The sequence below is a fragment of the Nelumbo nucifera genome, chromosome 5 (assembly GCF_055504915.1).
Source record: "Nelumbo nucifera cultivar China Antique chromosome 5, China Antique-T2T, whole genome shotgun sequence".
Lineage (NCBI taxonomy): Eukaryota > Viridiplantae > Streptophyta > Magnoliopsida > Proteales > Nelumbonaceae > Nelumbo > Nelumbo nucifera.
The window spans coordinates 82,736,585-82,808,673 of record NC_142653.1 but is presented as its reverse complement, the minus strand read 5'-3'; the positions used below and the strand labels follow the sequence as shown (position 1 = coordinate 82,808,673).

At 38.7% G+C, this 72,089-nt stretch overlaps 1 protein-coding gene and 1 pseudogene across 4 annotated transcripts; one reads left to right on the top strand and one right to left on the bottom strand.

Annotated features, from left to right (window-relative positions):
• The first annotated feature begins 26,174 nt into the window (after positions 1-26,174).
• On the top strand, positions 26,175-60,430 carry FAS4 (RNA helicase family protein). 3 transcript variants are annotated; one of them, XM_088887589.1, is made up of 13 exons: positions 26,176-26,574; positions 33,255-33,346; positions 35,773-35,877; positions 44,269-44,341; positions 44,456-44,518; positions 44,594-44,643; positions 44,783-44,843; positions 44,976-45,485; positions 45,611-45,853; positions 45,943-46,173; positions 55,621-55,734; positions 55,830-57,068; positions 58,612-60,430. In XM_088887589.1, the coding sequence occupies exons 8-13, from the start codon at positions 44,985-44,987 to the stop codon at positions 60,094-60,096; spliced, it is 3,813 nt and encodes a 1,270-aa protein (XP_088743715.1). In that variant the 5' UTR covers positions 26,176-26,574; positions 33,255-33,346; positions 35,773-35,877; positions 44,269-44,341; positions 44,456-44,518; positions 44,594-44,643; positions 44,783-44,843; positions 44,976-44,984; the 3' UTR covers positions 60,097-60,430. The 3 variants fall into 3 exon arrangements, with proteins under 3 accessions (XP_010252060.1, XP_088743715.1, XP_088743714.1); XM_010253758.3 differs by lacking the exon at positions 35,773-35,877 and having other exon boundaries at positions 26,175-26,574; XM_088887588.1 differs by lacking the exons at positions 26,176-26,574; positions 35,773-35,877 and adding an exon at positions 28,975-29,091.
• A 6,635-nt stretch (positions 60,431-67,065) lies between these two features.
• Positions 67,066-71,494, bottom strand: LOC104593769 (putative serine/threonine-protein kinase PBL11; annotated as a pseudogene). The gene is made up of 5 exons (XR_016076211.1): positions 71,185-71,494; positions 69,502-70,144; positions 68,535-68,792; positions 68,157-68,276; positions 67,066-67,788 (listed from the first exon to the last, which is right to left on the bottom strand). The product of XR_016076211.1 is annotated as a putative serine/threonine-protein kinase PBL11 (transcript).
• Positions 71,495-72,089: the final 595 nt, after the last annotated feature.

The window sequence follows — 72,089 nt, the reverse complement described above, 5'->3', positions numbered from 1 at the left end:
GATGTAGACTTTCTATCATCTAGATCCGATTGAAAATCGACATCAGTATACCATTGGATCTGTAATAAGCTACCATCGAAAACCAGACAAAACTCTTTTGTCCTTCGGAGGTACTTAAGTATATTTTTCACAGCAGTCCAATGCTCTTGCCCTGGGTTGGGGCATAGATGATGCTCTCTATGGCTGAGGCATAGGGAACGACCTTCATGCCCTCAATCTCATTGGGAGTCTTGGGAGACATCCCCTTGGAGAGAGTGACTTCGTGCCTGAAAGATTGGGATAAACCTATTATCCTCTTCGATCTATCTCTATAGAGTCGAAGACCTAGTATATAGGAGGCTTCTCCAAGATCTTTCATGAAAATTGTTGTGAAAGCCATACTTTCACCGTAGTCAACATTCCTACATCATTCCCAATGAGTAGAATGTCATCTACATATAGAACCAAGAACGTAACCTTATCTCCACTGGATTTCCTGTAAACACAGGGTTCATCCGGATTCTGATCAAAGTCAAACTTTTTGACAGTAGAGTCAAACCGGATGTTCCAACTCCTAAAAGCTTGTTTAAGTCCATATATGAATCTATTTAATTTACATACCATGTGTTCCTGACCCGCAGCTATGAAACCTTGAGGTTGTTGCATATAGATATTTTCACTAAGATCTCCATTCAAGAACGCAGTTTTGACATCCATTTGCCAAATCTCGTAGTCATGGCATGATGCTACAGCTAGTAGGACCCTAATGGATTTAAGCATGGCCACAAGCGAAAAGGTTTCCTCATAATCGATGCCCTCTTTTTGAGTTTACCCTTTCGCCACCAGACGGGCCTTGTAGGTCTCAACCTTACCATCGGGGCCCTTCTTCCTCTTATAGATCCATTTGCAACCAATTGCTTTTACCCCGAGGGACAGATCTACTAGAGTCCAAACTCCATTAGTCTCCATTGAGTCCATCTTAGCTCTCATGGGATCTACCAACTTCAAGGAATCTATGTCCAACATACCTTCCGTATAGGTCACGGGATCCTCTTCACAAGTCATGGCTTCCACCAGGTAACTATCCTGGTCATAGCCAAAACGGACTAGAGGCCTGGATACTCGGATAGATATTCTAGGTTGGTCATTACTTGGAACTTGTGGGACATCTCCCACTGACCCTGAGCTTTCCTCATCAAGAACAACTTCCTGACGATAATTGTTCAGGATATAATCATCCTCCAAGAAATGTGCATTTCGGCTGCAGAACACCTTCTGCTCACTTGGGTCAAAAAATAGGTAACCCATAAAGCCCTTGGGGTATCCTACGAATAGGCAACGTCTGGTCTTGGAGTCCAATTTGTCCGCACTAGTTCTTTTAACGTGTGTCGAATAACCCCAAATCTTCAAGTGTCTGACACTTAGTTTCTTTCCGGTCCAAAGTTCATATGGAGTATTCGGAACCGATTTGGTTGGAACCCGATTCAGCACGTATATCGCAGTCTCCAATGAGAAACCCCAAAAGGATGTGGGCAACTCTGAGTGCACGAGAAGTGACCGGACCATATCCAATAAGGTCCTATTCCTCCTCTCTGAAACACCGTTTAACTGTGGTGTAGTAGGAGGAGCTAATTGTGATACTATCCCGTTGACCTTCAAGTAGTCCCTGGATTCGTCAGAGAGATACTCGCCACCTCGATCCGATCGAAGGGTCTTAATTTCTCTCCCTAACTGTTTCTCGACCTCTTGTTTGAACTCCTTGAACTTTTCAAATGATTCAGACTTGTGTCCCATTAGGTACACGTAACCATACCGAGAGAAATCATCGATAAATGTAATGAAATACATGTGCTGCTTACGAGTCCTAACACTCAGGGGACCACATACATCAGTATGTATAAGGTCAAGCATGTTTGTACATCTTTCAGGCTTACCGTTAAATGGTCGTTTTGTCATCTTACCCTGTAGGCAAGGCTCACAAGTGGGAAGATCTTCTACAGTTAGAAAATCTAAAGGACCATCATTTAACAACCTTGTGATACGACCAATGCTGATATGGCCAAGTCAGTAATGCCACAGGCACGTGGAATTAACTATATCATGAATTCTTTTCTTAGGGATATCAACCGACGTAGTTTCGGCTATGCTAGTTTCCAGAGAAGGATGGAGAACATAGAGACCATTCTCAAGTTCTCCGTATGCGATGAATTTGTTATTTCTTTTAATAGTAATCATATTACCAAAAAGAATAGAATATCCATCCGCACACAATTTTGAAACAGAAATCAAATTTCTTCTCAAATTTTGTACATAAAGACAATCTTTTAGTACAATTGATCCTTTTTTGAAAAATAACTCTACGGTTCCTATAGCCGCAACTGCAACACTTGCAGAAGTCCCCAAGTAAAGTGTTACTTCTCCGTCACTCAGTCTTCTACTTATCCTGAACCCTTGCAGTGAGTTACATGCATGGGTCGATGTCCCGGAGTCAATACACCAGGAAGCAGAAGTAACCAACAATTTGGTTTCTATGACACAGGATTCAAAATTACCTTTCTTGGATTCCAGGTACTGAGGACAGTTCCTCTTCCAATGGTCGGTCTGTTTGCAGAAGTGACAAGCATCCGATGCTCTGTCCTTTTTCTACTTCTTGGACTTGGTGACTTTCTTCTTTGCCTTCATCTTTTTCTTGCCCGACTTGCTAGCTTCAACAAGCATGGCAAGAGGCTCATCCTTCTTAATCAGTTCTTCGGCCCTCTGCAACATATTGCTGAGTTCCTGAATGCTGACATTCAGCTTGTTCATGTTGTAATTCATGATGAACGGATTGAAGGAAGGAGGCAAAGAATTCAGGATGGCGTCTACCTTAGTGACATGGTCCAGCCCAGATCCAAGAGCCTCAAGTTCATTAATGTAGCCCATCATCCGAAGACAATGGTCATGAACCTGCTGCCCTTGGACATCTGTGCGGTCATGAACTACTTCAAGACCTTTTGCCGAGTAGAACGATTCTGCACTTCGTACATTGTCTTTAAATTATCCAATATGTCATTGGCTAGCTTGATCTTATCGAACTGCCTCTGTATCGAATTGTCTAGGGAGGTAATGATATAGCACCGAGCCAGGGAATTTTTCTCTTCCCACTCAAGGTATTCCCTCCTATGGACCTCAAAAGCCCTATCACCCGAACGCTCCAGGGGTAGGGTTTTTAGCCACCTTGTCCAACTTCTCAGAAGTCAGGACTAGCATAAGGTTACGGTACCAGTCAGCATAGTTTGGTCCTTTAAGTTTGTTGTCATCCAACAACTTTGCAAATTGTTCATTTGTCATTTCTGATAAAAATCAAACATTAGATATGGCTTTTAATCTACATAGATATGGCTTTTAATCTACATAGATATGGCTTTTAATCTATGTTCCATTTTCATTTGTTCATCTCCGAGATTTCCCTCCTATCTCAGTGACGGAGACAGCGACATATGTCTCTGAAAATGTGGGAAATCACATAGGGTGCATGGAGCCAACTGTTTCAGCTGCATAACCCCACCACCTTTCTGTGAATGATCATATCCACTCATCACATGAGCTTTCCTTTTGGCCTCTGTCATACAAGGTTCATTGCCATTTTAGGTTAAACCTTTCTGTCCAGTGAGTGCTCACCCATCATATTCATGAACGCCAAGGTACCGTGAGAGAGTCTTCCATTTTAGGATAGGCCCCTCCCACATCGGTCTATGACGCTTCTATCATCTTATGAAACATTCCAGCAGATCCAGCAGCAAATGGGTAGCCCAATTTTATGGTGTGTTTCCTCATTACTGAATGACCCATCTTCATACTAATGATGAAAGGCTTTTAGAGAGTTTATCATATGAATCTCCTTATCACATGCACTCATATTTCAGGAGAGAACAAATTTATTACGCCCTAGTTTAATTTAGGTCAAACAAAAGTGGCTCCCACTGACTTTCATAAAGCCAGATTTCTGGTGGGCCCTAAACAGCTAGGGTTCCGCACGAATCCTTTTCAAGGGTGTGGGGCCCACCACTGAGGGAAGAGCATCCAATGATCTTTATGGACACCATGGCAATGATGTGCATTCAGCCATGGTGTGCGCAAGAGCCATTATCGTATCTGCATGGGCCAAGTATTTATGGCCCATGAACGTTGCACATCACACATCCATACATCATATGCAAGTATAGAATTGATCTAATCAATTAATATTTGTAAAGCCCATTTTAATCCATAATATTACTGGTTAATATTGTCTAGGTATAAGGCGGAATAGGCTTAAGCAGTTCGGCCCATATAGTTTTTCTGCAATTAATGGGCTTTAGCAGTTTTAAGTCTTTAACACTAGGCCTTCCAGGTGTGAGACGAATTAAATCTCATAATTAACCATCAATCCCTTGACCCAAAAGTGGAAATTAGGGCTGACATCAGCCTCCATCGAACCATAGATTCGGTCCAACTAGTTTGGACCAATCTGGTTCGAATGGGTCTAGGGTTTGATTTTTAATTAAAGAATTACTTTAAGAAAACGATCTGAAATTAAATTTATTGATTAAAGAATAAACAAGAATCAGTAGCAGGGTTGTTCGCACATCTCAAACCTGCAAAACAATCGTTAGATCACAGTTTTGCAGTTTCATAAACTGCAAATCGTAGATAGCGATTTCTCCTTTTGCGAATTCTCCTTCTCTAGTGCATCCAGCTTCGATCTTGGAATAAAAAAAATAGAAAAAACCCTAATTTATCTATTAATATTACATCAGATCAAATATCTATACATTTAGTCTAAAATTAAAAAAAAATAATTAATTACAGACCAGAATGTAAAAATCTGCAAATCGCAGATATCCTATGCCAATAAAGATTTCGATCTCCTTTTTACGAACAACCCATAAATCAAGAAAATCATAAAGAACAATTCTAAATATATTCCAGATTTATAAAAAATTAATTTCAAATCATTCGCCCTTTAACTGGGAATCGATTTCCCATAAAAACCCTAATCTATGCAAATTGGGTAGAACGCCTTCTGCCCATTTGCGCAGGTTCAGATCTAGTCAATTTCGGTTCAAGATTTGAACCTGGCTCTGATACCATTGAAGGGATGAGGGATCCATCATATGGATGGCCAAACCCTGCAGGTAAGTTGGGCGAAATTTCAAAAATTTCTCTCTCCCATGTGGGAATCACATTCCCTGTTTTAGAAAATCTGCATTTTCAATGATCAATCTTGAACCAAGAACCAAACCAGATCTGAAACCAAAAGGTAGGAGAGGGAAATACCTAATACAGAGTAGCAGTAACTCCCAATGAAGGTGTTTACGCCCAAAGAAATCTCCAAACACTGCTCCCACTGAAAATGACACAGTGTAGGGTGGAGTAGAATCAACAGTGTTCTTCCCAAGAACCGAACCCTTCATCAAGAATTCGATGGAGGCTGTGAGCACGACTTCAGATCAGCCTTTCTCCAAAGACCGATATCAAGAACTTTTCTTGATTGCCCCTACAAGAATGGAGATCGAGCTGGCAATTGGCTGGAACTGGAGGAGAACACAGGGAGAAGATGGCACAGTCACATTGTTGTTGTCTTCTCTCTGTGTGATCTAAGATCTGATGTCTGGGGTTTTTGAGATATCCTGAATGGTTCGCCCCCTCCTCCTTTTATAGACTAAAAGAGATCAGCTCCTAATCCCAGGAGTTTCCTTATTCAAATCCTTATTTAAATCTGGACTTTCTTTAAGTGATAAGGATAGATCCTTATCATATCTGTAGATTATATCAGCTCTCCTAATCTCATTATGAGGTTTACAGATCCAAATCTTTATTTGGATCTAGACTCTCTGAGTGGATAGGGATAACTCTCTATCCTATCTACTGATCCAAATCCCAGATCCGCCCTTGTTTAACTAATCATATTAGACCAATTCGAAATGGGCTTTAGGCCCAATAAGTCCATGTGCTCACTAACCCTCCAAATTGCTACCCAGTTGGGCTTCTTTGTATGGTGTGGGATCCAAACATTGATCTACACATCAGCCACATGGGTTCAGCCAACCCTTTGTTACAAGGCCTGGCCGAATACACTGTTATGGACAGTGAACCCCTGAGCCCATCACCATGGGCTCTTAATGGGCCCAACACTTACACTAAGTGGTCCCTGGGCCAACCCACCTTATAAAAACCCAGGGACTGTGGACAGATGCAAGATTATCCCATCAGGTATTACCCTCGATAGTCTTATACTTAACCTCTCAGTCCATAATGATCAAACACTGCCCGACAAGAGAAGACCTCTCCCTCGGCTGCAAGGAATAGTCTTGCACTTTCTACTCACATGGATCCCGGGAATTAAAACCTTTTGCAAACAGTTTGAAACCATAATATATATATATTTTGCAAAACAAATTTCAATGATTGAAATCGGCTGCCGACAGTCTTGGTTTCCATTAGAGAGAGTGCATCCCCGATCATTACCTTTGTCCGACAAAGGGGCTGATCCTGTCACTATGATCACCCACTCAATTGAATTCTCAGACTGTCCCAACATACCCAAGTTTTGACCCCCTCTAAGGATTTCACTGATTGGCACATCAAAGACAGCCCAATCCGACACCTAGTGCAATATCATAATCGAGTCTAGGGGTCAGGTATAACTTTCCAGTTTTGCTCATCAATCTCCAAGGTCCAGGGCAATACTAGAAATCTGGTCTAATTCAGGGTTTCAAGTAAACCTACACTGCATGTACCTCGGGTTTCACCCTGGTAGCTGAGACAAGCCACCCCAACCAACTTGGCGGCACATCAGTGTTAGCCTTGGCAGGATAAATCTCCCTAGACTTATCCAACGGTTGTGAACATTCTAAACTAACACGAGTCTCATATGTGTTCAGTTTAAGGGTATTACACAGAAACACACCACAATAACATGAATCAAATATGTAGTTTATTCATTTACAATAAATGTCATAAGGTACATCATTCTGATTGGAGCTAAGGGCATACACTGTCTAGCATCTTCAGGCAATGGAGGAGGCCAAGGCTAAGGCTGTCAAGGAGTACAAGTCTTCGGTGGAGTACCGGAGAGAGATGGTCGAGGTGGGGACGGCGAGCTACCGCAAAGGTTTCAAACTTAGCAGGTGGCTGACCCGATGTGAGTTCCCCCGGCTCAACCTTAGCGTCATAACCACTTCGAGGATCACGGAGGAGATGGTCGTCAAAGCTGCCTAAGATCCAGACACCGAAGCAGAAAGTGACGGTGACCTGCTCGATGAAGATGAGGAGACCGGTGCTGGTGAGAGCTTCATGGAGACGGATCCTCCTGCCAAAGCCTCCAACAAGGATGAGGAGCCCCGAAGTGACTAGAAGACTATTTTCTTGGACCCTCTTCTGTAATACACCGAGCTTGGTGCATTGTAAATTTTTTTTTGTATACAAAACCCCATATCAATGAAATATAAATGTTGTTTTTGCGATCTCTGTACAAGAATTACTTTTTTCTTCCAAAGTGTAGATAACTCCCGAACTGGTGAATTAAACCAAATAGGAGTTTTTTTTTCTTAGTGTAGGTTACCCCGAATCGTCGAGCTAATGAGCTGGACTCCAAGTAGGGATAAATTCGTATCATTGTACGTCGAGGTGGGTAGACACTGTAGGGTGTTTACCCGACCTGTCTGTACACGGGATACTCGTTTAGGTGTCGGCTATCCTTTAGTGCCGAGCCATCGGGCTTGACTTCAAATGGGATTAACCTGTTGTTATACGCCGAGGTGGGCTAGACGTCGTAGGGTTGTACCCGAACTGTCTATGCCTCAGGCATGAGGACTGGTTGTCTTTGCCAAAGAGGCGACTAGGACTTGTCCGCCTATGCCGAAGAGGCGACGAGGACTTATCATAGTGCCAAGGTCTTATGTCAGCTCGGCACCATGGCCCTTAGGCTTCTGGGAGTGACTCACAGTCCTCTCTAGTTCGGCGATCCTTTTCTACCAGTTCGGTGGTCACAAGCAGTACCTTCTCAGGTTGTCGTTGTTCCACGCTCGAGGTCATTGCTTCCCTTTCAAAGTCTCGAGCTCGTACATGCCTTCCCCAAACACCTGTCTTACTCGGTACGGACCTTCCCAATTCAGTTCGAGCTTACCAATGTCGGGCTCATTTACCATAACCTTCCGAAGAACTAGGTCACCAACGCGGAAGTGTCATTTTCTGACCCGGGCATTATAGTACCGAGCTACTCTCTATTGGTAAGCTGTAGTCCAAATGTAAGCCAGGTCTCGCACCTCTTCTACTAGGTTTAGGTTGGTACGGAGCTCGTCATCATTCATCTCCTTGTCATAAGCCTCCAAGCATAGTGTGGGCACCTCGATTTCTGCTGGGATCACCACTTTTGTATCGTAAGTGAGATTGAAAGGGGTTTCACCTGCGGCGGTCTTAATGGTAGTTCGGTAGGCCCAAGGGATACTGGGCAGTTCATCTACCCACAACCCCTTAGCTCAAGCTAAGCAGGCTTTCAATCCGCAAAGTATTGCTCTGTTAGTAACTTCCGCTTGCCCGTTCGCCTGGGGGTGTGCCACCGAGGTGAAATTTTGTTGAATTCCCATTTTGGCACACCGATTTTGAAACTTGATATCCTCGAACTACTTTCCATTGTCGGAGATGAGTATCTGAGGTAGCCCGAAGCGACATACTATGTTTTTCCAAAAGAAAATCTATATGTTGCGGGCTGTGATCGTCACCAAGGGTTCGGCTTCCACCCACTTCGTAAAGTAGTCTACTGCTATGACCAGAAACCTTATCTGTTCTATCGCTGGCGGGAATGGGCCAAGGATCCACTGCACGAAGGGCCATGGGCTAGTTAGGTATTTCAGATCAACAGCATGTCGATGGTGGATGTTGGCGTACCTCTGACACCTGTCGCACTTCTTGGAGAGCTCGAGTGCATATGCCTTCATCATGGGCCAGTAGTAACCTTGCCGCAATGCCTTCTATGTGAGAGCTCTACCCCCTAAGTGTCCGGCGCACAAGCCTTCATGGGTGTCGTGGAGTACGTACTTGGCCTTTGAGGGTCGCAAGCAGCGCAGGTAGGGGACCGTAAAGGACCTTCTATACAACTATTCATCGACAAGGACGTACTTAGCTGATTGACGCTCTACCCTTCGGGCCGCATTGCGTTCTGTAGGTAGGGTCCCGTGAAGCAGGTAACTTACGAGTGGGTTGATCCAGCTCGGTTCTGCTTGTGCTACGGGATGACCTCTTCTCCCCCCCCCCCTTGAGAATGCTAGGCCGAGGTAAGTCCTCTATATACACGGTCTGCATGGTGTTACTGCTTGTGCTGGCTAATCAGGACAATGCGTCAGCCTCAACGTTCTTGGACCTCGGAATCTACCTGATGAAGTCGCGCAGGATCTCTTTGGCTTTGGCCAAGTAAGCAGCCATATTGGGTCACGAGCTTTGTACTCATCAGTGACTTGGTTGACCACGACTTGACAGTCGCTGCATATGATGAGGTTCTTTGTTTTCATTTCCCTTGCAAGGGCTAACCCAGCGACCAATGCTTTGTACTCTGCCTCATTGTTTGATGCCACAAATCCAAACCGGAGTGCGTATTCCAGCTTCACCTCGCTTGGGCCATACAGAATCAGTCATGCACCGCTTCCCTACTGGTTGGACAAGTTGTCAACGTGGAGAATCTAGGGCTCCTCATCCTAGGTCAATCCTGCTTTGACCGGGTCCGGCGCCACACTGGTTGAAACTTTTGTCGTGTGTTTGAGCTCGGCCAGCTCGGGGGTCGTGGTATTGAACGTGCATTCCACTACGAAATAGGCCAAGGCTTGGGATTTGATTATCGTCTGAGGTTCATACCGGTATCGTACTCACTTAGTTCGATAGACCACTTCGTCAATCTGCCAGACACCTCGGGTTTGAGCAAAATCTGACTTAGAGGCTTGTTGGTGAGGACGACGATAGTGTGGGCTTAGAAGTACGGGCGAAGCTTTCGAGCTGTGATGATTAGCGCGTATGCTAATTTCTCGATCTCCGGGTACCTAGTTTATGCATCCTACAAAACTTTACCAACATAGTAGATGGGTCGTTGGACCTGATCTACTTCTTTCATTAGTACCGAGCTTACCACCTCGTCACTCGTAGAGAGGTACAGCTTTAATACGTCCCCTTCCTCGTGTCGAGTTAAAACTGGGGCTGTACCAAAGTACCTCTTCAGCTTGTCAAAGGCGAGCTGGCATTCTTCAGTCCATTCGAAGTCCTTACTCTTTTTTATGGCTTTAAAAAAGGGTAAGCAATGGTTTGCTGATTTGGACATGAAGCGGCTCAGGGCGGTTATCTGGACAGTCATCCTCTGAACCTCTTTTATCTTGCGGGGTGGTCTCATATCTAGGATGGCCTTTATTTTTTCTAGGTTTTCTTCGATGCCACGTTGGTTGACTATATAGCCTAGCAATTTACCCGAGGTGACTCTGAAGACACATTTATTTGGATTTAACTTCATATTGTATTTTCGCAAGATTTGAAAAACACTTTGTAAATCATTTAACAAAAAAATTGAAAACTAGGTCTTCACAACCATGTCATCAACATAACATTCTATTTTATTGCTGATTAACGGGTCAAAAATTTTATTTACAAGGCGTTGAAAGGTTTCCCCGACATTTTTTAGTTCGAAGGGCATAACCTTGTAACAGTACAACCCGAGCTCGGTTACAAAAGTAGTTTTCTCTTCGTCGGCAGGGTCCATCCTAATCTGGTTGTAATCGGGATAGGCATCTAGGAAGCTAAGCAACTCATGCCCCGAGGTCGCGTCCACTAGGCAGTCGATCTTGGGCAACAGGAAGCAATCTTTCGAGCAGGCTCTATTTAGGTCGGTGTAATCGACGCACATGCACCACTTGCCATTAGCCTTTTTTACCAAAACTGGGTTAGCCACCCAGCTCGGGTAATGGACTTCCCTGATGAAGTCTGCCGCTAGGAGCTTCCCGATCTCTTCATCGACTACCCTCCAACGTTCCGGGGCAAGGTTGCGCTTCTTCTGTCTTATTGGCCTGACTAAGGAGTCGGTATTCAATTTGTGAGTTAAAATTTTAGAGTCTATTCTGGGCATTTCTGCCATGGACCAAGCAAAAATATCCAAGTTCTTAAGTAAGAAACTTACTAGCTGGGAGCATAGTGGCTCTTTGATCAAGGCACCGATCTGGAGAGTCTTGGTCAAGTCGTCGGCTGAGATCAGAATATGGATTGTCTCCTCTGTCGAGGCAGCTCGCTCGTTGGCATATTCCGCTGGTCGCTCGAGCTCGACATCATCTGCTAGCTTTGCTTTCCCCTTGAGAGCAGCTACATAGCACTTGCAAGATTCGAGCTGGTTACCTCGCACAACTCCTACACCATAGTCAGTTGGAAATTTCATCGCCAGGTAGTAGGTGAATACTACTGCACGTAGTACGTGCGTAATGGGTCGACCTACTATGGCGTTATAGGGAGAGAGAGTCGCGACCACCAGGAATTTGGATTCCTCTCAAGCTGTCGTAATTGTGTAATCTTCGGAGTTGCTCCAATTGTAGTCAAATAAGCGGGAGAGCAAGACCAACCAATGTTTTTGAACCGTTGTTGACCCGGATGTTCAAACCGTTCAGCCTGGAAACCATCTAAGCAATCGGTTCCGTTTCACCCTTAATCTGTTTATGGATTAAAAACTGATGACGGTCAAAAAACCACTGACCGGGTGGTCAAACCGTCAATTCATTTGACCTAGACAATGGTTCGTGGTTTAAGAAGTAGAGAGGACATAGAGGGGAGAAAGTGAAACACGAACTCATATGATTGGATCTGATATCCAGCAAAGAGAAGAAGAAGAAGTTGGAGAGAAATCAATCTCAGATCTCAAATCTTAGATCTGCGGTTGATGCCGCCACCTCGCCGTCACTATTGCCATTATTGCCACTGGTGAGCGTCAAATCCTCCTCCTCCTCTTCCTTTTTCCTCATTCCTTCCCTCCTCCTCCTTCTTCTTCCCTCATTCCCTCCTTCCTTCATTTCCTTTCTCTTCTTTCTTTCTTTCCTTCTTTCCTTCTTTCCTTTTTCTTTCTCAGCAGACAACTCCATAGTCGCCTCTCCATTTTCATGTAAAACTTATAAATGAGAAAATATTTACCCTAATATAGCAAATCGTTCAAATTGTTCAACCCAGACGGTCAAACCATTGACCTAGGAATCAATAACTAGAATAGTTCCGTTTCTGGGTTGGTTTTTAAAACCTTGATACCAACTTGGAATCGAAGCCCTTGACTAAATAATCAGAAAATTGGGATGCGATTCAGACGAGAGTGTGAGACAATGATAAAAACCATGAGCACAATAGATCTATTACTGTTTTGAGCATCGCGCATTACTAGAATGGAGACAGAGATAGAGATGGAGATGGAAATGAAGACAGAAGACGGAGACAAAGACGAAGATGGAAATGAAGACGAAGATAGAAAACAGAGATAGGGCGAATATTTGTTTTTCTTCCTGAATTTTTTTCATTTGATGGGTTTTATTTTGAAAATTTGAAGAATAGTGGAGGGCAAATTTGACAATTCATTCTTTTTGTTAGCAGTTAACGACTATGTCGATTGTCAGAAACGTTAGGGGTGGAACAAGACAATAATTAAATGGTAAGGATACAATTAGTCAATTAATTAAACCATAAGGGTAATTTAAGAAATTTGCCCTAAAAGAAAAAGAAAAGGTTAAACTGACCTGGTTGTGTTTCGTTGAATGATTGCAAAGAAGTGCAGCAACACATATTTGCTATGGGGAAGATTTTTGTATTTGTATGCTTTTATTTGTGGAAGATATTCCTAATGCACAACTACAAGTAATTGTGAGAATGGTATGAGAATGTTTCTCTGAGGACTGAATCCTAATTCCCCTACCATGTACTGGAATAACCACATATTACGAGATATGTTGTTGATATACGGCTAGAAAGCGTTGTGAGGTTGGTGTGGATGAGAGCTCTCGACACTTACAATAGTCACTATAAGAAGTATTTCATCTATGTGAAGGGATGGGAGATCCATCATATGGATGGCCGAAGCTTGTAGGAAGGTTGGGCGAAATTTCAAAAATTTTTTTACTCCCATCTGAGAATCCTATTTCCAATTTAGAAAATTACATTTTCAAGGTTCGTTCTTGTAACCAAATCGGACCAAATCTGAAACCAAAATTAGGGAGGGATATACCTGATATGGAATCCATGCAAGAATGCTCCTCCCAACGTAGGTGTTCATGCCCAAAGAGTGTACCAAATCCTCCCTCTACTGAGCATGACATAGCTTAGGATGAGGCAGGATCAGCAGGTAGGTCTTCACCAAGAACTTGTGATTCTTCAGTAGGAATCGAATGGGATAATGAACACAGCTTCTAAATTGCTTCTTCTGGCAAGAAACAATATCTTGATCAAATTCAAGAACTGAAGATCGAACAGGGTAGGGCGGCAAGAGCAGGAAGAAAAAGAACTGAAGGCATGACCAGTCTAACTGAGTTGTCTTCTCTCTGTATTGAGTAAGTGCCTTTTTTAGGTCTGCCCTGCTCTCTTATTTATAGCCTTAAAGAGACAACTTCCTAATCTCATTAGGAGTTTCCCGATCCAAATCTTTATTTGGATCTAGACTCTTTAAGTGATAAGGATAATCCCTTATCTTATCTGCAGATAAAGATCAGCCTTCTTAATCAAATTAGGAGTTCCTTGATCCAAATCTTTATTTGGATCTGGACTCGTTAAGTGGATGAGAGTTATCCTCTTATCCTTATCTGCTGATCTAAACCCAAATCTGTCCCTATTTAATTAATCCAATTAACCCAATTTGAAATGGGCTTTTAGGCCCATTTAAGCTTTCAGGTTCACTTCCTTTTAATGTTGGCTAGCTTGGCTCTCTTTGTATGGCGTGGGACCCTAACATTGATCTACACATTAGCTACATGGGTTCAGCCCAGCCTCTGTTACAAGGCCTGGCGAATTCACTACTGAATATAGTGAACCCCTGATTCCATCACCATGGACTCTTAATGGGCCCAACATTTATACTAAATGGTCTTTAGGTCCAGCCATCTTATGAAGGCCCAAGGACTGTGGGCAGATGTAAGATCAGGTATAACCCTCAATGGTCTTACACTTAACCTCTCTGGCCATAATGATCAAACATTGCCCGACAAGAGATGACCTCTCCCTCGGCTGCAAGGTGCAGTGTTGCACTCTCTACTCACATAGATCCTGGGAATTAAAACCTTTTGCAAACATTTTGAAACCATAATATATATATATATATATATATATATGTATGTATGTATATCTCTATATAAATATATTTTGCAAAAACAAATTTCAATGGTTGAAATCAACAGCCGACAATTTAGGTTTCCATCAGAGAGAGTGTATTCTCGATCATTCACTTTGTCCGACAAAGGGTTGATCCTGTCATTATGATCAATCACTTAGATGAATTCTCGGACTGTCCCAACATACCCAGGTTTTGACCCCCTCTAAGGATCTCACTGATTGGCATATCAAAGGCAGTCCAATCCGACACCTAGTGCAGTATCATAATCGAGTCTAGCGGTCAGGTGTAACATTCCAGTTTTGCCCATCTATTTCCAAGGTCCAGGGCAATACTTAAATTTTGGTCCGGTTGAGGGTTTCAAGAAAACTCACACTGTATGTACCTCAGGTCTCACCTTGGCAGCTGAGATAAGCCACCCCAACCAACTTGGCGGTACATCAGTGTCAGCCTTGGCAGGATAAATCTCCCCAGATCTATCCAATCGGCTATAAAGATTCTAAACTAACACGAGTCTCATATGTGTTCAGTTTAAGGGTATTACACAGAAACACACCATAGTAACATGAATCAAATATGTACTTTATTCATTTAAAATAAATGTCATAATGTACATCATGGTAATTGGAGCTAAGGGCATACATTGTCTAACACTATGTATTCACAAAGTCCAGATGTACTCCTCACATCAACCTCACCAACATGTTTCAACTTTCAATGGCACACCAAGAACACCTCCCAATACTTTTTTTTGGATGTAAATATTATATTAACAAAAAGAAAGGGAAATACAATCCTCTACCTTGGGTATCCCTTCTAGATAGTCTAAGCTAACAAAAAAAAAAAGAAGAAGAGTGCAATTTTGCTATTTGGGATACCGCATGGGTTGATTTGTTAAAAAGTCTATTTACATACAAAAAGTTAACTGAGTTAAAGTTCCTTAGTAACATTCTGGATTTCTAAAAAATCCAGTGGCGAGACCATGGATAATCTTTTTGATGCTTGAACGATCTTATCACTTGTTGGGCATCAAAACATACACATACATCCTCAAAATTCCAGTTTTGCAATTCTTGAAAAACCTGCAAGATAGAAAGATAATTCAGCTTAGATAACCGAATTAACTTGGGATGTTCATCATCATATTATTTTTAGACAATATAAGTTTCGAGATAATATGATGATGCCAAAAGTATATAGAGAATCCAAAATCTTTCTTGCATCTGAAAATACTATATAATTTGTGTTTTGGGAAAGAATGAAAGATAAATTACTATCCGTAGGATGTTTTAAAGGAGGTTTGGAATCATTGGTACAACTTACGAAAAGATGAAAATATTGATCAACCATTTTGGCAATTGAAACAGGAGGAATGTGGTGATTTTGAATAGATTTTTCATTACGAGCAAACCAAATAAAATACCAAGCTATGGCAATCCAACCCAAAATATGCATAAAAAGAGTTTGGTCATGAATCTGATTATGCAAGTTTTGAAAACCAGTAGGCCAATAATTTTGAAATATGATATGAAATTGAAGATTCCAAGGGTTTGTGAAAAGAACAGCTTGAGCAAATTAGCAATGAAGGAAGAGATGGGTTAAAGACTCTACTTCAGAATTACAAAATACACAGAGTTTTTCAATATCTTCTAGGCACAACTGTTCTTTTACTGGGATGAAGTTGTTTATGATTCTCCATAAAAATAATTGAAAACGAGAAGGGATAGTTAATTTCCAAAGTTTTGTAAGACAAAACTTTAAATCAGGGTTGATATCCATAAGACATAAGTGCATTTCTTTTTTATAGTTTGCCTTAACCGAATACTTTCTAGAACTATGATTTTCCCAAATCCAAGAAATATCATTATTTGAAGGATAAATGAGGGTTTTAAGGATCCTGAATGCTTCAGGTGCAAGAAATTTGGAATGAATAAGGTTGATATTCTAGTTTCCTGCTTCAAAAAGATTAGAGATGTTTATATTTCGAAGCTGGGGAGCTAAAGGCTGAGAAGTCCAATAGAATTTGGATTCTGATTGAATCCAAGGGATTTGAGAAATTAAGAATGAGGAGTCTTCATTCACTAAATGTCCACATTCATAAGCCAAATCAATTGATTTTGGACAAATAGCTTTTTAGTAAATGGAGCTTGAGGACGGAATGGAATAAGGGGAGACATAATATTTTTTGAGATATTTTGATTTCTAAATTTAAGCCCAAAGTTTGTTTTGTTCATTAAGGAATTTCCAAGCCACTTTCTTAAGAAGACTTTGATTAACTAGCTTTAATCTCTTAAAACCAAGACCTCCATGGGATTTGGGCAAAGTAAGAGTAGTCCAAGAACACCAGTGATAAAGATGTTTTCTATTAGTTGAAACACCCCACCAAAAGTTCCTAATTGTTTGCCCTATACTTTCAATGGTTTTCTAGGGGAACTTGATTAGAGACATTTCATGAAGAGGAATTAATTGGAGAATAGATTGAATTGATACTGACTTCCCTACTTGACTGATAGACGAAGACCTCCAATTATTTAATTTGGCCTTAAGGTTTTCTAGGATATAATTCAAATTGTCATATTTATTCTTGGACCAGAAAATAGGGAGACCAAAATATTTGGAATTACGATTCAGAGGGCCAATTTTGATTTGCCTGTTGATCATATGTTGAAGTCTAGGATGAATATTTTTATTGCAAAAGATTCTAGATTTTTCAAAATTAATTAATTTTCCTGAGACATCCTGAAAATTTTTTAGAATTTGGCTAAGATTATCAATTTCATCTCTATGGACCCTTATGCAAAGCATACTCATTAGAAAAGAAAAGATAGAAAATTTTTGGGGAGGAGGGTGTAAGTGGGATGCCTTGGATTTTCCCATCTTGTTCAGCTTTGAAGAACAGTCTCAAAAGAGCCTCCATAGCTAAAATAAATAGATATGGAGATAAGGGGTCTCCTTGTCAAAGGCCTCGGGAAGGGTGGAAATGACCCTCAGAGGTACCGTTGATAAGGATAGAAAAGGAAACATATGATATACATTCCTTGATCAAAAGGCATAAATTGTCATAAATGCCTAGAAGTGACATGACTTTAAGAAGAAAATTCCATTCTAGTCGATCATAGGTTTTTGACATATCTAGTTTAAGAGCCAGATAGCTTGTACCTTGTTTTTTGCGTTTGAGGAAGTGAAACATTTCCTAAGTGATAATTGAATTATCTGACATTTGACGACCCAAGACAAAAAGCTACTTGGTTGGGAACTATACACTTGTCCAAGATGGAGCGAAGCCAATTAGTTATCAGCTTAGCTATAACTTTATAGACAACATTACAAAGACTAATGGGTTTGTAATCTTGAACTTTTGTACAATCAACCTTTTTTGGGGATGAGACTAATAAACATATGGTTCAATCTTTTCAGGAGTTTCTTTGTTTTTGAAAAATTCACAGACTACTAAAACTATGGCAGGTCCCATCAGTTGCTAGTACTGTTTAAACACAAGGGTTGGCATCCCGTCTGGTCCTTGGGATTTAAGATTACCTATGGAAAAAAAGAGCAGATTTCACTTCTTCAGGTGTTGGAGTGGTTAAGAGCATATTATTATCATCTTCAGAAATCACTAGGGATATTATCTGGGATAGCTCTTCCAACTCATCAGGCTCTTGGGAAGTATAAAGGGAGTTAAAATAATCTAGAAAAGTGTTGGCAATATCTTTATGTGAAGTTTTCCAATTATTTTGATCATCTTTGATTCCCTCGAAAAAATTTTGCTTTTTCTTAAAGAGAGTGCTCTTATGGAAAAAATTTGTATTTCTATCCTCTAGTTGAAGCCAAGTTTGTCGAGAGTTTTGTCTCCAATAACTTTCTAATTGACGATTGACTTTCTCATATTCCAAGTACAGGTCTTGTAGATTATGGGAAGACTTCAATTGTTCAGCCTATAAGATATGTTCTTCCAAACACTTTAATTTATCCCTTGGTTCCATAAAATTTTTCCTCTTCCAATTAATCAAATCTTTCTTCAGGTTGTTTAGTTTTTTGGATAATTTAAAAGTTGCATATCCATTGACTTGGGTTTTCCAACTTTCTTCAATAAGTTGGTGGCAAGAATTATCTGAGAGCCACATTTCAAATAACCTAAACGGTTTAGGCAAGTTTTGGGTTGGTGGATCCAAATTTAGAATAAGAGGATGAAGATCAGAGCCCCATTTGGTTCCCAGAGAAAGACCAGCAATTGGAAATTAAAAATTCGAGACATTTAGGAGACGCTACTACTTGATCTAAAGTTCGTGTAATGTAACCCTTACTGTGTTTATTGGACAAGGAAATTCCCCCACCTTGGATTTTAATTCTAATAGATTAAAGTCATAAATTAGGTTTCTATATTGTTTAGAGGTCAGATTTAAGTTACTATTAGAGGATGAGGGATCTAACGCATTACAAGAAGCAACCTCATTAAAATATCCTATTAATAAGAAGGGAATAGAAATGGACTGTAGCCAATTATTTAAATTTCTCCAAAAGTTATTTTGATGATGTTTTACTGAGGGTCCATATAGAAAACCTACTAACCAAGAAGTTAAGTTGGAGTGGATTTCAAGAAAGACATACCTAGTTGTCGACATAATAACTAATACTGTAAAGCCTGCTTTCTAGAATACTGCTAAACCTCCTATGCGCCCTTTAGGGGTGATAGTATGACAGTTAGGATAACGTATTAAGGTGGAAAGATTATTAATTCTATTATCAGGGATTTTTGCCTCACAAATGAATAAAAAATCCAGGTTAAATCTATGGACAAAATCCCTAAGGCCTTGAACTGCCTTGGGGCTTCCAACTTAAAATTAGCGTTGATATGGGTGGGGCTGAAAAGGGCCAGCCACCTCCACCCATAGAAATGAAAAAAGCTAATGAGACAAAAAAAGAATTAAATCTTATTGAATCGTTATCCTCTGAATCCCTGTCAACATCTCTAGCATTTGTAAGATTAATAGGGGACAATACACTCCTCTAGAGAGATCAAAGATGACCCAAGACTATCATAAGTGGGGAGATCAGGTGAGTGGTCTATCTCTAAGTTGGCAAGTAGGTCCAATCTAGGTCCTTTGCCTCTAGAGGAGGAGGGCCTAGGAGTGTTCGTATTCATAGCTAGATGGAAGGTATTAGGAGTAACCCTTAAAGGGGCAAATGAGGAAGATGGTAAAGGAGTTGGAGGAATCAAGGTGGAGGAAGTGTGAACAGGATCATGTTGCTAGTTTGGGAATGTTGGAATGGGATTTACTTCTTCATTAAGATTAACTGAATCTGGTGGTGGGTCGGCTGGGAGATTTACAAACTCTCTAAAATAATGACACTTTCAGAAATGTCTCATAGCTAGCTCAGCCCGAAGCCAAGGACCTGGATGATTCATTGTATGTTAACTAAAGAATTGATCAAAAGATCTTCCCGCAGTCTAAGGGAGGGGTTGAGAACAATGACGGAATAGATGGCCAATCTTACCACAAGTGTAGCAAGTCTAGGGAAGGTCTTCATATCTATAGGTTATCCAGTTATTAATGCTAACAAAGCATCCAATTTCAAAGGTTGCATCATAGAAAGGGTAACCTTTGCTTGGATATAGTTTTGGGCAACTGAGATGAGGTGTGTAGGATCTATACATTCAAAAAGAGGTCTACCTACTTCTATAGAGAGAGTCTCGAATGGAAGGTCATGAATTTGCACCCAAAGCTAAATTTCTTCAAGGTTCCAAGCATATTGGGGACGTCCGAGAACCCATGGTTGCATAAGGATCCATTGGCCATTAAGGGTCCAAGGGCCATTGTTCTGAATTCTATCATAATCCTCTATATATCTGAATTTTAGACAAAAATGACCCCAGTGGAGTGGAGCAAGAAGCAACTTGTTAGAATCAAGATTTCATAACTCATATAGTCTCTAAACTACTTCAAACTGATCTGTAAGCCTAGGAAACAGACGACATATTAGAGAAAGATTCCAATTCTCTTCAACATTTGGAGGGATAATAGGTTGGATGTTAACGACATCTACAGGCCCATTTCCTTGAAGCATATGTTGAAATGCTTCATTCTGAGCATCTATGTTATCCATGACACAGAGGGGAGCAAAGAGACTGAGGAAAACCAGGAAGAACGAAGGACCTACAGAGAAAGGGATTTAGGGAAACTCAATGAGCAAAGAGAAAAGCGAGTAAAAAACAGGTGGAATAAGAAAAGACATGTAACTTTAGGTAATCTCGAGCCAAACTACATTAACATGAAAAGATAATCAACCTACACCATGAAACTTAAGAAAATAACTCTTTCGTTCCAAGCTAACTAGCAGAGGACTATTTAGTTAGTATACTACTAAATAATCACGTAAACAGTAAACAAAATCAGGATACCAAAGCAGAAAACAAACTAGTCATAAGTAGAGCAAAGATAAGGATACTCCCTGTTGGGATTAGCTGTCTTGCATGAACTATACTCACAACGTGTCCAACACGAATCAGGAGAATAACATCTGGAAGCAAACTCTGAGAAATGGTGATTGAAATCAGAGACTATGATGCTAGGGTTTCTAACCCCCGACTTTACTATTTATGTAGCCACGCGTTCTTCTATTTGTTCCAGACCATGTTGCCATCTACCAAGCATAAACTAACAAGTCAGGCGTGTTCCATTCATCGCAAGATATGAACGTCATATTTCAAACTCTGCAAATCTTTAGTCTCACAAACACGTTACTTAGATAGCGGAAAATGAACAAGAACCATAGTGATGCCTCTTGCTTGATATCACTCCAACTCCACAAGAGTTATGGTGCCAGCTCTTGCTCCTCCCAATACTTATATGTTGCCATTCATGGAGAGATGTCCTAATGCATGGAATTAGGATTTGTTCCTCATGAAGCGCACCTCACAGGCACATCTTGTCGTGCATTGGGAACATCTCCCGTGAATAATAACATAAGAGTACGGGAGATTCTTCCAATAGATAGCGAGTGTGCATATGAGGTTGGTGTGAGGTGTGCTCTATGAAGAAAAAATCTAGGCTCTAATGCATGATGATGTTTTCTGATTTGAGGTGTCTCAAACAGAGAACACAATCAGATAATCCTGCCAACTAGACGAAGTTGTGCGCCGAAGACATCTGCAACCACAAAAGGGTTAGAGGCCCGATGAGTTATTCCCCAATTAGCACTCTGACGCTCAAGTCAGAAAGAGAAAGGTCGGTCAGGATGAGAATGGTAGAATAGCGCTGGTTCGAAGTGATGTGATGGCAAAAGGGGTGTAGAGGTGAGTCAAGAGTCAAAAGTCCTTTACCTAGCAGGGAAGATGCCTACTTATAACCAAGCATATGTGTCGTAATCGGATTAGGCTTTCGGGGTTGCCAGGATGAGGCTTATCCACCAAGGTTTTCGAAGGGCTCTCCTTTCCTTGGTGGAGTATATCTCCTTATTTGCGTGAAGTTCTTTTTCCCTGGTGCACTCTTTCGCTATGCAGTCGCGTTCGGCGGTGTTGACATGGAGATGCGGTCCGAGGTACTCAACCACAAAGACTGATACGTGGCATCCTTCGCTAGCTCAGACACCATCTGAACACATGGCTATAATGTGTGTGAGGTTGATGTCAGGAGCAAATCCAAATTTGTATTTATCGGTGCAACCAGTTAATTTATTTACGAAATAACTAGTGAAGGGGCCCCTGCAAAACATGATGGTAAGTGGCTTGTCAAAGGTAAAATTTTTAATTAAATTTTTATCGGAAAAATATCTATTTAAAATAAATAAAAAATTATGGATAATAATATATTTAATAAAATAAAATAAAACAATAAATAAATAAACAATCATGGCCATCGGGTAATGGAGTGAAAGAGGGAGAGGTTACTTTTGTCATTGTATTTTTATTTTATATAGTGGAATAATTGTAAATAGTTAAATAATAATTAATTTAATTTAATAAATAAATCAATTTATAAAATAAATGAGATAAATAAACAATCAAGTGAGAGTATATATATATATACACGATTCTATGTCTTAATTTTCTAGCAATAATAATTTGTTAGATTGTTAAATTATTAACTAATTAAATAATTTCATAAAATAAGTAAATAAATAAACAAAACTTTATGTATTATCAACACAAGATTGGTAAATGCTATATCAAATTATTTAATTAATTAACTTAACGTTGTTAATGGGTTGGGTTGAACTATTGGGCTATCGAGCCCATGAACAGGCTTAGTCCGGATCACGGCCCGACCTGGCCTAAGACTTGGCCGGTAGCATGATACGGGCATACGTAGGCTCAGGTTAAAATAAAAATGTAAGGTTTTTGTCTATTTTTTTAATTTATGTTAAAATTTTAATTATTTTGTTCAAAAGTTTTTAAAAACATGGCTTAGCCCAGTTAGTGGCCCAACCTAGTCTAAGACTTGGCCCGCGGACCAGCCCAACCTGTGGCATGACACGGGCCCATGCAGGCTCGAGCCATATATTATATACAATAATTATATAATATATTAATATATATAATTTTGTTTTCAATTTTATTTTAATATTTCATTTTATTATTGCATATATAACCAATTGTACATGTCAAATTCATATAAGATAAAATTTTAAGATATTTTTTATTTTTTTATCTATATTTTAATTTATAAAAACATAGCTTAGCCCGACCTATGGCACGGCATGGGCCTATGGGGGCTCGGGCTAAAATAAAATTTTAAGATCTTCTTTAATTTTTTGTCTATTTTTTAATTTATGTTAAATTATTCATTTTTTTTGGAATTTTTTAAAAACATGGCTTAGCTCGGTTCATGGCTCATCCTGGCTTAAGACTTGGCCCCCGAAGCCCATGGCATGACACAGGCCCCCGGGGGCTCGGGCTATATATTATATACAATAATTATATAATATATTAATATATATAATTTTATTTTCAATTTTATTATATTATTTCATTTTATTGTTGCATATATAAACAAATTGTACACATCAAAATTCATATAAGAAAAAATTTTAAGATTTTTTTTTAATTTTTAATCTATTTTTTTAATTTATAGAAGCATGGCTTAGCCCGGCCTGGCCTAAGACTTGGCTCGCGGCATGGCACAGGCCCGCATAAGCTTGGGTCGTATATTATATAATTTTATTTTCAATTTTATTATATTATTACATATATAAACAATTGTGTACATCAAAATTCATATAAAATAAAAATTTAAGATTTTTTTTTAATTTTGTATCTATTTTTTAATTTATGTTAATTTTTTATTATTTTTTCAAGAATTTTAAAAAACATGGATTAACCTAGTTCGTGGCCCGACTTGGCCTAATACTTGGTCTGTGGCACAACATAGGCCTATGTGGGGCTGACCCCCTAAAGTATCAAAGGGAGGGAAGCACAACCCTTACAACATGACCCAATTATAAATAAAATGAGAGATAAAGACAATTTTTAACCAATATGAAAAACGTAAGAGTTCATTGGCATCATTGTAAATAATTACATGTTTAGTATCAAAAATAAAAGAGGAAAAAGAGAAAGAACACACTATGATTGTTTTTTTGTTTTATTCAATGACATCATTGTAATTAATTAAGTTTGTAATGGTAATGGTTAAAAGCATGAAAAGGGAAAGATTATAAAATTATAATATTTCATTTAGGTTAATATAAAAAACATTTGCTTTTAGGTTATACTAGCGTCATGCCCCCTGCTTCATAGGGGCTAGTGAATAGACAATTTACCAAAATAGAAAATTAAAAAAGCCAAATAAAAAAACAAATTTTGAAGCTCACATCATAAAAGAATTTTAAAAGAAAATATATAAATTAAATTGATGCAAAAAATAATATTTATATGATTTAATATTGAGAGAATAAAACCATTTTAAAAAACATATTACCTAATTACTTTATGGATATATAGAGCCACCGAAGTATCCTACAAAAAATTAACTACAAATATATATATGTATGTATGTATGTATGTATGTATATATAAGTCCTTAAAACCCATTGAAAAAGTCAAAAAACCACCCGGGCAGCAGTTTGCGTGTTATCATTTTTATTTTTGCTGATTAATAAAATAAAAAACAAAAAAAATAAAATGGCCCCCATATCCTCGATCCCACCTCTTACGTTTGGGGTTAGAACGACCCCATTTTTGTTCTAACCCTTCCCTCCTCTTAGCCCTCACACTCAACTGACCACCTGTGGCGGCCATGACCTACGACATCCGATGGCAACACACAATGACCAACGGCGACCAGCGACGATAGTGAGCTTCATTTACAGCGGCCAGTGTTGATTTTGCAGTAGGTTCAGGTGTCCACCAATAACAGTTGCGGTAGTAACAAGTTCGATGACCGACTTGCAATGGTGGCTGGCGATTTTGCAGCGACGGGGGGGGGGGGGGGGTTCTAGCGGCAGTAATAGTTGTAACAGCACTTGCAGCGACAATCACCTACGACCAAGCCCAAGCCCACCGACGGCGATTTTTGTGAGTTTAACACTATCACACCACCATTATTGGCAGTGAAACCGTGAAGGACTTGAAGGTATAAAATGCTTACTTCTTTGAATTTTTTTTGTGAGTTTAATTGATTCTTTGAATTTTTTGCTTAATTAGTTATAGAGATTCACATACTTACATTGGCTTAATTAATTTTGCTATATTTTTTTTTTTTCAATTCCTTGCTTATTTGTTATGTGAATGATGATGATGATGATCAGATGATGTCAAAGAATGATAAAATATCATTTTCTGTATTTATTTGCACTTTTCTGTTTTTTGTTTCTGTATTTTTATGTATTTATTTGCACTTTTCCGTTTTATTTTTCAGTATTTTTTCTGTATTTATTTGTAATTTTCTGTTTTATTTTTATGCATTTATTTGCACTTTTCTGTTTTTATTTCAGTATTTTTTATTTATTTGCACTTTTCTATTTTATTTTTCTGTATTTTCTGTATTTATTTACAATTTTCTGTTTTATATTTTTTTCTATATTTATTTGCACTTTTTTGTTTTTATTTCTGTTTTTATTTGCACTTTTTTGTTTTATTTTTCTGTTTTTGTTTCTATATTTTTTTCTGTATTTATTTACACTTTCCTGTTTTATTTTTTCTGTTTGTATTGTATTTTTCAGTATTTTTATGTATTTATTTGTAATTTTCTGTTTTATTTGCATTTTCTGTATTTATTTGCACTTTTTTGTTTTATTTTTCTGTTTCTGTTTTTGCATTTATTTGCACTTTTCCGTTTTCTTTTCTGTATTTCTCTATTTATTTGCAATTTTCTGTTTTATTTTTCTGTATTTTCTGTATTTATTTGCATTTATTTGTGTTTTTTCTATTTTTGTAATTTTCTGTGTTTTATGTAGTTTTTTGGATTTTTTTTTTTGTATTTTCTGCACATGTATGAGTATGAATAAACACATTTTAATTTATTTTTATTTTTTCTGTATTTTTTAATATGTTTCTGTACTTTTTTTTTATTTTCTATCTATTATGTACTTTGTTATTTTTGTATTTAGATATTTTTATTTTTCTGTATTTTTTGAATTTTTTTGTGTTTTTTTTCTGTATTTGTTTGATTTTTGCTGTATTTTATTTTTATATTTTCTATATGTTTTGTATTGTATTATTTTTGTATATAGATTGTTTTATTTTCTGCATTTTTTATTATTTATAAATATGTTTTTTTATTTTTAGTTTATTTATGACGTCACGGGTCGAACCGTTCGATCCGGACAGTTGAACCGTTTAACCGAAAACCGGTCCCCTGGCCGGTTCTGTTTACGGTTCGTTTTTAAAAACCTTGGTTAGAATGGACTCCGGATCTCCTGCCCACGGATCTCCTTCCCTCCTCTCAGCCCTCACACCCAACCGACCACCTGCGGCGGCCACGACCTACGGTGTCCGACGGCGACACGCAGCGACCGACGGCGATTCACGGAGACCGGCGACGGCGTGAGCTTCATCTACAGCGACCAGCGTTGATTTTGCAGCAGGTCCAGGCGTCCAGCAGTAACAGTTGCGGCAGTAATAGGTCCGGCGACCGACTTGCAACGGTGCCCGGCGATTTTGCAGCGGCGGGCGGGGGTTTCTAGCGGCAGTAACAGTTGCAGCAGCACTTGCAGCGGTAATCACCTGCGACCTAGCCCGAGCCCACCGGCGGCGATTTTTGCGAGTTTAACACCGTCACACCACCATTACTGGCAGTGAAACCATGAAGGAACTGAAGGTATAAAATTCTTACTTCTTTGAATTTTTTTTTACTTTAATTGATTCATTGAATTTTTTGCTTAATTCTTTGTTTAATTAATCTTGCTTAATTAATTTTTTCTGAATTCTTTGCTTAATTAATTACAGAGATTCACATACTCACATTGGCTTAATTGACTTTTTTTTTGTCAATTCCTTGCTTATTTGCTATGTGAAGGATGATGATGATCAGATGTTGAATTTTAGGGTTTTGGATTCCTTTGGACTTTCAATTTTGATGTTTGAAGCATTATAGTTATTCAGTTTCGAAGTATTAAGCAATTAATCTATATTTCTACTAAAATTCAGTTTTCTGCGTTTCCGATGAGTATATTAGAATTTAGAGTAATGCCATTGTTACTGGACGATCACTCCTTAATTTTAAGTGGATTTCATTAAATATTTGATTTGCTTCTCCTGTTATTTCTGTTCTGTCATTTGCTAATGTAAAAGGAATTGATGCTCTGTTATTCTGTGTGTTCTAAGTTTATTCCTTTTTCACTCCCTCTTGCATGTTTGGTTTTGGACTAAATCTTTTTATTTTATTGCTTCTACTTGTTTGTTTGCAAATGGTTTTCATTGATTTGTCATTTTTCTTTTGAATTGTATGTTTTCTGGACTTTGACTTCTAGTGGGTCACTTGTGACTTGTGAGAGCTTATTTGAGAGTACGCCTAGTTGATGAAGCTCGTAGGGTGTTCAATGGGATGCTCAAACCAGATTTGGTTGTGGAATTCAATGGTTTTAGGTTATGGGTCTTATGGATGTTGGAATAAGTGCTTGTAATTTTAGGAGAAAAAGCAGAAAACTGGTTTGCACAAATATCTCAAAAATAGAAGAGTCAAAAGAATTTAGGCAAATATATACACATAGACAGATATCCACATGTAACATATGAAGAGGGAGACAACTCATCTAACTACTTGTCACACCGTTGAGAAGAAATCCTATTACAGCTTCATATCATGGGCACTAGTATGTTATTCTAGTCTCACTCTGTTCATTCATATCCCACCCTTCTAACAAATTTGCTTGTTGAAGACTCTAGATTGTTAAATGTGGTTGTGGTTTGACTATGAATCACTAGTCCAACTTTGATCTGATTATTAATTGAAATCTGTTTTCAGGATTTGAGTTCAATCCAAATATGATAAATGGATGTCCAAATCTGAGATAATTGCATCAGACTCAAATTTGTCAAACTCAGACCCATTGATATAACCTTAGTTTAGAATACCTGAGGAACATTGGCCAGTCATAAAAGAATGAAATAAAATTCCTGAGGCAAACCATGTGCTTTAGGTTCATAGTTTTCAATGCTGTTTATATGATATCATTACACAGGGAACCAGGAATGTACTAGATTTACCACATGAATCCCTGTGAACCTCTTGTGGACATGATAATTTTCTTGTGAAAAAGTTAATAGTCCTCTGGTTAATTTGTTCTGGTTTTTGGATCTTGAATAATTTCATTCAAATGGATGCTTGTATGTTGCTCAATCTTGGGTAATTCAGTGGTCTTTGCTTTGACACACTGTTGTAAAATCAAGGAACTTGTTAGCATTAGCATAGAGGCTATTGCATCACTGTTAGCCTCTGGAATGGTGTGTGTTGAAGACTATGATATATTTGACTATGTGTGTGTGTGTGTGACTATGATATATTTTGGTTTGCCCAATCTTGTGTACCTTATAGAACACCAACCAAAAAATACAGGAATACAGAGATTACACAAGTAATTTCACTTCCATGCGCTTCAGCATGATAGAGTTTATGCTTTAGATCATATAAGCTTTCTAGCTAGTCCCTTGATTCTCTATTTCTGTGTGTATGTTTTTCTCTCACTGTGTGTGTATTAATCTCAGAACTGTATGCCTCAATTTTGAGTGGGATTATTTGCCAGAAATTCCTCCTGAACTAGAACATCTAAGTCTCAGTTCCAAGAGATTATTTGCAAGAAATTCCATCATCTCCTGTATTTGACGTTGAATTCTAATAAATAGATTGTCAGGCTTTTCAAAATGAATGTCTAGCGAAATCTTTGGGCATCAGCAGTCTGCTTGGAAATGTTGGCTTTCTAATATTCAGTAACTCTTTACTCATTTATCATGTTCTTCTTACCCACAGTTAATTGGTTCGAAATTTCTCAAGCTGTTGTAGAAAATGTAGACAGTTCTCATGATGGGAATGCTTATTTCATATGGTTTGGTGGTTCATACATGATACACCTCCCAGAGATGCTATAATAGCCCAAGTTTACTACTACCTTCTGAATTGATTTTCTTTTTTCTTGGACAAATATGACAATCTGGATTATGGCTAATTCCTCAATTATTTCATCCTTTTCCACCAGGACTTCTTAAGTGCATCTTGTTGCTCCTGGCAATCCACCATATTAGAAATCAATTATCTTTATGTGAGCTGTTTCTGGAGTTGTACTTTCCAAACAACAGGAATGCTTTGGTGGTAGAGTCTTATGTGGAACAGTAGAAGAAGGTGAATCAATTACCTGGATCCCACAATTTAGATTTAGAATGAACTAAAATGATTGGGAACTATTCCAGGTTTTTGATCTGCTGGGTTTGCTTTAGTTTCAAACAATTAATTCATCTCAAGGATTGCTTTTGGATACAACCTCTTCTTTCCTAGTAAACTATGTGGTTGTCTGCTGTCCTTTCGGAAGTAAAGTTTTTTACCTGGGTAGAAGCTATCTGGTTTCATCTCAAGGATTTTTGAACAAAAGAGTAACCTGGTGGAGAAGGTGATCAATGGCATAGTGGAGTCTGAGGCAAATGGTTATTGAATACTTGTGTAGCGATCTTTCCTCCTCTTTTTGGTTGTAGACATAGTTGAATACTTGGTAGTGTTCAAAATCTTTGTACAAACACATGTTTTAATTCTAATTAATACAATCTTGGTTATTGTTCATGAACTGTAAGGATCTCAGGTGGGATTTGCAGAGGCATACAATTGATATGGACATGTGATGTTATGAATGTTAATTTAATATGCTTATGACTGTCATTGAATACAATTCCTATACTTGCTGAATTTGGTTTCTCAAATTTCTTGCCCTTTTCTTTTTCCATATTGTGTTATTGATGTTGGGCCTACATGGTTGATTTGTGTTTTATTGGTGTGGGTCTTGCATGATTCCACGATATATTTTTGCTATTGAGTGTTGTATGTATACCTATTTTATTATTTTGGTTAATGAAAAAAAGAATGAGAACGAAATTTATTGGTGTGGGTCTTTCGTGGTGCAAGCTGCCTCTAAAAAGATTGTGGCCCATTTCAAGAATTTTATAGGCGGCAAACGTCGAAAGAATAAGAATACTGAACTATCCAAGGAAGGTAACTTGTCTGTTGGGGAATGGGGTGGCAACACGGCTCGTTAATGATTAAGTCGTTCAATACAATGTTTTTAAAACTGACCCGGAGGTCGATCCGGTTTTTCCACTGGGTCACGGGTCACCAGTTCGACCGGGGGTTTAGTCCGATGACATCATAATTAAAATATTAAAAAATTATATATTATATATACACATATATGTATATATACATGAATAAAACCAATATAAATATCTAGAATATTAATTCATAAATCACAGCAAAATAAATCACTAATTATACTAGAAATATATCAATAGTATCAATATTCATTCATTCAAATAGAAATTATCATTTATCTTTAGTCATAAAATTCATAAATCATAGTCCTAATTATGATTGTCATTTACTTATTTTCCTCTTCAAAATTGTTGTAAAATTCCACTTTAAACTCCAAAGTCCAAAATCAAATTTGGGTTCCAACTTTCAGCCTTCTAGGTTGCAGTTGTAGCTTAGAAATCACAGAAAATTTGAATATATATATATATATATATATATAATGTTAGAAATCACAAACAAATTTGGGTTCCAACTTCCAACTTTCAGCCTTCCAGCAAGTTAGCATTTACATTCTACACAAAACTAGAAAAAAATGAAAAATACAAAATATAAACTTAAAAGACTTACCAATAATCCACCTCTCTGAACTCTCATTATGGAGGTTTGAATGTTTGATACAGTCACCGCTCGCTGACAAGAAACAAAGCTGTGATGTAAAGAACTGGTGCCGCCCAAACCAGTGCTGCCCAAAGCCCCAAACTTGGTGGTCTAGTGTTGCCCAAACAGAGGTTGCGTTAAGAATAGTGTTGCCCAAACGTCAGGATGGCGTTTACCTTGGTGTCGCCAGCGACTGGCGATCAGATTTCGTTGATCTTCTTCAGTCGTCTGTCCCCTTCGCGGTTCATTCTCTCATATTTCTAAATATTGCATAAACCCTATATCTAGAAAAGAGAAAAGTGAGAAATAATGTAAAAAAATAAAGGGGGATCAAGTTGGGACAAGGTTTTTAAAAACGAACCGGTCAGGGGACCGGTTTCCAGTTAAGCAGTTCAACCATCCAGGTCGAACGGTTCGACCCGTGATGTCATAAATAAATAAAAAATTAAAGAGATATTTATAAATAATAAAAAATAGCATAAAATTAAATAAAAAACAGAAAAATATAGAAAATAAAACTATCTAAATACAAAAATAATACAGTACAAAACACATAGAAAATATAAAAATAAAATACAGAAAAATTCTAAAAATACAGGAAAAACACAAAAAAACTCAAAAAATACAAAAAAAATTGGTTCGTAGCAATATTTTCTCATTCTACCCATTTTTACGCACTCTTTTTCATCTTAGAAATTCATCTTGGGTAAGAATGAGAAAGAAAGTTGTGCTCTGTTCTTGGTGCGTAGTTTTCACCTGTTTATTTTGCTCGTTTAAAGAGCATGTGCATTAGGTTTTCTACTTATTGTTCTTTGGGCTGGTTATTTGAATTCAGGTCTTGTAGAAAACTGAAGTTAATTCTAATTCCTAACTACTTATTGGAAAAGAAAATATCAAGACCTAATTCAATAGATTATTTAGCTCTGTGAAACCCTCAATCTTGTTAAGGATGTAGTCTGTTATGATTTAGACTAAAGGTGATAAATTTGGAGAAGCATATGCAGAAGCAAGCCTCCAGGATCCTTACATCCCGTGTCTCAACTGTTGAGTAAGAACCAATAATTCTCCAGGATAATTAATTTCTATTTATGTTCCTTTTTTAGCATTGTCCTTAAAATCTTCCAATTTCCTTTTTTTATATCTATTAATGTCAACTATTAATATTGAAAAATAGACCTCACTGTGTTTGTTGTTGTTGATGTGGAGTGTTGGTAGTTTTCCTGAAATTGTTTCTGTAACATCTGGTTATCTAAAGTGGTTCATTGTTTGTTTGTTGAAGTTCGTATGTGAAAAGTGATTAATGTGTTGGTTTCTGGAGTTTAGAGGACCACCATACATGACATAGTTGTCTAGATGTAAAGCTAGGCTAGACAACAGGGGAGCGCCTTGTTGTTTTAATATAATCTGCTTATCTTAGCTTGTTTCTCTAGCTTTTTTGTGGGTAGCTTGCTTCCCTAGTTCATGTAGCAATGACCAAACATTAAAAATGATCTGAAATGAACAAATTAAATTAAAAGTAGAATACAACAACATTAGATAGTCTTTGAAAATAAGATACTTAGAGAGGGTTAGGCCTTCTTCTATTAGTGTGAGGAGATATAAATAGAATATTTATGCGTTTGTGTGTGTGATAAATCAAAGAATGGAGAAACAAACAAACAAACAAATAAAGGCATGAATATGATTCTTCTATGTTGAATTCAGTAAAAATGTGAGAGTTTTGTGTGAATTGCAAAGAAAAACAACAATGGGGGTTTTCACAATTGGAAAGACAGGGGGTGTAATTAGAAAAGGAAAAAAACATACAAAAAGATAGAGTTCCTAATTTGACATAAATAGATGATGTTGTACTTTGTTTACAGAAAGAAGTAGAAAGAATAGGCTTCTTTTGAGGAATACCATGATGAAGCCTACTATTTAAACCCCTACTACAATGAATATATTACTTTCCATTTCCATTCTGGTTTCAGTGGTTTGCCCCAAACTCATATTATGGGTTTCCACATTGAGAACTGATTTCTTATAATGTCTTTTTACACTGTTTCATCCTTCTCTATACAATACAATGTAGTTTAGCTGCACTACACCTAAAATTTCTATGCTACCTATACAAAAATACCAAGGCTAGGCAGAGGGTACCCCAAAAAATGCCTTATCGCTTAGGTGCGTGCAACTTATCAGTCTTGTAAATGTCCCTTTATCTCTGTTAGTTGATTGTTAGCAGAAAATCTTTTGGTAGAAATTGGTAAAGAGACCTTTTAGGGTCTGTTTGGTTCGCAGTTGGAATCGGAATCCTCTGGAATCGGAATCGGAATGGTCCATTCCCATAGTATGTTTGGTTCAGACAGGAATGAGAATGGAAATTGGAATCAGCAGGAATAGTTCATTCCCAAGGGAGGGGCAGGGAATGACTATTCCCTCAAACGGGGGAATGCCATTCCAGCAGGAATGGGAATGGGATTCCAATTCCACCCAACCAAACAGTTGGAATCGGAATAGCCCATTCCGATTCTGATTCCAGACCCCTATTCCCAATTCCACGAACCAAATGGGGCCTTAATTGCTAACTGAAATTCATTTTTTATAAATCTAAGTAAATGTCATTTGTGCAGAATTGATTTAAACAGGTGTGGATAAGCTTCTATTTCAAGAATTTGGAACAATCTCTGGATGTGAGCATGGATATTTTTCAGGACTCTTGGAGGTATGTATTGTTCATATTGCATTTGGTTACAAAACCAGAAGCATTGAATTGAATGGCCTGGCTTGTAATTTGTTTCTTAGGCCAGTCCATAACCAAGTCAAAGAGGGATATGGATGGTGCATAGGAAGGAAATAGAGTCTGAATACTATGTACACTAGAATGACTCCTGGGTTCTCACTTGAATATCAAATTCTTGATTAGTATAAATTAACTCCATTGCAAGAAATCACTGTAGATCATTTAAAATAAGCTTAAACTTTTTTTTTTTTGATCACTAACAGAACTGTATTCAAAAAAGGAATTACGGAAGTACAAAAAGGAGAGGTAAACTCTCTTAACTCTCCCCAAATCATATGCAGAAAAAGGAAAATTACAACATAGCCCAAAACATATGATTCCTTCCCACTCCCTGTGTAGCCAATGCATCAGCAAAGCAGTTAGCATCTCTCTTAAACTTGAGATCAATATTTAACCATTTGGAGGCATGAGGTGAGGTGAAAGGACCTTTAGATGCGTGAGGCGTAACTCTCGATGCATTTTTCTTAAGCCTCATGGTACCAATTGTTTTTAGAAAAAATATCTATTAAAATGAGAAGTACAGAAACATACATAAGATTATTTTTTGGTAAATAGAAATATACATAAGGTTAGTATATCTTTTATGTAGGAAAAACATACAGAAAAGGGAATGATGATATAAACAAAGGATTTGATAATATTATGAGTTTTATAGAAAAGAACCACATTCTTACAAACCATTCAATAACTATTAAGGAGCTTTAAATGTAAAATAGTACATCAAAATGGGTTTAAATATGTTAGAGTAGACCAGAGCGCCTGTATATGTGCAAATATATATTGTATACAAACACACACCTAAGGCATTTCAAGGTGTTAAGAGTGTGCTTTATATTTGGGCATGATCAGGTTCATTTTCTTGAACACATCATTGTAGGAGGCTTTAGATCCTTCATTCCCATTCTTTATCCGGGTTCTAAGAAAAACCATCATCCTGGCTATCCAGGGTCATGTGAGGGGTGAACTGGATGTGGATCTAACCTGCAGCATCTTTTACACGAAGTGGCTGCTTTCAAACTTGAACTCACATGCTCATGCTTGGTAGCTTGACATTGTACCATGGCACCAAGCAATGACCCCTATTCTCTATTTGGATTTTATTGTTTGCCAAGTGACCAGGGAAGGAATAGTTAGTGGACATATGTGGAATTTTCTGCATGCACTTGTTGCAAGATGCCAATATGATAACTTGTCTCTTACCAACAAGGTTATTCATGCATTGGGTGGATCCAAACCAAGGTTCCAGAATTTAGGCTTCAGAAATCTAGTTATTTTGATTCTTGACTAGGGTCTAAAAAGTTCTATAATTGATCTGTCTTCTGTCATGCTTCCCAAATTGAGACCAGGGATGGGGAGGGCAGAGTGGTGGCACTATATTCTGGTCCCATAGGAGTGGGAGACTCTCTCAGCTGAAATTTTGGCTCTCCTACAAGGCCTGAGATTTTCCAAGCAATGAGGATTTCAGAACTTTGAGGTGTAAGGGGACTCTAAACTGTTAATAGGGATGCTGGAGTAACTTTTAAATGGGTAAGGAGGTCAGCCAACTCTGTGGCAGATAGTTAGGCAAAGCAGGGGACCTTCAGGAAAAACTTCTTTTGGGCTGTATTGTAATTCTTGAAACTGATTGGGGTCAACACTCATATTTTGAGTGGTTGACAGTGTATGATGTTTAATTGGTATCTTTAATGAAAGTTACCATTTCCAATAAAAAATGCTTCACAAATTGAGACACTCAAACCTTGTCAGGTGTAGTCTATGGTGCTTGACTATTAAGCAACTTAGTTTATCTAATTAATTAGGACTCTACATGAGTCTTAAAGTAGCAAGTTCAGTGTGAGGCTCATTATTAGAGTGGTCGCTCTCAGACTGGAACCCACATTCTCACACTTGTCAACTTGATATTTTACCATTGCACCAAATAATGACACCTTTTATCAGTTTATTCTTTGTATTGCCTTTTTAGAGGCATAAAGTATGAGTCATGCTCCTCTTAGCACTTCCTGATGCACATTATTGAGGTGACCCTGTTATTTGAAGTGGACATCTCCCCTAATTTCCTAGACTTCCGTTTCTGGAAACCTCACCCTATATGCGAATTCTCCTCCAATTCTTTCTTCAAGGTTCTGGTTGCAGAGGAGCAGAATTATCACTTCCCTTTCAAGAAGGTCTGGTGCAACTACATCCCCTCTAGAGTGTATTTCTTTGTATGGGAGGCCTGTCTGCACAGGATAAACACTAGTGAGCTATTGTAAAAGAAGAATTTTGTCAGACTTTTCAACTCCCCTCATGTTTGCATCCTTTGCCTGAGAGAAGGGGAATCAACTGACTATCTCTTCATTCACTGTCAGAAAACCAGGGACATGTGGAGCCATTTTCTACAGCTTGCTGGGTTGCTCCAAACCACCTCCAGGACTTGCTCCATCAATGGCAAGGCAAAGGACCGAGTAAAAGAGGTAAGGTATATTGGCAAATAATTCTGCATGCTGTACTTTGGGGGGTTTGGGAAGAAAGGAACAACCACTTGTTTGAGAACAAGGCTAAGACAAAGACTGATCTGAATATCTGATCTCTCACATTACCTATCTATGTAATCAGTGGGCTTCCAGCTCAGACAAGTTTAAAGGAGTCTCTATAAATGACCTAAACAGGGATGCTGGTTTTTTTCCTTTTCTCATCCCCTCTCACCCCCTCTTCCCCTTCCACAGGGCCCCCCTTACCCAGGAGGGAAGGAACTTGGACTCTAAGTTTCGATGGAAGTGCTGGTATTGGAGGAGTATTAAGGGATCAAAATGGGAACACTTGCTGGGTGCAGTGATTTAAAAGGCATGCCTCAGGTGCGCCTAGGTGCACAGGCGAGGCGCATTTTGGGGTATGCACCTTGCGCCTCAGGCACAAATTGGCCCTTGCGCTTTTAAAACACTGTCTGGGTGTACAGTGGGTCAATAGGTATTAGCTGACTCTACAAAGGCAGAAGTGATGGCTGCACTTACAGGAATCCAATTAATCAGCATACTGGGCAATCAGCATCTATCCATAGAGGGAGACTCAGCAACCACTATAAAGTGGTTAGGAAGATAGGAGGCTGGGCTGTGGAGACTCAGTCATTTTCTGACAGAGGCAAGGGATCTACTGGCAGCTACAAACGTACACCTATGCTGAATTCCAAGGGATCTTAATGCTCTTGCAGATGGGTTAGCAAAATTAGGTGCTCTTTTAGAAGTGCTGTACTGTAATAAGATCCCTCCTGCATAATTTTCAGGGGTCTGATCCCCGTTTGTTTGTCTTTTTTGTACACGCTCTTGTGTACCCCTCTCTTTTCTTAATAAACTCAGTGAACTTTTCTCAAAAAAAAAAAAAAAAATCATCACATGACACCAATTCCTTTTTTAAATTGTCTATATGACATTTTCAAATTTGGCCTGTATTTGTTTTAAAATTATTTATTTTATTCTTACAAGCATTACCAAAAAGAACTACTTATTACTTATTAGTCTAAGTGGTTATTGAAAATTTATATTTACCTCAAAAAGTAGCAATATGGATTAGTTGCACAGTTTAATTTTAAATGTAAATAAAAAAGAAAATGTAGCTATTAGTTATCAAAATTTTAAAATATATCTAAAATATAATTATTATAATATTTATGTTTATATACAAACTAAGTTGTGAAGAAAGTATGTAAAATTCCTAAAATAAGTGTAAATTATGAAAGAAAAAGAAAGAAATTATGTTACTCTGCTAGTAAACTAATGCTGCCAATGCAACAAATGAAATAAGATTGTCATTTTTTATGTATTAATTTTCATTTTTGAAAAAGGTAAAGTACTTTTGTAAAATTGTTTTATATGTGGCATATGTCAAAAAGTATACAAGTATATCTTATGAGAACCTGATGTATGGTAAGCATCTAGCTATAAAATTACAACCTATTTTCAGCTTTGAGCAAAAAAGAAACTCATGTGATTAAAACAAGGATTGAAATACATCCCTAAAAGCATTTGTCTCTGACAGCCAAGAGAAAAAGGTTGCTATTTGCTTTCCTTCAAATTTCCTTCTCTTTGCAATTCCTTGTTTCCAAAAATCCTCAAACTCCTCCTGGTCCATAGAGTCCATCTTAAGAAAGTGGAGATGATACTCCATGTCGTGCTGATCTTTTTTTGCCCAAACCTTTAATGGGCTATTCTGCTAGTATCTCCACAAAAGATTTAAGAAAGAACTAATTGGGATCAGTGATTTAAAAGGCGTGCCTAGGCGCACAGGCGAGGCGCATTTTGGGGTATGCGCCTCGCCTAGGTCCTAGACTCACCTCTTTCAAAAGGCGCGCGCTTGGTGTGCCTGATGTGCCTTGCGCCTTGCGCCTTAGCCCAGGCGTGCGCCTTTTTAAAATTTTGCGCTTTTTGCTGTTTTTTGAGTCTAACGGCTGGGCCAGGGGCTTCGAGAACCCCTATTTGCTTATGTTGTTCATTCATTCATTGTAATAAAATATCTTCTTAAAAGGCAATGAAAGTTGTAAAATCATTATTTTTTATGTGAGAAATAAGAATTTCAGACCCTAACATAGACTTGCTCGGGCTTGCCTCGAGGGGCGTGCTACAAATGCGACTCATAGAATCAAGAATGCAATATGTTTTACATCACATTAACTACTTGAAGCAATGCAATTAAGGGAAAAAAGAGATTGTGGGTTTTACATGCTTGAAAATGCTTTATATTTTTTTTTGATCAATAACACTTTCATTAATTCATCAGTAGAAAATTTACAAGTGAAAGACAAACACACTTATCTTCCAAGAGTCACAAAGAACTTCAAGAAAGGAAAAAAAATACAAAGATACAAAGACACTAGCGTTACAGCTTAGCCCAAAACAAAGAATCCCTTTCTGCCCCTTGTTTTGCTAAACCGTCAGCTAGGGAATTAGCTGATCTTTTAATCCAACATGTCTTAACTTCCACCTCCCGCACCAGCCATTTGAATTTCCTCTTCTCATTATTATACTTCTATAAATCATTTTGATCTTTAGTTAGCCACCCTATCACCACCTCTGAATCCCCTTCAATTATAAGTTTCTTGATGTTCAATTCCTTAGCTTTTTGGGCTCCTTTCATAACTGCACATATCTCAGCTCTAAGGGAGTCACCCACTCCAATTGGGCCTGAGAACATAGCAGAGATGACCCCATTATCATCTCTAAAAACACCCCCGATCCTCGATTGTCCCGGGTTTCCCCTACTGCATCCATCAAAGTTTAATTTCAAGAATCCACTAGGTGGGGGGGGGGGGTCCAAGCCACACTCATTACTGACTTGGTCTGCGTGCAATTTGCAATTTCACCCCACTTCCTCAACATGTCATCCACAGTGTAATCTGTGAATATTTCCAAAGATTTCAGCCACTGTACCGCCCTAAAGTGTATGATAGCCCTCAGATCTGCTGTCCCTCTCTGAGTTTCTGAGAATATCCTGGAGTTTCTTTCTTCCCACAGTGTCCAACATACTGTAGCCCTTAGTCTTCTCCACATTGTCCTTCCCCTTTTTAACTGCCACCTGAAAAAGGAAGGGGAGAAAAGGCCCTGCATGTCTGATGGGGGATTCCAGCTGCATCCAAATAAGGAGAAAGCCCAATCCCACAATGACCTCACGAAGTGGCAAGATACCATTAGGTGAAAACCAGTCTCCCCATCTGCTTTACACAGAACACACCACTGAGGTGACAAGCAAGTATTGGGTCTCTTCTTTTGGAGTAGATTACCAGTGTTGATTCTTTCCAGATAGGCTTCCCAACAAAAACTACCAACCCTAGGAGGTATAGCTCTGCACCAAACCTCACCAACAGGGAAAGGGGACAAGGTAAGACTGGTGGACTGACTTCAAACTTTGAAGAACGAAGCACAAGAGAAAATGCCATTGGGGGTAGGTGTCCAAATTCTAGAATCCGCCCTAGTGGGGTTTAAGACAACGTTATCAAGAAGTGCAAGAAGGCTCGAAATACAGTCGAAGTCTGAGTCTCTCAAATCCCTTCTTAGACCCAAGTTCCACCCAATCCCAGAAATGGAAGAGGACGGGGTGGTGAAAGACGAGATCAGCTCATTTTTCAAATCAGAAAGAGCATACAAAGACGAAAACTGATCCTTTAGAGGGGCGCTCCCCACCCAGGTTTGTTCCCAAAATTTTATGGAGTTACCGGAATTCAAGTCATACCTGATATTAGGAATGAAAACTGGTAGCAGGTCATGAATGTCTTTCCAAGGAGAATTGCTTGTGATCCTAGCTCTGATTCTAGCGTCCCATCCATTGTGCTTCAGCCCATGAATACTTGCCACTATTCTAGCCCATAGCTTCTCTCTCTCCATAGGAAACCTCCACAACCACTTCCCCAGCAGAGTCATATTCCTTCTCCTGATACTCCCAAGCCCCAAACCACCACACGACTTACTCCTACACACTATTTCCCCACTAACTCTATGATCCCTCTTCTCTTCTCCCGGCTCCCATAGGAAATCTCTCATTATCTTCTCTAATCTGTTAGCAATCTTCACTGGGATTTTAAACACCAACATGAAAAAGATGGGTAAGTTAGCAAGCGTGGCCTTGATTAGTGTAATTCTCCCACCAAGAGAGAGGTAGTTCTTTTTCTAGGATACCAATCTTTTTTCAAACCTTTCCATCACCGGGTTCCAGAAACTCTCTCTCTTGGGATTATCACCTAATGGTAATCCTAAGTAGTTCAGAGGCCACCCCGAAACTTCACACCTCAGCACTTCAACACTCTCCCTGATCTCTCCCTCCTCCAAATTCACCCCCACTACACAACTTTTCCCAAGGTTAACCTTCAAATTGGACATTTGCTCAAACAGTTGTATCACCGACTTTAAATTCCTGATAAACCTCACATTACCACCTTCACAAAACAGAATCGTGTCATCAACAAACTGTAAGTGAGTGAGGGGGGTTTCCACCCTCCCAACCCTCCAGCCTCTAATGAGCCCCCTAGAATCTGCTTTGTGAATCAGTTTCCCCAAAACCTCCACAATTAAAATGAACAAGAAAGGAGAAAGGGGGTCTCCTTGTCTTATACCCCTACTGGCTGGAAAGAAATCTACCACTGTCCCATTCACTAGCACTGAACAATGACAATTCCGGACATAGCCCATGATCCACTTACACCATCTAGCCCCAAACCCGAATTTAGTTAAAACTTTCCTCAAGAACTCCCAGTCTACCAAGTCATAAGCCTTTTCCAAGTCCAGCTTACAGACCACACCCTTCTTCTTATCCCTCTTAAAGTTCTCCACACTCTCATTAGCAATTAAAATCTGGTCTGTAATATGTCTTCCACTCACAAAAGCTCCTTGATAGTGTGCAATGATATCTGGCAGTACCTTCTTCAGCCTCAAAGACAACACTTTTGCAATGATCTTATACAAGCTATTAACCAAGCTTATTGGCCTAAAATCCTTCGGGTGGGATGCATCTTTCTTTTTTGGAATTAAGGCTATAAATGTAGAGTTCACACCCGGATTGACAATTCCTCTCCTGAAAAACTCCTCAAACACCCGCAAGAGATCATCTTTCAAGATATCCCAACAATCTTGATAAAAAGCCATTGTAAACCCATCCGGCCCTGGAGCTTTTGTTCTATCCATAGAGAACACAACCTCCTTGATCTCTTCTATATTAAAGCTTCTTTCCATCCTTCTCCTGTTCTCCACCCCTACATCTGGCCAATCCAAACCTTCTATCCACACCCTTCTACTCACAGGCCTTCTTAGAATAGATTTGAAGTGCTCCACACAGGTCCTGACAATCTCCTCTTGCTGTACTAACTCAACTTCATCTACTACCAATTTGGAGATAAAGTTCTTCCTTCTCCTACCATCTGCTAGAGAGTGGAAATACCTAGTGTTTCTATCTCCCTCTTGCAACCATTTACACCGAGATTTTTGCCTCCAACTAATTTCCTCCTTGTGCAGGTAGTCCTCTAACTGTCTTCTCAATTCTCTCCTGAGGTCATTTTCTTCCTCTCCAAATTCTCCCATTTCCTCCTTAAAGTCAAGGCTTTCAATCTTCTTCATCAAGTCTCCCTTTCTTTCTTCTGTCCTCCCGAACTCCATCAAATTCCACTCCTTGATTCTTGCTTTCAAGAATTGTAGTTTCTTATGGAATCTCATCCCCTCCCATTCCACTGACGGTTTACACTCATGCCACCACTCCCTCACTTTGTTAGGAAACCCTGGATGAAGTAACCACATATTTTCAAATCTAAAGGGGGTAGGACCTCCACTCCCTCACTTTGTTTGAAAATACTTTATATGTTTGCTTTTATTTTTAAATTTTCATTTGAATACACTTTACATGTTATGTTTATGTATTTTAATTTTAGATAATAGATCTTTTAAATCATTTATTTTAAAATTTAAGTTTATATTTTTATTAACATTATGTTTAATAATTTTTATTTTTTTTGCATTTTTTTTTGGAATCGCCTTGTGCCTTGTGCCTCAGGCGCAAATTGGCCCTTGTGCTTTTTTTACGCCTTGCGCTTTTAAAACACTGATCGGGATTGATTAACTGGAACACATGGAACCATATTGGGGAAGCCATGGGGTAGTGAATGAATATATGGCCTTTAATTCCTAACTCTAGCTAGCAATTTTGACCCCAACCCATTTGGCCCACCCAACCCACCCACTTCAAAACCCAACCCATACCCACCCATTCTAGTGGTGGGTCGACATGGGTTGGGTGACCCATTAGGGTTAGGGTGGGGTTGAGTCAAGGGTTACCCATTAACCTTTGACTTTAAACTTGTTCAAAAATTTTTCCTCCTTATTTCAAAGGTTTCTTTTCCTCTGTTTACCATTTAGGGTTTTCTTCTCTATTTAGGGCTTGCTCAAATCACTAAAGCAAGCTTCAAAACCACCAACAACCACTCTCGTTGCCACCCTTCTCACTATTTAGGGTTCGCTCAAGTCGTTGCTACCATTCTCGTCGCCACCAGCAATGACACTAATTAGCGTTCCTCCTCTCCAAGCTTGAAGTTTTGAATCATTGCACCATGATCTTGCACCAATGGCGGATGGACACCTTTGGAACACTTCAAAGCTTCCTGTTGGCATTCCTCCCCAATCTTTGAAGCAACACCAATGGTGTGACCTTGTTTCAACAAACTGATGTTGGCAATTGAACAAAGCAAAGGATGTTGTCGATTGAACACAGCAGAGGATGCCAACAATTTTATTTTATTTTTTTATCAGAGGGATGCCAACAATTGAATGGATCAAGGAGGAGAAACAAGGGTCAGAAATCAGGAGTAGATGATTCCGGTGAGTTAGATAGGACCTTTTGATCTGGGACCCACCACCGTAGCCAATTTTTTTTTTATTTTTTATTTTTTTTATCATTTTTGTATATTTTATATGATCATTGTTTTTTTAGTTTTTTTTTATGAATCATTTTTAGCTGAAATATATAATGAGGTGCAGATGAAAATTTTTATCATTTTTATGTGTTTTCTGTATTTTTTATTTTTACCTGAAATATATAATTTCTGGAAACTTTTATTATAATTTTCTGTGATTATTGTTTTTGGTTGAAATATATAAGTTTTTCAATTTTAATTATTTTATTTATTATTCTGCAATTTCTGATTTTTTGGCTGAAAAATATATTTTTTTGAATTTTTATCATTTAATGTTTTCATCAATTTCTATCAATTTGTGCATTATCTGCATTTTTTTTGGCATTTTCCTACACTTATTTATATTTTAATGCTATTTTGTTTTGTATTTTTACCATTTGTTGTGTTTTGTGTTTTTTATATTTATTTGAAAAAATGATTTTTTTTTATGTTTTTTGTCATTGAAATATATAGTTCTATGTTTTTATGTAATTAGAATAGAGAAAATTTAAAAATGTCTAATTTGAATAATTGAATTAGAGGGTCAAATGGGTGGACTAGGGTGGATCAGGGTCAATGTGGGTTGTGACCCACTCTGATCCACTAACATGGGTGGCAAGAAATCAGATTTGGTCCTCACAGTCCCTTGCAGTTGTGCATTGGGAATATCTCCCCATGAAAAAAATATACAACTATACAAGTACAGAGATGTTCCCAATGCACGGCTGTAAAAGGCTGTGTGGGTGGTTCTGTGAGGACCAAATATAATCTTGGGTGGCAAATGGGTAATGGGTTAGTGGAAGGGGACTCTCAGGTGGTCATTCCTGGACAAGGTGTAGCATCCAAATCCCTTGGATCTATAGGCATACATTTAGGGAGATTGAGAGCATTGCAAGGGAGTTGAATTTTCAAATGGGTGAGAAGAACAGTAAATGGGATGGCGGATACTCTAGCTATACAAGGGGCTATGAGACATCAAATGTTTTAGGTAAAACTGTAAAACTGTATTGTGGGGGAAAAACTATCACCCTGTTGAAACTTTCTTATTTGGCTCTATTAAAATATCATCTTATTGATAAAAAATTAACAATGGATGTGGCACTGAACAGAACAGAATGGTGAAACAGGATTCATATAGCCAAATCCATATAGTTGGGACAAGGATTTTCTGATGATGATCCTTATTTCTACATTTAAAATATTATTTCAGGCATTGATCACACCCAGACAGCCAAAAGAAAAAGAGAAAAGAAAAACCTTAATGCACATGGTGAATCTTAATGTACCATCAGTGGTTAGGCCAATGGAAGAGGTTCTTTATGTTGTTAATTCATGCTAGTGAACATAGAAGTTTATTATTACAGAGGTTCTTTATTCTTTACTTTTTTTTTTTAAATTTCTGCTAGGTTCTTTTTTTTACTAATTTTTACTGCCTTGCATTTTATAGTTCCAAGGATGGTGATAGTAATGCAATCCTCTTGGTGCAAAAGAAAAAGAAAAAAACAAAATGTGCAAAACAGGTATAGATGCAACCTAAAATGCTTTGTCATCCTAAAGCTTTGTATTATTAAGGTATCTGAATGCTAGTATATGCTTCTTGATGGTTAAATTTCCTTATTTTTGCTCTGGAAAAGGGCCAGACAAAGAAAAAACCAAGCTTGAGCAAATCTCAGAAAAGAAAGCTGAAGAAGTTGGAGGTTTGTGTCTCTGAGCCTATTTAGTTGGTAATCAAAGTTTGCTAGACTTTGGATTGAAACCTTTACTGTGTGCAGGAGGAGAAGGAGAAAGCAACATTGCTATCTAAAAGCATTGAAACCTTGGAGTATGTCTGTTTGATGCTTTGTTTTATTTGTGCATAATTGCAATTTATTTGTTTTCACAGGGTACAGGATGTTTGGTAAATACAAGTAGTTTACTATATATAATGACCATTGAATTTTATAAATAATTTACCATTTCAGGCAGTACAAGATTAGAGAGGATGCATATTCACTTCTGCGGTCTTCAGGGAATATTGGTCAGGTATGTAGTATTAAAGTAACATTCTTTCTGTTTTTTCACATTTAAAGGAAATCCTTTTTAGGAGCCCCACAAAAAGGAAAAGAAAAAGAAAACAAGAATCTCTTAACAGTCAATGGGCTTCCATGCATGTAGGCTGAGACTATGCGGCAAAAACGCTTAAGGGCTATTCAATTTTCTAAAGTTGGTTTAGAAGTGCCACAAGATGATCCACCCTTAAAGAGAAGGGGTAATGATGAGAATTTCTGCCAAAATCAGTCTGATGTTGATAAAAGCCACCACAAGCAGGAGTCTAGTAAGAGTGACTTTCAGCAACCAGTGCTGGTAGACAGGGCAGAAAGAAGGGGTAATGATAAGAATTACTGCCAAAGTCAGTCTGCTATTGATAGAATCCACCACAAGCAGGAGTCTAGCAAGAATGACTTTCAGCAACTAGTGATAGTAGGCAGGGAAAATGTTACTTCTGGATCTTTAGACACTTGGCATGAACCAGCATATAGCAGTCAACAAGATACTGATATTGGATTTGATGTTATAGTTTCCAAGGAATCTTCTGACAAGGACAATTGGACATGCATCCAATATCAGGAAAAATCTTTGCTTATGTCATCAAATCAAGATCAGAGGAAAAATACGAATTTACAGGTATGCTTTTTCCATTAAGTCTCATTTAAATGAGTGTATGTAGCTTCTAGTGGATGCATGTGTGTGTGTGGCATGATTATCCTCTGATCGTTGACTAATATAAGCTGGGGATTGACTGGAGCCAGAATAGGGAGGATGGTAGTCCCAAATCAGATACCCCTAGTACTGGTGTCTTTGTTAATTCTTCTGTAAGGAGACCTATTGCTCCTATAGTTGTACATGTATCAAGACCAAAAGAAGTTGACATCAAGAGGAAGGATCTTCCAATAGTCATGATGGAGCAGGAGATAATGGAAGCTATAAATGAGCATTCTGCTGTTATCATTTGTGGAGAGACTGGTTGTGGTAAAACTACTCAAATTCCTCAGGTAAGTTGTAGCTTTGTTCTCATATTTTAGCAGCCAGAGTTGAAGTGTAGAAGATGATAAAATTCTGCCTTTTGGTTGATATCTTGCAGTTCCTTTATGAAGCTGGCTTTGGCTCAAACAAGTCTCAAGCTAGGAATGGAGTAATTGGTGTTACACAACCACGCCGTATTGCTGTCCTTGCTACTGCTAAGCGAGTGGCATTTGAGCTAGGTCTTCATCTAGGAAAGGAGGTTGGCTTTCAAGTTAGACATGACAAGAGGATTGGTGACAGTTGCTCCATCAAGTTCATGACAGATGGAATTTTGCTTCGAGAAGTGCAGGTTATTCACTCTTCTTTTATTTTGTTATGTATGCATATTGGAAAATTTGTGGTTAACTTTTATATAAATAGGGGTTATTTTTACTTGTTCAGGATACATTAAAGGTAGATAATGTTTATGTTATTTCATGTTTCTCAACAATATTTTCCATTACCGATTTATCAAAAACAAAAAAAATTCCATTACTTGATGATGACCCCAGCTATCTGGGGACTTGGGATACTAAATCATTTTCCCTTTGAAGATATAACTTGAGTTTTCGGTTATGTATTTGCACACTCAATCATTTCAATAGATTTGCATTCTCAGTGAATCTTTTTGTTTCTTAATCTATTTTTTGACAGATATTTTTTTAATCTATTTTTATATAGACTTTGTTTCTTAATCTAAGTGTGTTGTATTGTCAAGAAAAATCCAAATGAAGGGGAAATTGCAGATATTGGCACATTGAACAAGTCTTTTTTATTTCTCCTTTTATTGGCATCTTGTGAAATTTATTAGAACGGGGAAAATGCAGATATTGGCATCTTGTAAAGGGCCATCCCAACCAAGATGTTACCCTTGAAGCAACAAACGAACTGAGTGAATAAATAATGGACCATGACCTTATCATAACAACCCCTCATTGCAATGCATAAAAAGGGTTGTTGGTCAATAAAAATCTGTTTGACATCCAGTATGAACATCTTGTTTGGAGGGCTACAAAGATATGATACTGACTAGCAGACCTAGAGAAGCCGCTAATAGGGATGATTTATATCGAGGGTCCCCTTGGAGGTACAATGTTTGTTAGTGTAGCAGGCTCTCTCAACTTGGCTAAAGCTGTGTCTCTATTATCTTCTTTGAAAAAAATGAAGTTTCTTTTGCACTTTTGATCTATTACTCATAAAAAGGCTCATCTAAAGTCTATGATAGAAAATTTGGTAACATGATTTGAAAGTGGGAATTGTTTTCAAAATGAATAAAACAAAAGTGTCTAGCATGTGAATCGAATTGAGAACAAGAGAGAGAACAGAATTAGGGGTGTCAAGAATGGTCGACCCCCACCCCAAAGAGCCTCTTTTATATTAAAAGATATGAAAGATATGTACAATTACAAGAATGCCCTTATAGGGATGAAAGATAAAAAGAACAAATAAAATAATAAGAAATTTGTACTGTACAACAAGAGCTATACTAATAATGTACATCAAGATATATCTTCACACTCCCCCTCAAACTGATGCGTAGACATCAGCATCAGTTTGCCCACAAGAACGAGGTGTTGACTCTTAGTCATGGCCTTGGTGAAGATGTCGGCAATTTGCATGTGAGAGGCTACATGAGGAAGAGATATAGAGTCAGCAACGAAAAGGTCTCTAATAAAGTGATAGTCCACCACCTCGATATGTTAAGTCCTCTCATGGAAGACAGGATTAGATGCAATCTTGATAGCACTTGTGTTGTCGGCATATAGAGGGATAGGTGTAGGAAGTTTAGTACCAAGATACATGAAGAGAGACTTCAACCAAACAATCTCACTATAGGTAGAAGACATAGCTCTATACTCAACTTCGGTAGAAGACTTAGAGACAGTCTGTTGTTTCTTACACTTCTAGGAGATGAGAGAATCACCCATGAAGATGCACCACCCAGTAGTGGATCGACGAGTGTCAGGACAACCAGCCCAATCTGCATCAGCATAAACTCTCAACTGTATGTGTGATGAGGAAGAGAAAAACAGCCCCTGAGAGGTTGTGTCTCTAACATAACGGATGGTGCGGTGAACAACAGTCATATGAGGTTGCTACGGGGCAGAAACAAATTGACTAACAACCTGAACAACATGTGAAATATCAGGCCGAGTCATAGTGAGATAGATCAGAAAGCCAACAAGTTGATGGTACAAAGTAGCATCAGGAAGAATTAGGCCTTTAGATTTATACAACTTCTCATTCAACTCCAGAGGGGTATCAACGTGTTTTTCATCAGTAATTCCAGCTAGTTTGACGAGATCAAGGGCATATTTTTGCTGACAAATGAAATACCCTCGACTGCTACAATGGACTTCCAAACCCAAAAAATAAGGGGGCCCATGTCCTTCATGTGAAAGGAGTTATGAAGTAAGAACTTCAACTCACAAATGCCATCATGATCATCCCCAGTTAACAACATGTCATCAACATACAATAGTAGAATAGTGATACCTTGTGGCCTTCTCGTAATAAAGAGAGTAGTCAGAGGAACTTTGATTATACCCAGTTGCAACAACATCTCGAAAGCTTTCAAACCAAGCCCTGGGTGCTTGCTTTAGACCATACAGGGATATCTTTAGGTGATAGACACGTGAAGAATCACTGCAATATCCAAGTGGAGGCTTCATGTAGATTGCCTCCTTCAGTTCACCATGAAGAAAAGCATTCTTCACGTCTAGTTGGTAGATAGCCTAGGAATGAACATCAGATATGGCTAGAAGAGTCCGAACTGTGGTGATCTTAGCAACTGGGGCAAAAGTTTCTTCATAACCAATCCCATATTCCTAACTGTATCCTTGGGCAACTAACTGAGCCTTGTATCGATCAAGGGAACCATCTGACTTCAGTTTGATCGTATAGACCCAACGACTTCCAAGGCCCATTACAAGACAGATGGGCCAAGGGACCCTTTAAGTAAACACGTGACTGGGAGGAGGGATGAGCTGATAGACGAGATTAAGCGTCTATCTTCTTCTACCCCGAATCCCACCTTTCGGTCGAACAGTTCAGGCGTAAAATCTCAAGACTCTCAGTCTCGAGGCTCTCTACAGTGGGTCCCATCCAACCTAGCGAACCGTCTCTCACCAGATAGGCGCAACCCGAAATACCTGAAGCCTAGTGATTTGAACAGAATAGGGTTTGAAGATTGGTTGAGTGAACAAAACAGCAGTGACGATTCTGATAGAGATGAAATTGTAAGTTTGGGAAGTCTGTCTCCGAAAAGCAACAATGATTTACTTGAAATAGAAAGTTTGCATACAAAGCTGTTGTTTTTAAAGGAAGAGATTGAAGAGGCAGGTGGCGGGAAGACTAGAAATGGCAAAGAAAATGGTTCTAAAGCTGTGAAAACTCCTCTTCCCTTCGTCGAGGGAGCTGACCCTGAGTCTAATGAATTACAGGATGTTCGTGGAGAGGGACAAGAATCGGCCGTGAGGATGGATGTGGGTATTTCAGTGTCGGAAACACAGAGAAAGGATTTCCAAGTGGGTAGGTCGTCAGGAAGTGATTCTTTCACTATGTCTACTTCACAACTTGTCCAAAAAGGGGAAAGGCCTTAAAACCATTTGTCGCCTATCAGCAACTCAATTCCAGTGATTCTAGTCCTACCCCTGTCCTACCAGGTATGGGTGTCAATTCTTTTTTAGGTACTGACCTGTGTGCTATGCTTGTAACAGATATTCTAGCTTCCCATCCAGGAGGTTCTGATGTAAGAGAGAGGGTGATACTGGAAGGAGGAGAGAGGGTGATGGAAGGAAGTAGTAAGGGGGAGGCGGACAGAATTTGGGAGTTGATCTGTACAATGATGGAGGAACTAAAAAAAATGAAGGATTCTTAGAGAGATGTTGTAGCCAAAATAAGTGTGAGCAGGGTAAAATTCTTCCTCGTACATTGGCTGGAAAGGATGGAGAAAAGAAAGAGGATGATTGTTGTATTAGGAAGGGGGGGGGGGAAAAGGAACAAAGAAGAAAAAAAGATCTGAAGTGGAAAGGCTAATCTCAAACATTGAGGGAGATTTAGAATTTAGTGGTAGAGGGGATAGGAGGAAGGGCCTAAAATGAGGAGATTATGGCCTTTTCATGGGTTTTTTGCTATTTTGTCTCGATGAAAATTATTAGCTGGAATGTAAGAGGGTTAGGGAGTGCAAGAAAGAGAAGGGTGATCAAAGACCTACTCCGAAGGGAAAACCCCGATATTGTGTTGTTATAAGAATCAAAAATGATGGAATTAGATGGGAGATGGGTGAGGAGTTTTTGGAGGTCTAGAGGTTTAGGTTGGAGCTCGTCTCCTTCTTGGGGAGCCTCGGGGGGGATTGTAACACTATGGAGGGAGGATGTGGTGGAAGTAGTGGAAGAATTGATAGGCAGATTCTCAGTTTCCATTAAGTGTAAGAATGTAGAGGATGGGTGTGTATGGGCCTTAACCAATGTTTATGGCCATAGATCCTATAGAGAGAGGAATGAGATGTGGGAGGAACTATATGCAATCAAGGGGCTATGGGATGACCCTTGGTTCCTGGGTGGGGATTTTAATGTCATTAGATTCTCTGATGAAACCAGTAATCCCCAATAGGTAATTACAACAAGCATGAGAAAATTTAATGGTTTTATTGAAGAATGTGAATTGAAGGAAATACCTCTACTACAAGCCAGTTACACTTGGTCCAACCTTCAGGAAACCCCTTTGTGTTCGAAGTTGGACAGGTTCTTATTTAACCTTGCCTGGGAGAATAGTTTGGAAAACTTGGTTGCTAGAGCATTACCCAGGGTCACCTCTGATCACTGTCCTATCCAGATAGGTACTGAGTTTTCTCCTACAGGACCCAAACCTTTTAGATTCGAAAATATGTGGCTTACCCATCCAGATTTTGTGAAAAAAGTGAAGGAATGGTGGGGTGAGGAGGAGAAGGGGGTAAGATGGAAGGGGATCAAGTTTCATAAGAAATTAAAAAGGTTGAGAGCCAAAATAAAAGAGTGGAATAGAGATCATTTTGGTAGAATTGAGGAGCAAAAATTGTGCCTAATCTCTCGAGTAGAAAACTTGGATGTAAAGGAATCTCAAAATGGGTTGACCGAGGAGGACAGAGTGTTAAGGAGACAATTGAAAAATGATTTGGAAGAGGTGTTATTGAGGGAAGAAATCAGTTGGAGACAAAAATCTAGACACAAGTGGATTAAGGAAGGCGATGGGAACACTAGATTTTTCCATGATTTGGCAAATGGGAGACGAAGAAAGAATCTTGTGACCAAGCTAGAGATAGGAGAGGAGGTGATTACCAACCAGGATGACATAGCCAGAAAATTTGTGGACCACTTCAAATCGATTTATAGTAGACCTTTGAGTGAGAGAGCAGTCGTGGAAGGGGTGGAATGGCCAAGAATTGATGATGGAGTGGCAAGGTGGCTGGAAAGGGATTTCGAGGAAGAAGAGATTAAGAAAGTTGTCTTTCTAATGGATAGATCCAAGGCTCCAGGTCCAGATGACTTTACAGTGGGTTTTTATCAAGACTGTTGGGAGGTGTTGAAAGAGGATTTAGTTGAAGTCTTTAAGGAATTTGCAGACAATCACATTATAAGCCCTGGAATTAATGCCACCTTTTTGGCCTTGATGCCTAAGAAGAATGATGCCAACCACCCAAAAGATTATAGGCCTATTAGTTTGGTGACAAGCATCTATAAAATTCTGGCTTAAGTGCTCTTGTTGAGGATCAAAACAGTCCTCCCTTCTATCATTAGTGAAACCTAGGGGGCTTTCATTCAAGGGCGACAAATAACAGATCAGATCTTAATTGTGAATGAGTGTGTGGAGGAAATGAAAAGGTCTAGGAAGAGAGGTTTCACTTGTAAATTGGATCTTGAAAAGGCCTATGATTTGGTGGACTGGGAGTTTCTATTAGAGGTTATGCGAAACTGTGGATTTGGGGACAAGTGGTGTAGTTGGATTTTTTGGTGTATCAGTACTTGTCACTGATATGGTGAGGGACTTTTTTCCAGCTTGTAGGGGTGTTAGGCAAGGGGATCCACTCTCACCCTTCCTTTTCACCTTAGTAGCTGATGTGATTAGTAGGATCATTACTAAGGCTGACAGTGAAGATGCCATTAGGGGTTGGAGAATAGGGAGACACCAAGTCCCCGTCACCCACCTTCAGTTTGCAGATGACCTAATGATCTTTTGTGAAGGAGGTTTTAGCGAAAAAGGTAGCAAACCTAAAGGAGCTAATCAAAGGATTTGAAAGTATTTCTAATTTGAGAATAAATTTGGAAAAGAGCTGCATAGCGGGTATAAATTTGGAGGTAGGGGAGGTCGAAGCTATTGCGGAGTGTCTTGAGTGTTCCACCTCTGCTTGGCCTATGTCATATTTAGGGCTTCCTTTAGGGGCAAATCCTAGGGAGAGTAGATTTTGGACCCCAGTGATAGAAAAGTTTGAGAAGAGATTAGCCTCCTGGAAGAGGAATTATGTCTCTTTAGGAGGGAGAATTACCCTAATAAGAGCTACCTTGGCTAACTTACCTACCTATTTTTTGTCTGTATTTAGGATACCAGTTAGGGAAGCTAGGAAACTGGAGAAGTTGATGAGGTATTTCTTATGGGAGCCGGGACAAGAAAAAAAGGATCACTTGATTAATTGGGAAATTGTGTGCAGAAGTAAAGAAGAGGGGGGTTTGGGACTTGGGAGGGTAACTAGAATAAATCAAGCTCTGTTAGGGAAATGGTTATGGCGATGGCCATTGGAAAGAGAGAGATTGTGGCATGAGGTGGTGGGAAGCATTCATGGGAGGTCAGAGAATGGATGGGATGCTGGTGTATCAAGTCAAGCTAACCTAGCAACACCTTGGAAGGCCATTCACAACACCCTTTCTCAATTCCTCAATTTTATCAAGTATGAAGTTTGTTTTGGCAACACTGTTCATTTTTGGGAGGATATTTGGGTAGGAGACACCTTTAAAGGATCTGTTCCCTTTGCTATTTTATGTTTCTTTGTACAAAAAAGAGGTGGTCTCAAAATTTGTCTCACCTTTGGGAACACCCTTAAATCCTACTTGGGATTTTGGGTTTCGTAGAGGACTTGGGGATGATGAAATTGAATCTCTTTCTGTCTTGCTTGGTTGTCTTAATCATGTTTGTTTGGATCCCTCCAAGCCAGATAAGAGGGTATGGACTCCTAGACCCAATGGAACCTTCACTTGTGCTTCTTTCTTCAAGTCCATCTCTCAACTTTCTACTCACCAACCCTTTTCGTCAAAAGAAATTTGGTGCAGGCTAGTTCCCCAAAAAATTATGGCGTTTTGTTGGGAAGTATTCCATGGGAAAGTAAACACTCTAGGTAACCTACAAAAGAGAAGATCTTTCCTCTGTATTTCTCCTAATTGGTGTATCCTCTATAGAGCTCATGGTGAGGATTGTTACCACCTATTAATATTTTGTCCCTTTTCTGCAGACCTGTGGGCTTGGCTACTTTCGTTCTTTGGGAGTAGTTGGAGTCTACTAGCAGAAGTTCACATGCTTTTCAACCATTCTACCTTTTATTGGCCTACAAAAATAGGGAGAATTATGTGGAGATGTGCTCGTGCTGCCTTGATTTGGACTCTTTGGGAAGAAAGGAATGTTAGAATTTTTCAAGAAAAGGAAAGGAGCAGTCAGGAATTGAAAGGCTGTGTGTTAAATAGGACAATACCTTGGCTGAAGACCTTGGAAATCTTTCATCAATTCTCCTTTAATGACCTTTGGAGAAATTGGTCAGCAGTAGTGAGGTGTTCATCCCTAAAGGACAAATCAATTACAAGCTGGTCTCCTCCATCCGAAGGCTCATTGAAGTTGAACTTTGATGGAAGTAGCATGGGTAATCCAGGATTATCCAGAATAGGGGGTGCTTTGAGAAATGAGAAGGGAGAGATTTTGTTGCTCTACTCAAGTCCCTTGGGAATTGGGGACTCCATCAGGGCAGAACTTTTAGCTGCTGTACAAGGGGTGCAATTTGTAAACCAGTTGGGGGTACAACACCTAACAATCGAGGGGGATTCCAAAGTGGTGGTGGGTTGGTTGAAAAATCCTGAAGAGGCTATGTGGCGTTACAAGAATGAAATGAAGAAATTTAGTTGGTTGACAAGGAATATGTTGGTCACTGTACAGTGGGTGGGGAGATCAGCAAATACTTTGTCAGATGTGTTAGCTAAGCAAGGGGTAAATAGGGAAGAATTGTTTTGGGCTCAGTTGTGATTCTTGCTTTTCTTTCCTAGTTTACTTGTAAGATTCAAGGAAGGGCTGCAGCTCGCACCTCTCCCTGGGATGTTGTATGAACTCACTCTAAATCTGCTTCTGAATTAATAAATTTATTATCATTCATCAAAAAAAATAATGTACATCAAGATATATCTTCACATAGCATGTCCCCTCTCCCCTCTGAACAAAAGAATCAGCTACCAGCACTTCTTTGCTGGAACCCATCCTTCAGAAGGGACTTTAATGATTGGGAGATTCAACAGATAGGGGATCTTCTAGCTTTGCTTCAAGATCAGACTCTGAACTTGCAAAGCCAGGATTCAAGAGTGTGGAAATGGGAGAAATCAGGAGTATTCTCAGTTAAGTCCTTCTACATATATTTAGTAGATGGAAATGGTACACATTTTCCTAGTCGGGTCATTTGGGGGACAGTGGCACCCATGAAAGTTAAATTTTTTGCTTGGGTGACAGTTCTAGAGAAATGCTTAACAAAAGAGATGCTATTGAAGAAAGGTTTTCCATGCAATGATTTGAGCTGTAGCCTGTGCAGTGGGGAGATGGAATCAGTTAACCATCTGTTTTTACATTATAAGTTTGTAGCAGAGATATGGAACTATTTTCTAAAGTGCTTAAAGGTCAGCTGAAGTATGCCTGCCTCAGTTAAAGAATGCTTTGAGGCTTGGCACATACCGGGGATGACAAAGAAGGGGAAGTTGTGCTGGTCCTCATTACCTCTGCCTATTTTGTGGGCAGTATGGAACTATGGACTGAAAGGAACAGGACTTTTGATCACAAAGACTCTACTGAAGCTGAGGTCATTAACAAGACTATTGAACTTCTTAGGAGCTGGTTGTCTATACATACAGGTTTTAAAGAAGATACAACTCACTGTAATTTTTTGAAGGTGGCCTTTTTTTTGAGGTCCTTTTGTTTATGTTTTGTACAGCTTCTCATTGTACAAAGTACCGGTTGATTAATACAATTATACTTTACGTTTTCTCAAAAAAGAAAAAAAGTCTAGCATGTCAAAGCAGCCATACAAGCTATCAGACAGCCTAGAGCTTACAGGGCACTCTAGCATGCTATTAAAATTTGATCTACACATGTGCCTACCATAAGAAATATACTTGACCTGACTTCTTTGTGTTCTCTTGTTCATTGTTCCATTGAACCATCCCTTATTATTATTATTTTTTATCAATAACATTAAATTTTATTAATCTGAGCAGAAAGTGGTAAGTACAGAAGGTTCAAAAACAGTTAAGGTTCATGAAAGATTAAACCTCTTCTCTCTCCCCCAAGAAGCCCCAATTCCCTTACAATTATGCCCAAAACAATGAGTCTCTCTCCACCCCTTGGTATTGATTATTTTCTTTTTTGACTAGCCCTTCTCTTCTTTTTTGATTGATGAACTGGCATACAATTTTATACCTAATGGTTCCACTATGCTCTCTTTGCAATGCTGTTAATATAAACTAGGCTTATTATGGTGCAGAGTGATTTCTTGTTGAGGCGATATTCTGTTATCATTCTGGATGAGGCCCATGAGAGGAGCTTGAATACTGATATACTAATTGGAATGCTTTCCCGTATTCTGCGAGTCCGTCAGGTAAATTATAAAACATTAGTGTTGTTACTCTTAGGAGTACATAATCAAAGTCCATGCTGTCTAACATTGTTTATCCATGTTGTGCTTGATGACAGAAGTTATATGAGGAACAGCAAGAGAAGATTCTTTCAGGAGTGAGAATTAGTCCAGAAAATATGGTTTCTCAGTTGAAACTCGTGCTTATGAGTGCCACCTTGCGAGTTGAGGACTTTGTTTCAGGAAGGAGGTTATTTTATGAACCCCCACCAGTTATGGAAGTTCCAACCAGACAATTTCCTGTCACCATTCACTTTTCAAAGAGAACAGACATTGTGGACTACATTGGCCAAGCTTATAAGAAGGTAATGGCAATTCACAAGAGATTGCCACCTGGTGGCATACTGGTCTTTGTCACTGGGCAGAGGGAAGTTGAATATTTGTGCAGGAAGTTCCGTAAAGCTTCAAAAGATCTTTGTGAGAATACTGCCAAAAGAAAAACTGAGAGTGAGGTCAGTGCAGCCCCTGAAGCAGGCTCCATTGATCAGGATCTTGAATTGATGGACATCAAGGAAGCATTTGAAATTCATGATCATTCATCACACCAGCAAACCGATAGGTTTAGCTTTTACGATGACAATCATGGTGATCTCAATGAGAGTGAGTTAGATTCTTCTTATGATTCAGGAACAGAAAGCGAACTGGAATGTGATGATGATGTTGGAGATCCTCTTAATAATGAAACCTTTGAGAAAGAGGGCAACCACTCCAATGTTCTAGAAGAATCTGGGAGCCTTGCACCACTGAAGGCTGCTTTTGTGGCTTTGGCAAGTAAAAATGCACCTAACCCTAATTCTAAGGAAATTCTTCCTGCAACTGCCACTACAGAAGAGTGTTCAAGTCAATCCCCTCCTATTTCATGGAAGAAACATAGGGAAGGAGGTGTATGTCTTGGTGCATTGCGCCCCTTACCTCTTTATGCTATGCTACCTGCAACAGCACAGCTTCGTGTATTCGAGGAGGTTCCAGAGGGAGAGCGGCTTGTTGTGGTTGCTACCAATGTGGCAGAAACGTCTTTGACCATCCCTGGCATCAAGTATGTTGTTGACACTGGGAGAGAGAAGGTCAAGAACTACAACTCCTCCAATGGTATGGAAACATATGAGATACAGTGGATAAGCAAGGCATCAGCTGCTCAACGTGCAGGAAGAGCTGGAAGAACTGGACCTGGGCACTGTTACCGCCTCTATTCTTCAGCAGTTTTTAGTAACTTTTTTTCTGACTTCTCAACTGCTGAGATATGCAAACTACCTGTTGATGGTGTTGTGCTTCTTATGAAATCCATGGGTATTGATAAGGTATCGTTGAAGTTTGACATTTTCTCAAAGAAGTTACTAATTGATTGGACCAAAACAGATGGTCCTGAATTGGTAGAATTGTACATTTGTGTGCTGCGTTTTTTTTAATCATCATGTATATGGTGAACATTAGCTGGGTTATATAATTACCAATTCTGAATGCTGGACAATGTATAACATGGTGATAGGGTTGTTATGCCCATCCAGTTTGGTCACCTTGTGGGGTAGAACTCTTAGAAGGACCTGCCAAATTACTAACGGTGGGTTTTACATGGTTTATATCCTAAGGGCTATAACACGGGTAGCATGTAGCATTCACATAGTTTGCAGGCAGTATACAATTTTTTATCAGAAAAAGATGATTTTATTAATTTAGTAACAGATTACAATATAGAAAGGTCCCAGAATACAAGGATCATCAACCCTATGTTTTTACACAGCCAGCTACAGTTTTTCCCAAAATAGAGAAGGCCTATCAACTCCATGTTTTTCTAGAGTGTCTGCCAATACATTTGCTGTCCTTTTAGTCCACTCAAAAGTAGAGTTAAAGCTCTGAGCCAGTAAGTCAATCTCTGAATGCAAATCTATACTTCCAGGGTGCTGAGTTTACTTGCTTAGCCCAAGAGATGACCAATAGTGAGTCCCCTTCCACTTCCAACTCTCTAGCTTCTAATTGCACTGCTAATTTCAAGCCTTGCAACAGTGCCATTATCTCTGCCTGAACCGAGTCTCCATACTCAATTGGTCCTGAGAAAGCCACAATTTCTCCATGATGATTTTTGAAAACTCCCCCTATTCCATCCCTCCCTCGGTTCCCAAAGGAGCTACCATCAAAGTTCAATTTCAATTTATTTGGCTCTGGAGGTTTCCAATCCATCTTGTAATTTCTTTATGCATTTCCATTTGTGCCACTTCCATTTTCTTATTATGTCATTTGTTGAAACATCTTTGAAGATATCTACTGTTTTTAGCCAGTGTGTAGATCTGATTTTTATTGTTTCAATTACTTCCTCCTTAGATCTGTTCTTCTCATTAGAAATCCTTTGGTTTCTTTCTTCCCAAATGGTCCAAACTACAGCTGCTCTTGCTACCCTCCATAAATATTTTGCCCTTTCTTTCTGCTGCCCCAGGAAATTGGAACTAAATAGGCTGACCACTTCTTGTGGGGGATCCCATCTGCAGCCAAACAGTGAGGAAAAGTAATCGCAAATGCAAGATACAAAAGAGCAGAAAATTAGTAAATGAGAAAGGGTCTCACCACTAGCCAAACAGAGGATGCAAACATTACATAGTCTGTGGTAGAAACTAGGGTTTGAGAAGACAGAAAAGGGAGAAACATGAGAAATTCAAGATACCCCTGAAACCAACATTATCTACAGCTGCAGTCCACTTCTGTAGTTGATGTAGATTGCAGACTACTAGTATTCAATGAACCTATTCACAATTTATGGATGTTTTAGCAAATTAGGCAAACCTTCAACATTGTAAATGTTGCATTGCAGTAATTTAATATAAGCTTTTGATTTTTTGTTTTGCTTTACAGGTTGTCAATTTCCCATTTCCAACTCCTCCTGAGGCCACTGCCTTGTTGGAAGCTGAGCGTTGCTTAAAAGCTCTTGAAGCACTTAATGACCAAGGAAGACTGACACCCCTAGGCAAGGCTATGGCACATTACCCCATGAGTCCTCGTCACTCACGCATGCTCCTTACTGTTATTCAAATAATGAGCAAAGTACAAAGTTATGCCAGAGCAAATCTTGTTTTGGGTTATGCAGTTGCTGCAGCTGCAGCTTTGAGTTTGTCAAATCCCTTTATCATGCAGTTTGAAGGGAGTCAGGGTAACAAAGCTGATTTGAATCAAGATGAGAAATCTGATACCGCAGATGGCCAGAAAATTCCAGACAAGCAAGAGAAGCTGAGACAGAAGAGAATGAAAGAAATAGCTAAACTGGCTCGTGCAAAATTTTCCAACCCAAGCAGTGATGCTCTCACCATAGCCTATGCTTTACAGTTGTTTGAGCTTACAGGAAACCCTGCAGAATTCTGCCAAAATAATGCACTCCACCTGAAAACCATGGAGGAAATGTCCAAGATGAGAAAACAGCTACTTCAATTGGTATTTCATCAAAGCTCTATAGATTCTTTTCAACAAGATTTCTCATGGATTCATGGAACTATCGAGGATGTAGAAAAGGCTTGGAGGGTTTCTGCTTACAAGCATCCACTCTTATTGAATGAGGAGGAGATCTTAGGCCAAGCTATCTGTGCTGGCTGGGCAGATAGAGTTGCCAAGCGCATTAGAGTACTTTCAGGGTCATCAGATGGAGATATAAAAGCTAATGCAGTTCGGTATCAAGCATGCGTGGTTAAAGAAACTGTGTTTCTCCATCGTTGGTCATCTGTTTCTCGATCAGCCCCTGAGTTTCTGGTGTACAATGAACTACTTCACACAAAACGGCCATACATGCATGGAGTTACAGCCATAAAATCAGATTGGCTCATCAAATATGCTTGGTCTTTATGCTATTTCTCAGCCCCACTTACAGATCCAAGACCTTTTTATGACCCTTTGACTGATCAAGTATTATGCTGGGTCAGTCCAACTTTTGGTCCTCATTTATGGCAGCTTCCATTGCATAGTTTGCCAATCAAAACTGACATGCACAGGCTGTCTGTATTTGCTTATGCTTTGCTTGAAGGCCATGTGTTGCCATGTTTAAGATCTGTGCAGAAGTTCTTGGCAGCCCCAGCAATTACCATTTTGAGACCAGAGGCATTAGGGCAAAGGCGGGTTGGAAATCTTCTCAACAAATTAAAAACCAGGTCAAGGGTTATTGATAGCCGTGCAAAGTTAAAGGAGATCTGGAATGACAATCCTCGAGAATTATATATGGAGATTCTGGACTGGTTTCAGGAGAGATTTCATAACCAATTTAAAGAGCTTTGGGCACAAATGCATCATGAGGTTCTTTTGGAGCCCCAGGAACTCTTTCCCAAAAGGGTCAAGAAAGAAAAGAGAAAAAAGTAGATAGGATACTCAGTCCAAGGTACACTGAAAAGGAACGAGTTTGATTATTTATTGACAGAGCAAGCTGACCGATGTTTCTTCCTTCTGACATGCATTGGAGGTGTATTAGCTGCATTTGAGGTAGTGTTGTACTCCCATTATGTGCATTGTCAAACTCAACCACTGGAGTCTTCTAAATAACTATTTGTGCTTTCAAATGGAGAATTGCCTGGCTTATAGTTCCTGGTATATGTCATCACAAGGATGCTGTTGATACCAGACAGCATCTTTTTATATTGTACACAAAAATAGATTGATATAGGTTAATCATAATTGGGATCTGGGTTTGATTTTTTTTCTTGTTTTATATAAATTATGTTCTTTGGCAGGGCTGACATGCTAGATTGCCCATTATATTTTTTACCCTATCTTGACCTTGCCAACGAGGCAACAATTTTGTGGTTCGACCTGCAAACAAAGCTAACCTGCTAGGAGAGTAAAGAAAGTGCTATTGTTTTTGGGCATGAATTGCAAGTTCATGGAGTTGTTTTGTTCCTTATTTGATTCAAATTCCAGAGTGATATTATCTCATTTTTATTTTTCAGTTATCTCATTAGCAGATTTTTACATGGCAGAACTTGTTATGTTATTATTTTACAAGCATAGTTTTCAAGGCGCCAAGATGAGGCTAGGCAACAAGGGGGCACCTAGTGACCTAGGCGATGGATTTTTTGAAGTAAAAACATGTATCCTAGGGTAGTTCCCTAGGTTCCATAATCATATTTCCTTAATAAATATCCATACTTTTCATAAGAAAAATATAAACTTCATGTTAAAGTTTAGAAAATCAACATATTCCAATTCCAACATATTCATGAGAAGAAAAAGAAGAAAGAAAAGAAATTCGAAAAATATAGGGACTAAACCCCTATTTCTGTTATAGGAAAAGAAGAAAAGAAAAGGTGGAAGAAGAAAAAGAACAAATTAGTATATAAAAACACAAAATTAGTAAAGAAAAAGAAGAAAATGTGTTGATTGGACAACATTTTATGTTCTTTCTTATTGGTTCAGGTTTTAAAGTCTTTGAGGGTTCAATACAGCATTTAGCAATGTTTGTGTTGTGTTGATTAAACCCCAACAAATAAGAAAATAACAAAAAGAAATTAGTATATAAACACACAAAATGAATATTTTAGTTTAAAAACGTCTATTTTATAATTATAGCCTCAAAAAATTAAGAATATAAAAGTTTGTTATAACATGCTATCGAAAACTGCTTGGCGATTAGGCGAGGCGAGACTCCAAGGGTGCCTTGTTGCCTAGGTGTCGCCTTGACAACTATGTTTACAAAGTGCAGTTGTTGAGGTAAAAAAAAATACTGGGATGATCTAATCAGCAATATTCTATAGGAGTATTCTTTTTTTCTCTATGTAAAAGGGATGAAAATCAAACTTTTACACTCTTCTGCCTTATCATATTTTTTTTCTTTGATTGGTAATGTTTATAATTTTACTGATATTTATGTTAAGGAATGATATCCAAGATGCGCCAAGCACCCCAGGTTTGGGCTAGCATCCCCTCTTTTATCTTTCAATTAATATTATACCCCCCCCCCCCCCCCAAAAAAAAAAAAAAAAAGATCCATCTTGGGCTGTGATTTGTGAAGGCCCTTTCCAAATGACCTTGGATAAGAACAGGAGGCTGTGATTTGTGAACATGTTAGAGCTCAGAAGAAGGATGCACAGGAGAACAGGCTATTGGGATTGGGAATCCAAATTTTCTTATCAGAATTCAGCAAGTCAAGGGAAACACCATCAAGGGAATGGAGGAATGGTCTAAAGCGAGATATGATTCGCTACTTGAAGTATATAAGCAACATTTGATAATTTGGTTAACATTTTGGAAGCCTGCCCCTATCAAATTGTGGTTTGTCAAAAAACACCACTTTTATGAAGTGAACCAGAGTCTGAACTACACAAACCACACCTGGTAACTCTTTTGGATCAGGTTGCAATGGTTCAAATAAAAAGTTAGAACCCTAGATGAGTTGGCTCTTATATATTGGAGACTTGGAGACCTTTTTCTATTATTTACTATGATGTGTTTAATGTTCAAATTGACTGGTAGGATTTTGGAGAAATTCAAGAATTTGAGTAGTTCTTGCTTCTTACCTCTTAGTTTGAAGTTGACATTGCTTTTGAAATTGAACTTTTCCACTCTTCAGATTGAGTGAATGAAGAGCTCAGATTGTTGAAGCTAGTTGATCAGTATATCTTAGATTTTGATGGTTGTGTATTTAGTTTGGAGCTTTTATTTACCTGATTTATTTGGTTGCTTTGTCTGGGTTCAGCTTTCATTTGTAGTTTGCAGTTCCCAATAAAACCTACTTGAGTAGGGAAGCTTCTAAAATTTCTTGCCTGGTAAGTGTATGGTGTTGGAAGCTTGCTACCTAGGCCTGCTTTCTGTCAGACAACAATATATTAGCTAGGAAAATCAACTAAACTATGTTATAGCGGAAGAATTTCATTTAGACTAAGTTTGGAAGGAGTACAAATACAAATATGTAGAGTGGAAAACCTTGTATTTTGTATTGTTTTCAATGTATTTGTACTCTTTCCAAACTGAGCCTTAAGTTCAATTAAACCACATAACAAATTGAAGAAAAGGTGGCAGAGACAACTTAGCTTTCTTTCAGTTTTCTTGGTATTTTGATTGTATTAGTTGTCTTTTTATATATAATATATTAAAAATTCAGTGCAGTTGATTTAAGGTTAATTTAATTAGGGTGGTTTAAAATTGAATGGCTACTTTAGGTGATTTCTACTACAAGGCTCTTTCCAGGGTTAAAATTGAAAGGGAATGAAGTACTTGGTTGAAGAACAAATCAGTCCAAATCAGTTTTATTCGTGCTGGACCAAAGAGTCAGCAGAACCAGGAGGTGGCAGCCAAAACTATTTTTAGGCTGTCCAGATCTTAGAAATGTTGACTTGTTCAAACCCACCTCAAATACATATGTTATTACCTAATATAACCTTTAAGATATAGATATATTGTTTTATTTTATAAATAACTTATAAGATATATTGTTTTAAGCCTATTTTGATGTAAAATACTTTTAAAAGATAATTTGGAACTATTTGTTAAAACTATTGTATATCAACATCAGAAAAATGGCTAAAGCTGACAAACTCTTGAGAGGAGGTATGGTACTGGATAGCAAAGATTGTGTTTTGTTCTCTATTGAGCCAGAATTGACCAATAATCACCTATTCCTGTATTGTTCCTTCGCTAGGGTGATGTGGAAAATGGCTTTAAACACTTTTTGATGGATTGGTTGCTTTCCAACCACAACCGAAAGTTTTCTTAAAGCGTGGTAACTTCAAGGTTTAAGTCAGAAAGGAAAAGTAATCTGCCTTTTGCAGTTTTTTGGTGTATTTGGGCTGAGAGAAATACCCACATTTTTTACAACGAATCATGTACAAGGAGGCACTTTGAAATCAAGTCAATGTTGATAAACAACGAATCAGTGTCTCACACTTCTCGGAGCTTGGTCGTTATGTTGCCAATGGGAACTTTGTTTTGTTTTGTAAGTGAGATTGATTTGACTATTACTTCAATTCTTCAGTCTTCACCACTTCAACAAGTGTAGCCTCCTTGCTGACAGGCATATTGAAAAGTTCAGGCTTTGATGGTTCCTTCCTTAAACAGTGGCATCTAATGCCCAATGGCCACGCAGAGGTGATGGGTGATCTTGTTTCCAGAATCCAGATCTACAATAGGTACCATTCATCTAACTCTGCTCACCCTGGGGGCATTCTACAACATGTATAATTTTATTTTTCAAACAAAAACAACTGCCACATCAGCAAAAGTATATCGACTTTGCTGATGTTACAGTTGTTTTTATTTTGATTAACAAAACCGATCATGTTGCTGAACACCCCACCTATTATCACCAAAACCATGTAAAGATGCATAAATACTTTTTGGTCGTGTTTGTGTGAAAATTACTTCAAGTATTCAATCCTAGATTCAATAGTTTACCTTTTTTTCTTGAGATCTGATATTAAGATGGTAAACCTTCTGTCTCTTGAAACACAGCCTTGATTCTCAACAGTGCTCTAAGACTTGACATTTCACGTGTCTTTTTTGTACCATCATGCGAGGTATTTTACTTTGGCCCATCAATAACTCGTCATACATTTAGGATCAAAGTAAGGATAGGGGTCAGCTATTCATCAATTATGAAAGTTGACAGATTAGGGAGTTAATCCACTTTTGTGTATAGATTAGGGGATAATAAGCTTATATCCATGTTATTTGTCTTTTTTAAGGGAATGGGTTAATGCCGTTTCTTTTTTCTTTTCCCTCCATGCAAGCATATTTATAAGATAGGTTTGAGTCTCATATTCCCCTTCATCACCTAGCCATCTCCTAGCGTCTGAATCAATGAGTATGAAAATTTGAATCTTCTGTTATGTAAGTAATTAGAGCTGTCAATTAGTAATTGGTCCAGTTCTGGGTTTTGTAATAATAGGCCATTAGACCCTATATGCTGAAGTTGGGGACTGGTTCTGCATACCTTTACTGGTTCAGGACCAACCAGGTCTACCCCAACCCATTAACAGCACTAAATGTTTTCTTTGGAATTGGAAGGGATTATGCTCAAAGGTGATGAATATCGATGGTGATTAATTAATAAGGCTGTGTTTGGTTTGAAAGAAAGGCATTATATAGGTTTCTCTACTTTTTCAGTTTTCCCTTTTCCTGCCTTTTCTTTCAAACCAAACAAAGCCTAAGGGACTCTTGTTGTTTATCGACGTGGTTTTATTTTGCTGGGTTACTGAATTACCTAATTAGGCGGACCATGGATGGCAATATGAAAGGCAAAATCCATCTATGAGATTTCTAGGACGTCTTGATCAGGCTTACCGCAGACGCTATAGCTTCTGTAAATTAATCAGGGATTTAGGATAGAAGATTCCAGTACAAATGGTTTTGTACGTTTGCGGTTTACATCAATTCATCTAAGTGAAAAAAGAAAAAAGAAATCCACTTTTCATCTTCGTATTTTCATTTACCTGGTCCTGGCCAGTGGCCACTGCTAAGCTAACGTTAATAACCCAACCCGTGGTTGACAGTTGACTGTAGACCCATTCCAAAATAAAGCTCATTTAAGTTAAATTATGTAAAAGTCCTCGTACATATTGGTTAGGAATGGCAACGGGGTGGGGCGGGGATAGGGAGCCTCTCTCCATCCCCATTCCTGCAAAAGTCTGTTCCCATGGGGGTTTTCATTTCCCGTGATTTCTTATAATGTTAACCATTTTGTTTTTGTTTTTTATTGTATTTAAAAAATAAAAATAAAATAATTAAAATTTACAATCTTATTAAAAAAGATTCAAATATATTCAACCACATTTTTAAAAATATTAATATATAGATGTATGTATACATATATACATATATATTAGTGGGGATTTCACGGGGCGGAAAGTGCTTTTCCATCCCCGCCCCATTCGGGACGGATCTGCACAGAGATCGGGGAAATGGGAAAAATTGCCATCCCTAGTATTAATCACACTCGCATAATTGATTCCCAGCTTATTAAGAAAAGAGAAAGATAATCTCTACTGCATTTTGTTTTTAATGTTAGTCTGATTCTAATTAAGTCTTTGTAGTTTTGTATAACTTGGTTGTTAATGGTCATCCAATTCACACTTGTTGCTTCATGGCTGGTGATTCTTATCCAAAAATTAATCGATTGGACTTCAAAGTTCAAATAGAACATATTGCGTGATAATTAGTTAAAACAGGAATTATATGCATTGGTAAGTGATGACAATTCCTACTAAAGCCGAGTTTTTTCACCAGTAATTAAGACGATGTTCTATACCGTGCTGATAAACATTAAACAGAGGAGGAGAAGGGTTACTATCAAAAATGAAATGCCAAATTCACGTCAAAATAAACTACCATATGCGACAAATAGGGATAGGAAATACATAGTAACAGCAAAAGTGGGTATTGTTAGTTTGTTACAAATTAAAAGCACACTAATTGGATTTGAACAAAGTATGTCAAATTTCAAAAGTCTGTTCCGCTTATCATCACATTGGGCCGTCGTCCTGGAATATAAGGTCAAGGACAAAATTATCTTCACTTATTTGGCTGCAATTCTTTTTTCCTCGCTGCAAATAAGTTGGCTTGAGTTACTTGATCCTGTCTCATTTGTATCTGTCTTCCCTTGCTTGACACCTTTCTACAACAGCCTGTTGCATTACGGCTTCAAACGTTCTAGATTCGAAGGCTCCAGAGACCAGAGATATCTATATCGTTCATAGCAAATCTCACTCATAGCTTATCCACCCCATCTGTGTACTAATTTACTAACATGTCGATGCAGGCATGCAGCCATGTCATCAACACTGTTATAGTTCACATAGACTAACGTGTAACAGGGAGAGCCTGAGAACAGTGCGGGCTGTTGAATGTAGACTGCCAAAATTTTTCCCGCAGAGTATAGATAGAGAAATTAATTACAGCCCAGATATATTTCAAATTTTGATTGGGCCCAAGGTTCAAAATATTAGTCGATACGTAAGTTCTGAGACCCTTCCGATATGCTCCTACACAGTTAGTGTATCGGAGGTCTAACCGGTTCAAGGGATGAAAGGGTCCTGGACCGTCTCTTCTGAACTAATTTTGAAAAAAAAATAAAAATAAAATAAAATAAAATAAAAAAGCAAGTATCGATATTTTGAACCTTGATTAGGCCTGGGCGCAAATTGGAGAACGAGTTCTTGAATTAATTCGTGGGTGTATGTACATCTCAAAGGCTACAGTATTACGTAAGAGAAAGGGCAAACTCGTTAATTACTCAGAGAACGAATCGGACAAAACTGATTGAATCCATTCAAAACAGACAGGCTTCAACTCTTCTTTATGTACAGAAGCCATCCTCTGCTTTTTAGATTCTTGTAGGATGGATGAGTGCAAGAACCATATCTTTATCCTTTTATATACCATTGTTAAATTACAAAACAAAAGGAAAAAAAATGAAGAAAAAAAAAACTCCTATTAACAATCAAAACCCTTCCACTCCAGCCCTCCGAACTGTCGAGGAAACTGATTTTCGGCTTTCCTGAGCCCCATTTTCATCCAGTGAGATCAACATGATCGAGGCGGAAGTGACATAGGCAACGAAGGTGGCCTTGTCGGAGAAACAGATGGCCGACTTCTTGTTGGTGGAGAATGCGATAAACTTAATCTGGGGGCTGGTGTAACAACACCATTGAGACTTGGTGACCTTGACATATGTTTTCCGGTGACAGTAGCAGGCTCCTGGAGTGGAAATCGACAGGAGTACTTCATTTCCTGGACATTCTTAAGAGATTCAACAATGGTTCTCATGGTGGGTCTCTCTAATGGATCCTTCTGGAGACATCTTAGAGCAATGTCTGCCACTGTCCGGGCTGCCTTGGCTGGAAAGCGACCTTTTAGACGTGGATCCATTATCAGGGATAACCGGCAATCATCAGCTAGGAAGGGTCTGCTCCACTTAACTAAGTTCATCTCTTCCTTGGGGTGGCGGCTATCAAGATTCTTTCTACCAGTGAGTAATTCAAGAAGAACAATTCCAAAACTCCAAACATTGCTCTTGGGAGTAAGTAATCCCCTCTCTAATGTCTCCATCGAAAGATTCGCCAGTGCCTGAAGAGTTCAAAAAGGAGGATCTTAATCAACACAGAAGAACTCACGGATAAGAGCAATCCAAATATAAGACTCATGATTTGTAATTCATAAGTTAGAAATATCCCAGGAAAAAAACTACGCCATCCATCATTAATGATATTACTCATTCAAAAATACATTCTTGGACAAAAAAAGGATGAAAATTCTTTTGGTTTTCACAGTTGAAAAAACATTACTTTTGTTGCTTTAATTTCCCTTCTTGACAATAGAAGTTAATTATTATGCTAAGGATGAATATCATCCATCATCCAATCCTCATCATATAAAACAGGAGCCCTTCAGAATTGGTAATAGTAACAATTATTTCTGACTTGCAAAAGTCATACCGTTGAAGAATTGGAAATCTCTGCCTCTGGGTTGTGGCTGACGCAACCATAACCAGAAAGCTTTGCACTAAAATCCTTGTCTATCTGTATATTGGAAGTTGAGAACTCATTGTACATTGCCTGAAAAGTAAAAAAAGCATAAGGTAAACTTGAAGCAATAATGGAACGGTTTCATTACATGCAAAGAGGAATCCTTAGTTCAAGAATCCCAATCCCCGGTCTCCTCAAATCCCAATCTACATAGTCTCACACTCAAAAGATTTACAAAGGTCTGAGGACCCAGAATCCAGCAAGTCATGTCAAACTTGGATATCTTCATTGAAAATATCAATTAAATCCAGTTTTAAATGATGTTCTAGATGGAAAGTTTCTAGATACCTGAAAAGGACCTTCTTCGTGCAGAAAAGCAAGACCTTGTGCTGCACATAGAGCTACTTTCATCCGAGTATGCCAGTCAATTGGAGGTCCATCAGACCTCCCATAAAGCAGTTTATCTAAACTTCCATGGAAGAGCCTCTCATAGACCAACATCTGTTGTTCTGAACCTTCCCGTGCATGGTAGCCAAGCAATTTACAGAGCAGGGGATGTTGCAAGGATGCAAGCATATTAATCTCATTCACAAATTCTTTGAACCCCTGTAAGAACACAAACATGGTAAGGTTATATCTCAATTCACTTGTGATTCTCAAAACACCAAAAATTAAAAGGATTTCCATAAACCCATCCCACATGTCAAATCAATAACTCAATGTGTTAATATAGATCAATGAACTAGGATATATACTTCAGAAATTCTCATCAGTGCATCAGCAACGATGCAAAGTACTCTTAAGTTGCATTAGTATGTAAATGATGTGACAAAAAGTTTGAATAAATGGAAATTCAACGCAATAGAGCTGCTGATTTTCCCTAATAACAAGTATAACTGATGTGCCTTTGTGCCAAATGGCATCCTTTCTTATAGCTCAGCAGAAAGAACATCCTTAATTTCAAGTAATATAATCTTTATAATATGGACATTTTATATTCATAGCCAATGATTGCATCCATTATAAGATCTAGTTAGGGGGGGGGGGGGATAGGACCATGAACAGGCGTGTGAAGAATAACAACTCATAATACATAGTAGAAAAATCAAAGGACAGCACAGAGATCCCAAGGGGTGGGGAGCATTGAGCAATGGCTTAATTGACAATTATTTAGATATCTCAGTATTTAGGCTCACTTTAGTCCCTGCTATCTGGGTCTTGGAAAGGATGCATTGAATACAGGGAGATGAAAGAAAAGTACTTAAAAAAAGATCCATAGATCAGTGACATGAGAAAATATAGACTTGTACATTACCTGATTGGAAGGAAGAAAGCGAGTAACCGTGGCTTCAAGTTTCTTGAAACCTGGGGAATCTTCTCCAAAAGAGGCTTTATAAATCACAGAAGAAAGGCCTTCTGACATACAACGTTCAGGGGAAAAATGTTGGCATGCTGCAGCTATCTCTTCATATGAGAAGTTCCGGAGTCCTCCTAAAGGAGGTAGAGGTAAGGGACCGGAAGCATGAATGGAACTGTTGGCACTCCCTAACTTGAAGCTTCCCATATTCTTCAAAACAGTAGTGCTCTGAGGTGATGGAAGAGGGAGAGGTTGTGGGCTTGGAGCACATTGTTCCTTTATGAACCCACCTCGAATCTTGGATTCTTCATGTTCATCATATTCAATTGATGACAGTGCATCCTTCTCTGCTACGTTTAACATTGAAGGAGCAGATAAAGCCCGGGTTCTACCTTTTGTCTCTCTTGTTTTGAAGCTTGGAGGGGCGGACTGAAGAGAGCGACCACTAGGTTGTGGTTCAGGGAGCATGGTAGGTGTATTTTCCTGAGGATTGATACGTTTATTGTAGATGGGCTGCTCAGATTTCTTTTTCTTACTCTTCAATACTGTAAAACACCCCATTTTATGTTTGATAACTTTAACAGCTGTACAATATTTGCTCCTGCATAAAAGGAAGAGAAAGCACAGGTTACTGGCTGACCCAATGACTAATGGCATCCAAGAAGATGGTTGCGCTCAACTCTGGATACCAAGTAAATGAAAGAAAAATTAGTAGTCAAGAATTTTCCAAATAACAGGACATTGACAGTGTTTCAAGGGATAGCTCATCTGCCAGCAATCAAACCTGAGTAACAGGTTGAATTGTAAAAAGCGTCTCAAGAAAACTAGTTGGTTTTCCCCCAAATCTTAATTCAGTTAATCTAAATATTGAGTTTTAAGGCATTATTGGCCAATGGCCATAGGCACTAATCTTAATTCACCCCAAAACCCCAAAATATTGTGAGAAAAAAGCATTAAAGGATCACCTGAAGCAATGGAATAACAGCGTCAAATTCCCTAATAAACGGCAAAATCGATAAACTGGATTGCATTAGAAAAAGATGGAAAGCAATGAATAAGCAGGAAAAACAAATTTACACCCATTCCTAAAATTAAAGAATCCAACCTCCACAAATAAATAAAAATTAATGTAATTAAAATCTTAAACTTCCTAACTAGACAAGGTCGCCAGGAAAACAAATTACAATACCAAAAGTCGGCAACTTAGTATACGTGAGAAATGCAAATCAAAACCACGAAAAATTAATTCTTTTCTCCCAAATGAACATAGAATAACGCCAACAAAAACCTAAAGTTCCACATGAAACGCCGTTGAAGCCCAACTCAAAACAAAAACCAAACTAATCACTCAAACCCTCAAGTGAAACTGCAAATTCAGTTCCCTGCAGTCCAAAATTCCGCCAAACAAATTCAACCAGAAAATTACTCAAAATACTCTCTTAAATTTCTTTAATTGGCATCGAAAACACACTTCAACAAATAAAAGGAAAAGAATAAAAGAAAGAGGAAAAGGAGAATCGTAGCCCTTCTCCCGCAAGTCCAATAAAAGCATCCGACTCACAAGTTCCTCAATAAGTTCCACAAATTGCCGAAGAAAAGACATGAATAAGGATGAGGAAAAAAGGGGAAAACGAATCGAACCTGATAACAGAAACAGTAGAACCAAAGATCAGCGGCTCTCTCTCTCTCTCCTCAGCAACAGAAAATGATAAACTTTGCGTCGTCTTTAATGATCTGAGATCCGAAATAGAAAATAAAAATGTTCTCTTTGCATTCGATGGATTGATTAAAGTGAATAGCAGGGACGGATGAGAAACGGGAAATGAGAAACCCTAAGTCAATGGAAATAAAGAAACAAGCAAAAAAGTGGAGAGGATTGGAAGAGAGATGGAGACCGAGGGAGCAGCAGTCAAACCTGTATTTTTAAAATATAATTTTATTATTTGCTGCAAAATTGAAAATTGAATACAGATTGCACTCTCTCGCTCTATTATCACAACAGAAATAGTTTTCTTAATACATTCCCAAAAATGCCCCTATACTCCGTAATATATACGGAAACGCCATTTTCAGACCTTACCAAATACCAAACCGACTTTCTTGAATTCTGGGCTCCGCTGACATCACATCAGCGCTCCTTAATCCCCTTCCAAAATTCTACTCAGATCCACCAAATCAACGTTGGATCTGCTGATCAAAAGCAGTTGGAAGAATCTTCGCCGTATGGCAGTTGCCACACGAAATCCCTAACAACTGTTGAATTTTGAATTTGACCGACTCGTCGTGATTTCAATTTTGAGTGGGTCCATGGACTAGACGCATACGCACTGCCTTTTTTTAGTAAATTTATTGAAATCTGAGGGTATCTCGAATTGCGCCTCGACGGATGTGACACTTCGGTCAAAGTTGGAAAATTCATTTGTAGAGATGGGAGTTTTTGAGTGTAGTCAAAGAGACGGATCATGATAGGCTTTGTTGACTGTATATAATCCGTCGGATTTTCATTTTGTCCTAGAAGTCGACGGACGGATCTACCATTCAAACCT

Bases quoted from the DNA above. Each gene is read 5' to 3' on its own strand.
- FAS4 (XM_010253758.3), top strand. From the start codon at position 33,321: ATGGATATTTTTCAGGACTCTTGGAG. The intron at 44,519-44,593 runs GTTTGTGTCTCT...TACTGTGTGCAG, and splicing joins GAAAGCTGAAGAAGTTGGAG to GAGGAGAAGGAGAAAGCAAC. The intron at 46,174-55,620 runs GTTATTCACTCT...ATTATGGTGCAG, and splicing joins TTTTGCTTCGAGAAGTGCAG to AGTGATTTCTTGTTGAGGCG.